Source organism: Macaca nemestrina, chromosome 10 (assembly GCF_043159975.1).
Source record: "Macaca nemestrina isolate mMacNem1 chromosome 10, mMacNem.hap1, whole genome shotgun sequence".
Classification (NCBI taxonomy): Eukaryota; Metazoa; Chordata; class Mammalia; order Primates; family Cercopithecidae; genus Macaca; species Macaca nemestrina.
Window position 1 is genome coordinate 5833035 of NC_092134.1, and position 72089 is coordinate 5905123.

Genomic DNA, 72089 nt, shown 5'->3' on the forward strand with positions numbered 1-72089 from the left:
TCTGTACTCAAGTTCATTTCATTTAAAAAAAATTGGCATCTATACTGTCGAAATCACCCAGTCTGAGGCTCAGTCATGCCATTTAAGATCTACAGCCAGTTATGGAGTGGGGCAGAGAGAAAGTAGGAAGAACACACATGAGATGCAGGTTTTTAACGGACCCACAGCCACAGAAAAACGTATTTGTTAATATTTTGAAAGACAGTTATGCTTGCATGCACCTATCAGAAATAAAAAATTTTTTACTGGAAGCATTTAAAGTATAACACAATTGTTTGTACATTTTTTTTCCCATTTTTCAATAAACTAAGATGGCTGAGCACGTGGGCCTGGACTGGGTCTCTCCCCACCTCTGAGAGATGATGCCAAACCCGATCTCTGGCTGTCTCTCCCCTCCTTCTTCCACCCCATCCCACATTGGGCTGCATAATTCTACAGGGACCTCCACTGACATTATCTCACAACAGACTTATTGCAAGACCACTCATTTATTATGGGTAACTCCTTGCTGCCTGTCACTTCGCTTAGGTTTCAACGTCAGTCAATGCAGGCACCATACCTGCTTTCCCGAGTGTCTCCCGCTAGGTAGCAAGTGTCTAACGATCACCATATATTTGCAAGTAAATTTGTGAGGTCAAACGTAATTACATTTGCCTGGCATGGTGGCTCACACCTGTAATCCCAGCCCTTTGGGAGGCCAAGCCAGAAGGATCACTTGAGGTCAGGAGTTCAAGGCCAGCCTGGCCAACATGGTGAAACCCCATCTCTACTAAAAATACAAAAATTAGCCAGGCATGGTGGGCGCCTGTAATCCCATCGACCTGGGAGGATGAGGCAGGAGAATCGCTTGAATGCAGGAGGCGGAGGTTGCAGTGAGCTGAGATTGTGCCACTGCACTCCTGCCTAGATGACAGAGTGAGATCCTGTCTCAAACCAAACAAACAACAAATAAAATTATCCAGGTGTGGTGGTGGGTGCCTGTAGTCCCAGCTCTTCAGGAGGCTGAGGTGAGTGGATCACTTGTGCTAGGGAGAGGGAGGTTGCAGTGAGCCTAGATCACACAGCTGCACTCCAGCCTGGGCACCAGAGGGAGACTCCGTCTCAAAAAACAAAACAAACAAAACACAAAAGATAATGGGAAGCTTTGACATGGTTGTAGCTTAGAATATGTGCAAATAAAATGCAAAAATGTGTACCAACTCACTGAGGCATTTTGTTGAGGTGATTTATCATTTTCCTCATTGCCAGCAGGTGACACAAGAATAGTTTAAAACAACAGCGGCTTTTAATTGCTTACAGAACTTTCTGAATTAAAAGTCTAGTGTTGTGACTGCTTAAAAAATCTGATCCCCATGGCTGACAGATGCTTTAAGGTATTGACCCCATCCCTCCAGGCTCGCTGCTTCCTCCACTTTCTCCTCCTCCAGGCAGCCTTCCCTGACCACTGCAGACCATGATGGTCCTTCCTTTTTCTCACTTCCACGTGCTGACCCCACAGTTGGGGAAAGTACTGGCTTATCCCAAAGCTAAGGACCTCCAGGGCCTCTACAGAAAATAGAAAAATTTCTTAACGTTACCCTAGTAAGTGGTGACAAATGTAGTGGCTAAAAACAATATAAATTTATTATATTACAGTTCTTTTTTTTTTTTTTTTTTCTTGATATGGAGTCTCACTCCGTTACCCAGACTGGAGTGCAATGGGATGATCTCGCTTCACTGCAACCTCCGCCTCCCAGGTTTAAGCAATTCTCTCACCTCAGCCTCCTGAGTAGCTGGGATTACAGACACCTGCCATCATGCCTGGCTAATTTTTGTATTTTTGTAGAGACGGGTTTTCACCATGTTGGCCAAGCTGGTCTTGAACTCCTGACCTCAAGTGATCTCCCTGCCTTGGCCTCTCAAAGTGCTGGAATTACAGGTGTGAGCCACCATGCCTGGCCAATATTACAGTTCTGAAAGTCAAAATGGTAACATGGTAGCCTAGTAAGCTCAAAACGTTACTCGTTTTGGCTGTTTTGTGTGTTACAAAGTATTGCCGATATCTTTTTTTTTTTTTTATCCTCAGATTGTCACTTATTTATCCAGAGGGATGGCCTTTGGTCAGGTCCCTGTATCTTTTTTTTGACTAAATTGCATTAATAGTTGACGGTGTCCTTGCTTTCAATTATAACAAGATACATAGGTTCATTTTGTGCCTTTTCCGACCAATATTTGGAATCAGCCATTTCCTTTTGGGGCTCTGGTTCTCTTTACTGGTTAATAGCATTTAAAGATCACAGTCTAGGTCCTGGGAGTAGCCATCTGTTCCTTACTGCAGCAATGTGTTGATTACTATCAATTAATAGTAAGTCTTAAAATTGGGTACTGTTTCTTCCAACTATATTTTTGATTTTCAACATTGTTTTGGTCTTCCAATTTATTTTCTTTTCCATATATATTATAGAATTAGCATATCTATAACTATAAAAATCCTGGTGAGATTTTAACTAGTATTGCATTAAATTTAAAGATCCATTTGGGGAAAAGTAACATCTTTACTATGTTGACATGAATTCGTTCTCATTTTATGTAGGTATTCACTGATTCTGTTATCAGCATTTGTCATTTCCAACATACCAAACTTTACATGTCTTGTTAAATCTATATCAATGTATTTCACTTTAGGGGAGCTATTCTACATAGCATTGGGGGGGGTGTGTGTGTGTGTTTTAATTTGGGTTTCTAATTGTACACTGGTAAGATACAGAAATATGGTAGATTTTGGAGGGTTAACCTTGTATTCTGAGACCATGCTAAATTCACGCATAAATTCTAGAAGGTTTTTGGAGATTACTTAGGATTTTCAGGCTACTCGTTCACCTCAGAAGGCTGCTCCACCGTGACATTGCTTGTCCTGACCTCTGAGCCAGACTTGCTAGGCATTGCCTTTCTGGAAGATGGTCAGCTGTCATGGCAGAGAGAGACAAACGAGCAAGATGAAGGATGCAAGCCTCTTACATCTTACACCTGGAAGTGACCCACATGATTTCTGCTCACATTTAATTGGCCAAAACAAGACACATGGCCACTTCTCAGTCAATAATTTTGTGAAGTGCTCTCTTAGGTGTATGCCTGGAGGGAGACAGAAAACAACATATTTTCCAAGCACCCTACTGTGGTGCAACAGAAGATGTTCGAATCTGTTAGGATTCCTTTCTGTAACATGGGCCAATCCTGGGAAATTAAAGGCCTTTGTGATCTGGTTTTCTGGGAGGTACAGAGAATATGTTAATATTGCATCTTTAATTGACTGAAATGGTAGAAGTGTGTGTTTTAAGGTAGTGGTTGTCAAACTTGAAGAGCTTTGTAAAAACAACAACAACAACAACAACAACAAAAAAAAACAAGAATTCCCCAGGTGACTACTGCTAGATCTCCAGACTTCTAAATCTGGGATAGGACTCAGGAATCCTTGTTTTGGAAAGCTCCTTAAGTGTTTTCATTATTAGAGCTGGGAACCACTCCATGAAGGATAGAAAGAGACCTGGGCCCCGGGTGGTAATAAAGTGAGCTGACCTGCTTGCCAGACCCCGGTGACTTCCTCTTCAGGAGGAGCCCTGTCTCTTCCTGTAGGTGACTCCCAGGCTGTCTCAGGGTCTCTGCCTGTTCCTTCACTAACAGCAGCATTGGGGTAAACACAGAGGAGGTGGATGTCTCAGGGTCTCTCCCTGTTCCTTCACTAACAGCAGCATTGGGGTAAACACAGAAGAGGTGGATGTGTGCCGGATTCCAATGCCAGAAACATTTTCTGCTGGATGTCTGTATCTCAGTATTTCCCTCAGACACAAGCACATTCAAGTAAAAAGCAAAGAAAGCCTCTTCAAAATTACGGTATGTTAAGGCAGAAAGAGACTAAAAGGTAGATTCATAACTATCTACCTTCTGTTTTTGCGGCTACCTGGATATTGAACATCCCCTGAAGCAACAGGACTGCATGAGCTTGGTGTGGCTCAGCCCATCTCCTGATGAAGATCCAGAAAAGAAAGACACTCAGAAAGCCAGGAAAGTGGAAGATTTTTTTTTCCAACCAGCCAGGCACCTGACAGTAATCAAAATCTGTAAAGAACAGGATGTGGCGCCTCCTCTGCTTGTTCAGCATGAACATTTTGTGGTGGGTACTGCAAATAAAGATGACGCAGACACAGTCTCCACCCCGGGTCACTCATAGTCCAGTGCAGTAGACCAAAGCTGTGAATGCTAAAGGGCAGACCATTGGCGCATCCAGGGAGAGCGGTAGAAGAGGGAGCATTTATTTGAATAGCTGGGATGCTACCAATCTGACAAAGGGGGAAGGTATCTTGAGAATAAGAAGCAATGTTTTCAAAACCCAGAGGCAGAATGGATAGAATGGGGTGAACACAGTAGGGTGCAGAGTGTGTGATAAACATACTCATCAGGTCTCCGATGAAAGTGAGCAAGACCTACCTCCACTGTGATTAAGCCTATAAAGAAAGACATACATGAACACACAAATAAGGCAATGTCTTTTCTTATGCAGCTGAAAGGTACAAGAGGGGCCCAGGTTATCAAAAATGTCTTCAGGTAATGGGATTTTCATATCTGGATCTATTTTATTCTGTAATTTTCAGGTAGACGCTTCCCAAATAAAACAAGATAAACACCTGCATCTCCAAGCTATTCATCTATCAGCAGAGAAAACCAACAGAAGAAACGGCAACTTCCCTCAGTATTCTCAGCAAAGCCCCAGGAAGAGATCTCAGTGGCCTTCAAGCCTGCCCTTTAAATACTCTCTAAGAGGTGTGACCTGATTGGTCAGGCCTGGGTTAGGTGACTGCCCTGCATCCTGAGGTTGAAGTCAGCCCCATATGAAGGAGATGCATGGAGCTGCAGGGATGGTGGTGAGAAGGGAGAAGGCGAATCTAAAAAAAAAAAAAAAAGAAAAATCAAGTGCTAATTTCAAAAGGGGGATTAATTGTGGTAAGAGAGAAAACAGAAACAAAACAAAAACAAGCAAGTCACAGTTGTCTACTGCAAGCAGGCAGTCACTAAGTAATTTTTTGCTATCTTGTGTTTATATGCAATGAAATTTTTCCCAATATGAGGCAGAGGCAGATAGAAATCTGCAGAAATGTATGTTCTAGAGGGAAAAAGTAGGAGGAATGCAGGGCAGGTAAATAGTGCTGCACAGTGCGTGTGTGTTTGTATTCTTTTTGTTTCATTTTACTCTGCTTTGTTTTCTCTGTGATGAAAATAAAACATTGAAGCATTCACAGAAACAATGATGCCTTCTTGAAGGAGAACACTAGCTTGGCTCAGAAACCTGTTTTATTGCCCACCCATTGTTTACAACATTGTAAGTGTAGAAGAGGTGCAGAAAATATAAGGGTGCTCTTAAAATAACATTTGAAAGATTTTGTAATGTTTATAAATGGTATATAAATTTTCAACTCCACATATTAAGAGGAAAAAAAAGTGATAAATACTGGATGTCTTGGCCTGTTGGCTTGTTTATCTGTTTGTGGAAAGGCTGATGTAACCACCGGACTGTTCTTCCTGCCTGCTGCACAAACAAAATCAATTCACAGAGAGGGTGGCATTGCAGCAAAGAAAATGTAATTGACATGAGGCCAGCCACGCCACATGGGAGAGAGTTATTACTTAAATCAATCTCATCAAAGGCTGGTAGACTGAGGGTTTTTCAAAGCTGGTTTTGAGGCAGGAAAATAGGGTCTGGAGGCAGGGAACATAAGGCTGATTCACACTTCAGCTATAACAGGAAATATCCTCTCCATAGGGCGTATGCTGTAAATGACTTTGTAACTTTACTTCATCCTCCCCATTTACATAGGGCGTACCCAAAGCAACCAATGGAACAAAGAATTGGACAAAACGCACAAACAAAGCAAGGAAGGAATGAAGGGTTTTATTGAAAGTGAAAGTACAGTCCACAGTGTGGGAGTGAGCCTGATCAGAGGGGCTCAAAGGCCCCGTTATAGAATTTTTGGGAGTTTAAATACCCCCAAGAACCTGGACACCCTCCATCATTAACATATTTTGGTGACCCAGGAAGGAGGAAGAGGTAAGTCCCAAATTTTGGATTTATTCTTCTCCTTTCTCCTTTTCTTTTCTACTCCATAAAGGGGAATCTCTTTCTCTCTCCTTTCCTTTCCAACCTGGAGCCCTTGGTGGGCAGCATCTAAACATGGAAGTGACTTCAGGTTTCTGGCCATGGTCAGTGAAACTAAGGGGTTTCCATGTGGAGAAGCCTGACCGCCACCACCCGGTTCACTTAAGGAATGTGGATCTCTTTCATTGTTTTCCTCTTTCTTTTTCAGTCTTTCAATGGCTGTTTCCTAGTAGCTCCTTGGAAATTGAGGGCAATTGACTGGGGTCACTCCCTGGTATTGCCTGAAGGCCTAAGAATGAATAGGAATAATCGGCCTGCCCCGAAGGGGAAGGATCTGTTTTATATGTTTTCGGTGTGTGGTCCCTGATCCCTATATGTGGCACAGCTCAGAGCAAATTCGCACATGTTTCAGGTGACTGAAACCTTCTTTTCCTATGCTAAATTCTTCCCTTCCCCTATTCAACTGGCTAAGGGTGAAGGAAACCCACCCAGCCTCCAGTTCCTATCATTAAAGTTCATGGAACAAGAAGCATGGAAAAGCATGGCCTTATCAAATTATAAGGATGCTCAAAGTTGGGGATTACACCCAGGTACCAAAGGAAAGCTCACAGGAGGCTCTGGAGGGAACACATGCAAAGTGGCACCAGTGCCTACCTAAGGCCAGACACATCTGGAGCTCTAAGATTAGACCCCACAAGTCGATGCTCCGGGGGATCCTTTGGACCTCAAACTCTCCAAAGAGGATGTTCCTGGCAGAGGTTCTGAGGTCTAGTAATAAGCCCTCCTTGGAATTTTCTCTCACAGTTGCAATGCTGTTTGGCCCCAAAATTGCTTAGAATCTGAAGTTTACTGTCTAATTGGAAAGTGGGATGGAATTGCATATATTCAGGCTTTTGTGCTGCTGTTCTAAGCAGGGAGCCTGGTTCTAAGCAGTGACACCCTCCTTTGGTACTGTTTGGCCCCAGTGCTCCTTGGAGTCTGGGGAGGTTTAGCCTTTAAAAATCAAACTGTCTTGGAGACTGATGTACCCAAAATTTTGGTTGACAGCCTTCCTCGGATTATCTACTGGGGCAAAGTAAAACCGGCAAGCTTGTATTGTTATCTCATGGCCAAGGTTCCAAGCTATTGGCTCTTCGTTTATGTGTGTCTAGATGTGGTTATTTGTATATATACTTATTGTTATATATTGTGTCTTCCAAATTGGTTATAAGTAAAAGAATGCTCATAAATTAAATAAGTCTGAGCAATTTTCAAGTTCACGTAAGTATAACTTTACTAAACAAGTTGGCTTTACAATTATTGGTGGAATAAAAAGAGAAATGCCCTCAGAATTGTCAACATGCATTTTGTCTGAATTTTATGTTTGTCTTTGCTAGATATTTTGAAACGTTAGTTGAAGCTGGGAGCTGCTAGGGGCGAGTCTGCCTCCCATTCTATTCAAAGTCTCACTGAGATAAATGCATATACGATTGCTTCCTTTGGAAAGGCTAATCAGAAAGTCAAAGGAATGCAACCATTTGTCTCCCACGCATGCTCTGAAAGCCCCAAGCCCCCTCCTCTCTTTGAGTTGTCCCCCCTTTCCGGACCAAACCAAGGTTCATTTGGCAAATGTTGATTGATGTCTCCCTTGTTAAAAGTAAAAAATTGAGTACAGTGAAGAGGATAGTTATTTTAAGCAAACGTTTTGTGTAAATTAAAATCTTAAAAGCTATTTTTAATGCTCATTTGATCTATGGGTCATTTCCAATTAAAAACGGGTTGTAATATGGAGAAACGTGTTTCTAAAATTGTGGAATTATTCTTCCCTATAAATGCCCATATTTAATAGTTCAGAGTTTGCTTTTTAGGGTTTCCCTAAAGTTTTAAGTTACTAAAAATAAAATTCTACTTAGCAGGTAATTCTGTATACAAAATGTGCCAGAAAGGCTTATGTTATTAGTGGAAAAAAGAATAATTTTGTCTAATTCAGAAGTTGTATAAAAGTTAGTTCAAATTACAGATTTGAAAACATTATTTATGAATCAATGTAGTAAGGAATCATTAAGTAGGGGAGAAAGGAGTGGAAAAAGTTTAAATAATAAAATATTCCTCAAAACCTGATAAAGAATTGGAAACATTTCGCTAATGAACATTTTCATAGTTAAAACTCTTAGTGTTGATTAAGGTAAGAAGTATTGTAAAAATGCATCGGCAGTTTCGCAATTCTTTTTTCACTACGGTTAAGCATGAGGCTGAATTTAGCGTAAAACCAATTTCCACACACATGCTTGCATTGCTTCCCTCTGTGTTTACCATTTTCCGTGAACAGTGCCGGAGTACTTGTTGGTCATGTACCTAAAGTGGATTTCTTGATTGCACAGAATGTCTAATGATACTGGTGAACTTAAGGATATTGAATTGTATATCAGGAATAGTCATTATGTGGGTTTTTGGGGGCCCTAGGTAACACTGCACTTTCCAGGGTAAGTTGAGTATGAAAATTTAGGGGTTTTTGTTTTGTTTTGTTTATTTGTTTTTGCTTCTAGTTTTCATTGGTTTCCTGTTTAGTCTCCTTTGGCTTTGTGTGTCTCTCCATATAAACCCATGCTAGGAGAAGGCTTCTATTTGGTTCTGTGAATAGTTATTTTGTCTCCTATGCATTTCTAGCAAGTCATCATTCGTTCCATTTATCTGGAATTCCTAAAGCTACCTTTGTTGGGCTACAGGAATTAATGGAGCACACCAGCTTTTTATCTTTAAACAAACTTTGGCTTGTAGGCTTCCTGATACTTCAAGTGTGTAGAGTGTATTCTCACAAATAGAATTTGAGTCATATTTCTCTCTCTCTGCCTAATTTCTTCAAAATTTGTAAAGTGTTTGTGAATATTCTTGATTCATGGCAATGTGTTTGTTTGCAAACAGTCAGGCAGGGTCACCAGAGCTGCTCAGGGAGAGAGAACCCAGAAACCCGGCATGCAGACAGAAGGGTAAGAATTTCTTACATCAGTCTCTGGCCTCTTTCTCTCTGTGCAAACTGGTTAATCTCCTCTGTGAAAATTTAAATTAATTGTGTCACATGAGTCCGTGTTAAGAGAGTCCACCAGCAGACTTTGCGTGAGCAACAAGGCTATTTATTTCACTTGGGTGCAAGTCGGTTGAGTCTGAAAAGAGAGTCAGCAAAGGGAGATAGGAGAGGGGCAGTTTTATAGGACCGGGGTAAGCTGTGGAAAGTTACAGTTAGAGGTGGTTATCTATTATCAGCAGAGGAGGGGGTCACAAGGTGCATGATGGGGATATCATAAGACTCTTTGTCCAGGAGAAGAATGTCACGAGGTTGATCGATCAGTTGGGGCAGGGCAGGAACAAGCCATAATGGAATGTCATAAGGTTGGTCAATCAGTTAAGACAGCAGCTGGCTGTTTCCTCTTTTTTGCAGTTTTGGGCTGCCCCAGACTTCTTGGCTCCTGCAGGCCGTCTGGACGTATATGTGCAGGTCACAGGGGTTACAAGGGCTGAGCTTCGGCTCAGAGGCCTGACATTCCTGTCTTTTTACTTATAAAATATGAAGTTATAAGAAAAGATAAAGAAAATATAAGTTTTACTGGGGATTATTGGGGTAGGGGCGATGTTTCTCGGGACTGCTTCAAGCGTGACCAGTGACTGCACAGACACCTTAAAGAAAATTTGATAGTGAGTTAAAAGGATTAGGAATTTAGGCTGTGGGGAGATCCTGGGGCAGAGGATGGTACTGTGGGGTTGTTAAAAGTAGCATTTATCATATAGAATGATTGGTGACGGTCTGAATGAGGTTTTGTATGAATTGAGAAACCAAACAGAAGACACAAGGCCTGAATAAGAGAAGGAAAAAAACAGATATTAAAGGACTAAGAATTGGGAGGACCCAGAACATCCAATTAGAGAGTGCCAAAAGGGGTTCAGCATAATTATTTGCTTGGTGGGTGACTTTTGGGCCTCTATCCTTGAGTTTTTTTTTTTTTTTTTTTATGTTGTCATATACCAGGCCAGATTGGTTTAGCTAAAAACAACACTCTTCATTTAAAAATATAGAGTCCTCCTTTTTCAGCAGTAAGTCGAGGCCTATTCCTGTCTTCTTCTATTAATAATGAGAAAAACAAAACAAAAGAGTAGTAAAGTGTTGGTGTCATGAGGGGAACAGGAAGCTGTTTGGTCCTATTTGCAAATTGATTTTGTGGGGTGAGGAAAACTAGTGCACATGTGCCTGTCCAATTGATAGGTAGACACGTGTAGGTGGAGGAGCCACAGAGGAAGGGGAGACTTTTGTAAGGCAAAACTGGGTGTCTTGCACCCAGACTCTTAGGGATTTAGTAAGGGCAGCAGCCATTAGAAGCTGTAACGGGGATTGATGGGGCAACTGGGTGGGGGGTGGGGCATTGATTTTTGTGGTGTATGAGAAAGCGCATAGCGTCTACAAGCAACCTTTCATTGCTATTCATGGGGTTGGGTATAAGTAAACAAGAAAGGGGGCTGGGAGGAGAGTCTGAGGAACAAGGGGAAGGTAGCCAAGGATGGAGTGAAATGCAGGGCAAACGTCTTAAAGGAAATGAGAGGTTCTTAGTGGCATACTAGTGGCTTGTTACCCATATGGAAGAGGTTATGAAAGGTTGATAGAATGGAATGAGCCTGTGAGGCTGGAAGGAGGAATTTTCAGTGGGAGAGTAAGTAGGAGTGACTGATGAGAAGGCGAAAAACTGGCCATGAGGGACAGAAGTAGGAATACTGGCTGCTTCTTTAGCTGTCTTATCAGCATAATTGTTGCCTTGAGCAATGGGGTCTGAGGCCCTTTGATGGCCTTTGCAGTGAAGGACTCCAGTTTCCTTTGGAAGTAAAGCAGGCTTGAGAAGGGTTTTTATTAAAGAGGCATTAATGATGGAGGACCCTTGTGTAGTAAAGAAACCTCTTTCAGCCCATATAACAGCATGGTGGTGCAGGATATGCAAGGCATATTCAAAGTCAGTATAATTATTGACACGCAGTCCTTTTGCAAGAGTGAGGGCTCGAGTTAAGGCAATGAGTTCGGCTTGCTGAGAGGTAGTGGAGGGGGGCAGAGCGGTAGCCTCAATGATAGTTGTGGAAGATACTATAGCATAGCCTGCCTTTGCTGTTGTGTGGCGATTAGGCCTGGTGGAACTGCCATCAATAAACCAAGTGTGATCAGGGTGAGGAACAGGAAAGAAGGAAATATGGGGAAATGGAGTGAATGTCAGGTGGATCAGAGACATACAGTCATGGGGGTCAGGTGTGGTATCAGGAATAATGCAGGGGCCAGCCTGAAACAGTAAGGTCAAGTTGTTTGGACACAAAGGCTACAGGGCGTGGTCCTGCCTCTTGTGTAAGAATTCTGACCACCCAGCCCTGTACTTCGGCTGTGTGTAATGAAAAAGGGTTGGGATGAGTTAGGGAAGGCTAGTGTGGGAGTAGCTTCTAGTGCTGTTTTTAAGGAATGAGAAGAGGAGTGGGGAAAGGATTTAGGATCTATGGGGTCAGCTAGGTTTTCTTTTGTGGATTTATATAATGGTTTAGTCAGGATGGCAAAACCAGGTATCCAAAGGCAAAAGTACCTAAACATGCCTAGAAAGGAAAGGAGTTGTTGCTTTGTAGAAGGGGTTGGGGTTTGGGAGATTAGCCGGACACAATCAACAGGGAGAGCATGTGTGTTTTTATGAAGAATTATGCCAAGATAGGTAACGGATGAGGAAGAAATTTGGGCTTTGGAGGGGGCTACATGATATCCCTTTTAGAATAGATGTTGGAGGAGCAGGAGGGTGTCCTGTTGGGAAGATATGTAGGAGGGGCTATAAAGTAGAAGGTCATGAAAATATTGAATAAGATGAGAAGCAGATGCATGGAAAGAAAGTAAATCATGAGAAAGGGCTTGACTGAAGTAATGAGGGCTGTCCCTGAAGCCTTGCGGCAGTACAGCCCAGGTAAGTTGCTGAGACTGATGAGTGTCAGCATCAGTCCAAGTGAAAGTGAAGAGAGGCTGGGATGAAGGATGCAAAGGAACAGTAAAGGAAGCATGTTTGAGATCCAGAACAGAATAATGGGTTGTGGAGGGAGGTGTTGAGAATAGGAGAGTATACGGGTTTGGCACCACAGAATGGATAGGCAGGACAATTTGGTTGATAAGGCACAGGTCCTGGACCAGCCTGTAAGACTTGTCTGGTTTTGGACAGGTAGGATAGGAGAGTTGTAAGGAGAGTTTGTAGGCTTTAAGAGGCCATGTTGTAACAGGCGGGTAATAACAGGCTTTAACCTTTTTAAAGCCTGCTGTGAGATGGAATACTGGCACTGAGCGGGGTAAGGGTGATTAGGTTTTAGTGGGATGATAAGGGGTGCATGATCAGTTGCCAAGGAGGGAGTAGAGGTTTCCCATACTTGTGGATTAAGGTAGGGAGACACAAAGGGAGGATGTGAAGGAGGCTTTGAACTGGGGAAAAGGGTGGCAGTGAGGTTTGGCTGTAGCCCAGGAATAGTCAGGGAAGCAGATAATTTAATTAAAATGTCTCGACCTAATAAGGGAGCTGGGCAGGTGGGGATAACTAAAAAGGAGTGCATAAAAGAACGTTGTCCAAGTTGGCACCAAAGTTGGGGAGTTTTAAGAAGTTTTGAAACTTCGCCGTAAATACCACAGCAGTTACGGGGACAAGGGAAACAGGCCCTTCAAAAGAAGGTAATGTGGAGTGGGTAGCCTCCATAGAAGTTAAACACGGGTGCTGTCCTCCATGAGGCGGTGCTGTCTTCAGAGAATTTTCCTATTTCTGTCACCTGGGCTCATCCCTGCGTGCCCTGATCTGCCTGTCCATGTACAGCTGCAGCACGTGCTTGATGCCTGTCTAACCAGAGCGTTCTCAGCCATTACACTGACTCAGTGTCACTGTGGGTGGAATGAGATGACAGACATCCTGCAGGTCACAGAAGCACCGTCGGGTAAAATAAAAGCAGCTTCTGCTCTTCCTCCTCCAGTGGCTCATGTTTGACTCCCAAATCCTTCTCAAATTGAGAAATATGTGGGTGTTTTATTTCATTTTCAAGGTTTTTCTCAGGATTTGAAATCTCCTACCTAATAGTTACTGAAGTTTAAGAAAAGCAAAATACAAAACTGCCCCCAAATCTCTGTGCTGCTGTTAATGATCTCCCCTTAGGGTATGGTGCTCAGAAAACCAATGACTAATGATCAGACCAGTTTCTATCCTATCTTCAGGAACCATCTACATAGTTACCATGTTGTGAGAAGCACCAAAACCCCATCTGTAATTCTGCTATGGGCTGCCTGGCGCTGATTCTTAATTTTGCAACCCCTCAGCTCGGCACAAGAGATAGCATCCTATAGTTCACCTGCTGCCACTTGCGTAGGGAATAAAAATAGCAACGGGTCTTCCAGACTCCAGTGTCCAACCCCACACATTTTTAACACCCCTTGCAGGGAATCCATCTCTCTCTCTCTCTCTCTCTCTCCTCTCTTTCTCTCCCTCCATCAGTTCAAACTTTTGCACATGTGTTGGCATCTTTCATGCTTCTGTTAAACCAGAGTATAGTTTTTCTTGTCCAGAGGTTTAGAAGCAAAACAATTTGAGCTGCTAGAAGATAAGGCGATGACTTCCTGTTAGAGTTTATCCATTCTGAGGTTCATTTTTACACTTCTGTGAAAGTGCTTTGATTGATCTCCAGAGCAAAGACACAGCAGTTCCTAATTTGAATGTTTCAGAACCAATTGAGAGCCCTGGTTCAGCCACTGGGATACAGGCCAAGCTGTCAGAACTTGTTTTGCTTTGTTACAGGAGAAGGCTAACGTAGGTGGGTGTGGAGGCTGCAAGGCAGGGATTACACTTCCTGAAACTGCAGCCTTCCGGGAGGGGGTGTGAAAGCAATCACAATAGTGAACACGAAAAGTTTAATGGTGTTATTTGATTGAGACTTCGAAAGGTGAGACTGAAACACAGCACGACTAGTTCATAGGTTGCCTTTTTTTTTCATTATTTCTTTTTTCTTTCAGCAGGTTTTCTTTTCTGTAGCAAAGTGACTGAAGTAAAGTGGATGTTAGGAGATGTGAAAATATGAGAAGAGCTGGAAATAAAGAAATAAAGAGGATCAGTTGTTCAAACATTATAAGCAGGATTTTCCATAAAAGAAAGAGGATAGATGAATTGATTTGTATTTTTATTGATTATTATAGTACCATAGGTATCCATGGGCTTCTTTGATGGCTAAGAATATAAAACTAGGCCAAATATCATGGTTTCTTCCATTTAAAGCCAGAAAAACACCTTTGGCAGAAACAAAATTAGAAGGTGGAAAGTTGCTGTTGGATTGAGATACAATTACCTTGGATGTCCAACAACTTGTGGCAATATCATCTAGTAAATCTAAGTCAACACCAATCTGTTGACTTAGAAGTCCCCCTTCTAGGCATACCCCCAAGATAAATTTGTTCTCCAAAAAACAAAAACAAAAACAAAAACAGTGATTTCTTCATAAGAGCCACATCTGGAAACAACAAAAGTGTCCACAAATAAGAAAACAAATTAACACATCACAGTGTTCATACCATTGAATATTGCAATATAGCAAAAACTGAATATAGCAATAGAAATGAAGTATTTCTACAAAGAGAAATATGCATAAATCTCCCAAACATTAGAAAAAGAGCAGGAGAAGCCAAACACAAAATAATCTATAGTGAATTATTCCCTCCATATGAATTCCAAAAATACCTAAAACTATTGGAGATTAATTATCCTCGCCCCTTCTCTGAAGGGAGAGGTAGCAGTTGGGAATTCATGGGGAAGGCATGGGGAAACATTCTGATATTCTGTTCATATTCTATAATCTGAATAATTAAGTATTTTGGAAGGGGTTACATAGGTGCATAGCATTATGCAAATCTTCATCTAGGTATAGTCTCAAGATTTGGGCATGTTAATATATGAATGTTACACTTCAGTTAAAACAGTTCAGTTTCTTTTAATTCCCCTCAAATAACAATATTAGTGATAATAGCAATTACTGAAACTTTATTATGATAAGAATTTTGCATTAATTTCATCACTTTCTTCCTAGAATGAAGCCTATTTCATAGAAATTTTTAATTTCCAATTCACAGATTATAAAAACTAAGGTTTAGAGAGGCTGACCAAGGTTCCACAGCAGATTAAGTAGCAAAGCCAGGACTGGAACCTAGTTTGCAGTGGAGCTGATCTTAAGGGAAGCAACTGGAAGCAAAGTAGATGCAACTGGTTGGTGTTACTCTACCTTCCTCCAGAAATGATGCAAATGTGTTTTCAGGAAGGCAGCATGTTTTATGTGTTCGTGTGTGTTTGTGTGTGTGTGTGTGTGTGTGCGCGCGCGCGCCTGCCTGTGTGTAAGCCTTCTATTGCCAACACTTTCTGCCTTGACTGTAGTCAAAAAAATGAAAACACATGTTCAATTTGACAAAGTCTATTTTGTGATACATCTCCTTTTTCTTGGAGCTGAGGACACAGGTGAGCCATGTGACCAATACATTCCCAACAAGTTTTCCATGCAGAGATGAGTGATGGCCAGAAGCAGGAGACATCCACACTGACCATGACCTTGACTGACTACCAGACCTCAATCTAAGCAGGATAAGTCTTGATCACCCAAGGGCTTGACAAATGTATCTTTTTAACCACATCTTCTCCATAGGTTAGGTAAATAGGGATTATGTGGAGATGAATTATAGCAAGATGATTTTCAAATACTCAGATAAACATAAGTTTCGATAAATGTATGTTTCACTCCAAAAGTTAGTTATATATTGGATTCTTAGGACATGTTTAAAGTAAATTATTAAATTGCCTTTACTGGTTTTCATCCCCGTGGTAGTATTTCAACTCCCAGAAAGATATGGAAGTCCTTGGGAAAGTTTGTGATTTTTACACTAAACCAAGAGCACTTTTGGCACTTCATGAATAGGGATAGGGGATTTTGAATACACTAAAGTGAATGATCAGTCCCAGACAGTAGAGTCATGTCAGCCCAAATATCTATCATGCCTCCTCAGAGGATCTCTGCGACAGAGGCAATGAGGTACTCTGTTCTAGTTGGAAATGCCTTACTCCTGCAGGTGAAACCACTTAACAATCTTCTTATAACAGTGCAATTACATCCATCTATCTATACATGGATCATATATATATATATATTTCACTATATGCGTGTTTCCAATCTTCCTCCTACCCCAACTCAACATTCCTGCATGCCTTGCCAAGTTTCCAATGTTTTCTCACATTCCTGAGTGTTCCTGCCTCAACAGATGTTCTTCTTTGTACTTTCTCAGAAGAGAATCAGGGGGAGAGAAGCTAAAATGGTAATGACAAGAGGCATATTTGCAGAAGATAATTTTTCAAAAAGTTGGGAGCAGAACTGGAACAGCTGTGGAAGAAGGGTCAACGTTAATCCCCTCTTCCAAAGAGCAAGCATATCAAGTTGTTGTCAGGAACCATGAGTATTAGCAGGTGCATGAAGAGAACTGATACCAAGCTATGCATGTAGCCAATCCAACCAACTTTTTTCATACCTTTTGTTAGGGTAGAGTCCTTAACATGCTGATCAGAGAGGGTACCCATCCTATTCAGGGAGACATGGTACAAAGAAGCTTCTTGAAGCACATAGTCATCAATCAGGCTTACACATATTTGCAGGAGAACACAGGTGCTATCTTACATGTTTAGCTCTAGTTTATGAATGAGTAAAGCAACAAGTGATTTATGTGTCCTGTCAAATAAGAACCCCCCAAAAATGCATAATCTTCTGGTATCTCATATAATTCTAGGCATATATTTTATGTATGATACTGCTGATAGTCCCTCTTTTGATTTTTTTATCTCTTTATAGCATTGGTTACCATAGAGACAAACATAACACTGCCCTGGGCAATGCTTATGGAAATGTATCAGTAAAAGTGAACATCAGTTTATTAGGTAATGACTTTTCCTGTTTACACAATTAACTCTCAGAAGGTAGCCTGTTTATGAAACATACATAAATAAGCCACATGGGTGAAGTCACTGTTCATGTGCTCAAGCATTCAGACGGCTAGACAATTAAAAGTAAATGACCTGTGCTGCTATTCAATATTGACTCTTCTAACAATTCAGTATCTAGGTTGACGTATTTCTAGATCCCAATTACTCAGCAGCTAAATGTTTGAATTGTTTCATACTTAGCTTTCAATAACTGTGAAATATTTTCAGCCTCTCGTGTTTGAAACAGGCTATGAATTTTTGTTTGTGTTGCTATGGTGATCTATAGTGTCACCATTTTAATAACCACATCAAATGCAGGCATTAAGTAGCAATGTAATACCTCTACATAATTTAACACCAACTATAACAACCTGTGATATAATTGAAAATATTTCATAAGGAAATTTAAAGTAAATAGAAATAAATTACCCCAAGACTGAAACATAAATATTTGAGGAATGAGCATGAACACTGATGATAGAAAAATCCCTTTCTAATAATTGGTGCAAATCCATGGTTAGTTGTAACCAGACCAGTTTTTGTTTTCTATCTTGCAAATAGAGAAAATTAAACACATACAAATTATTAGGGCAGGAGGCATCAGGACCTTTTTCTACAGACTTCAGTGATGCATTTATAGTCATTAACTCTTGGATCATGGGTCATTAGTCTTTGGCAATACTGAAGACTGAAGTTGTATGGTAGATTCCTTAATGAGCTGATGAGAGGGAGACTCTTGTCATCCAAAGGAGATCTAGTGGCTTAAACTAGAAATGAGGTCATTTCATATTTCCTTCACCATGTATGTTTTCCTCCTGCTTGATGAAGGGACTTGCCTGTCTCTTCACAGCCAATTCCCAAGTGAAGATGAGTTGGCAACTGGTCAGATGTGGGGCCCTGAAACATGGACCACAGAGTGGGTGAGCCAAGGTAGGAGATACAGAAGGTGAAGCAAGATGCTGAGAAGGAAAAGAATAAAATTATCTCCTGAAAAACAAACATACAAATCCCTTTCTCATTCCCAAGGGAACCATTAATTTGATTCAAGAGTCCTCTTTTCCTTGTACTTCAGAAAAGCTGACCTAATTGCCAGCTCCAAGATGCACAAACCCAGCATCCTGTTGATGACAATGTTTGGTCCAAGGGTAAACACATGTCCTGAGTTGCCTCAATCAGACTAAAGGAAGGGACCTCATAGTTTTTGATTAGGGAAATGATTATTTTCTCTCTCCTTTTGACTCTCTGTGATCAAGTGAGCACATAGGTCAAATGAAAATTCTAGTGCAGGGCTCCCCAATCCCGGTCTATAGCCTATCAGGAACTGGGCCACACACAGCAAGAGGTAAGCAGCAAGTGAGCCACTGAAGCTTCATCTGTATTTACAGCCACTCCCCATCATTTGCATTACCTTCTGAGCTTCACCTCCTGTCAGAGCAGTGGCAGCATGAACCCAAATGTTAACTGCATATGCGAGGGATCTAGGTTGCATGCTCCTTATGAGAATTTAATGCATGATGATCTGTCATGGTACCCCATCCCTCCCAAATGGGACTATCTAGGTGCAGGAAAACAAGCTCAGGGCTCCTACTGATTCTATATTATAGTGAGTGGTATACTTATTTCATTATATGTTACAACATAATAATAATAGAAATAAAAATATGCAATAAATATAATTTACTTGAATCATCCTGAACCCATCCCCCCAACCTGCCCCAGTCTGTGGAAAAATTATCTTCCATGAAACCAGTCCCTGGTACCAAAAAGGTTGGGGACTGCTGTTCTAGTGGACACCTGAACAGAGAGAGAAAAAGAGCCCTATGTATTAAGGATTTGGTTGAACAGCTGAAGTGACTGAAGTTGGAGGATTTCCTTCTTTGGGCTTTGCAATGTGAGCTACTGATTTTCGTGTTATTTTAAATAGGTGCGAGGCAGCCTTCTCAAGATCTGTAGCTGGAAGCAGCATCTTGTCTGCTACAAGGCTACAGCAGTCAAGTAAAATATCCATATTCCCTTGATTCAAGGAGCTTTCAGCTCTAGGGAAAACATGACATCTTCATGGTCTGGCCTTGAGCCTGAGGAGCACTGAGAAGTCACTCCAGGGAAGATGCTGTTCTAGAAGAGAAGCAGGACCCTAAAACACCTCAGTGCACTCCATAAAATGGTTGGGGCAAGTCAGATGTGTGGCGCTGACTTGGAGGCCCTCTCTGGAGTGCGGAGTTGACTTGGAGGCCCTCTCTGGAGGACAACAAATGTGTTTCCTACATTATGACCCCTAAAAGAAAGACACATAGTGGCGATGTCAGTCAGTGTCCTTTTCGTGGTTTCCAGTAAACAGTTGGAATAATTTGTGAAATCTTAAGGCTAGTATTAATAAAGAACATTATTGCCACCCACAGGCCTGAAAGATAAACAAGACAAAGTGCTTCCTACAACCTGGAGACCGAGAAGGCTGCCAGGCAGGAGCTGTGATTGCAGCTGAAAGATGCAGCCAGTCTTTAGCAACTCCACATGGAGGAAGCCAGGAAAATAAATACTCAAATCAATCACAATTTCTTTTTCTGCTATTTCTTGTCCATGCTCTGAATTTTTCAAAATCGACTAGAAGCTAGAGAGCAAGGGAGACCTTTGGTGAATCTACTCTGAATATGGGGCACAGAGCAACGGGGAGAGACGTGATCAGGAGACACCCAGTTTAGGTGCCTGCCTCTTCCTCGTTAACAACTTCTGTTTCACTCAGTGTTCCTTTGTGCCCAGCTGAAAAACTGCATTCTCCATTCTCTTACATTTGCTGTGACTATGATGTGGAACTGGAACTAACAAAAAGGAAGAACAACAGAGGAGGTGCAAGAAGCAAGAGAGGGAAAGCACCGTGGTGGAACAGTGGCTGATAGTTTTCTGGTAGAATGGTATAAAAACATTTAATAATGAGCATGTTCCATATCCAGTGATTTTACTTATTTTTTAATTTTGATAGTTAAGTATTTAAGTGTTCCTTTTGTGCCAGGGAATGTATTATGGACCAAAAAGTAATGAAATAAAGATGCTATTTCACTTCCTGCACTCATGGAATATGTTAATGTGGAGAAAGGGAAGACAAACGATATCCATATATCTATATTTATATATCCTTCTGATAAAGATGATGCCAGTAAAGCAAAGCAGAATGATGCCAGTAAAGCACAGTAAAGCAAAGCGGAATGAAATGCATGAAAATTGCCAATCTGTAAGTGACAGATCTAAATAGTCAGAAAGAGCCTCTTTTGAGGACAAATTGTTGGCAGGTAGCTGGAGAAGAGCAGAAATAACAGCTTTCCTGGGGCTACAGTTCCTTCTTGGAATGCTATCCACACATACAAACTTTTTTCCCCCTTCTTTATGTGGATCAAATACATATACAAAAAAAAAAATGCAATACATCTTCAGGCTTGAGGAATAAAAGTTCTCTTAGAGAAGTTTAGGTCCACATTCACAACATCTATAGAAATAAAATCCACATTGTTTAGTGCAAAGGGTTGGCTACTGGGAAAAGACTTGGTTGCCATATCAGGAGAGCCTGTGGAATTTATCAAAGAGCGTTGTTGCTTATCCTGTGGTTTCCTGTATTCACCAAAGCAATGTATCACCAGACGACAGAAGTAAAACTCTTCTTCTTTTTTCTCTGTGGTTCACTTAATGGAGATAAAGCTTCCCAGTAGAGCAGCCAGTGAAGTGTACTCTTTCCTAATAACCTGATGAAAGACACGTGAAAAGATGGAACATAATTGGACCAATCCCTCATCCTGGAGCAAAGTCTAGCTGATTTCAGCAGGATTCACATATTATGGACAAGAAAAATAGGTACCTGAATTATAAGCAACGGAGATTCTGGTAGTGTTATCTAGCATTATTACAACAATGGCTGCCTTATAGAATACATCACCACTGCAAGCCAGTTTATTGCTACATTAATTCACAAAACAGGGGCAATATTAAATACACGTAATATTAAATACAAATATTATTAAATACATACTTATTAGACATTTTTCAGGATTAAAAAAGGTACAAAGGTGTGTTTATCATAGTGCCTGGCATAGCAAGTTTTCTAATTGTGATATTGTTGTTGTTAACATAACTTATTTAACCTACACGCATTGTTAAGCATGTTTTTTTCCTGCTAAATGTAGGGTCTTGACAATTTTTTCATCAGAAGAGGTGAATTTTCAGAATATCAAAGTTGTTCAGGCCTTTGTAAATCAGTCTGCTTAAGGATTACTTACATATCATAGTCAATATTTGGGTATCTGAATCCAAATTGTGCTACTGATGTTTTATATACAGTTTAATACAAAACTTTAGACAAGTGAAATTTAACCAACTTTATATGAGAAAAAAACAATTCATAAATAAGGCAGCACTCCAAACCAGAAGACGTTTAGACAGCTCCGCTCAGCAGTCGTAAGCAGCAAATTTGTACAGGCTGAACAAGTAAGCAAAGGAGAAAAGTTACTCGGTTGGCCTCACCTAAGGGGCTGCCTTATTTGAGCATCATGTAATGAGACATTTGCCTTATTTGGGCATAGTCTCGCTAGCTGGAAGCCTGTGATTTGCTGAAATCTGGCTATCTGCTACAAAAAATTTACTCCTAATTTAGGTTTGGGTTTATGTACTAAATCAGGCTGTGATTTATTATGCAGGAACTCAAAACACAGAAACCACCTCAGGTTGTCTTCCTGCTTACTTAACAGTGCTGACAGGTATGAAAGAAAATAGAATCTCAAGACCCCGAACTCACCACGCCAAAGAAAAGTGAAGCTGGGAAACTAAGTCATGCAATACTGCCTTCCTTTTGTTTCCAAACAGCTGTAATTTCACAATCCTGTGTCCTAGATTCATCCAGAAGCCAGGTTCCCATAAAAAAAGAAGGTCACATATCTCCCCAGATGGCCTCCCTCACACATTGCTCCCAAGGAAATTCCTTGCCAGTTGCTGAATCTTCCAGGATACACAGCTCCTCCAGAAGTTAGCCCTAAAACAGTTCTGCTGAATCTCACTCTGACAATGTCAGTTACCAGCTTATCTTCATAGGACAAGGAGAATATTAAAAATCCACCATGGGCCTATCCTAAGAAGAACTCATTATTGACTTTCCTCTACTCCCTCTTTTCACATGTAAAAATGCAGATTTACTAGGGTAAATGGAGCTTCACAAGAATGTAAGCATCTACCACTGCCTACCCTCACTTTTTTTCCTCTCCTACTTGCTGTTTCCCCTTTAAATACTGAGGTTCCCAAAACCCTCTTCCGAAAAAGCACAGGTCACAGATGCTCCTGTGATCCTGTATTTGTTCCTAGACGTGACCTTGACCTTGGCTAGATAAGCCTCTATGGATTGAGGTCTGCCTCAGTGATGTTTTGAACACAGGGTTTGTCCAACACTAACTGAGAAGTTGGTGACTGAGGATACAGAAGTCAGGACTAGCAATTCCCTTGAATAGGCAGGAGATGATAGCCTGCCCCATGCACAAATGACTGGTGAACAGGAGGGCTTACATAGGAACATGACCCTTTACCTATGGTAACGGGAGGAAAGCAGAGTTCACCACACAGAGCAGCAGGATTGACCTTGGCCACCTCTGCTGTCTCATAAAGTAAGCAAGGCCGTAGGGTAAAATTCACACAACTGAAGTCAGTGCATCCCCAGGTGTCTTCCTCCCCTAATGTGGGGTGTTGCTCCTGTTGGTTTTTCTCTGCGTGAGTCCTGACCTGGGTAACTTCAAGTCTTCTTGTTGTTTTCTTTTTTTTCATTTTTCCCCCTTGAGACAGGGTCTTCCTCTTTTGCCCAGGCTGGCATGCAGTGATGCAATCTTGGCTCACTGTAGCCTCCACTTCTTAGTCTCAATCAATCCTTCCACCTCAGCCTCCCCAGTAATTGGTACTACTGGCCTGCACCACCATGCCCAGCTATTTTTTGTGTACAAAATATACAGAATATATATACACATACACACACATATATACTTTTTATTTTGGTAGGGAGTCTTGCTATGCTGCCCACGTTGGTCTTGAATTCTTGAGCTCAAGCAATTCACCTGCCTCAGCCTCCCAAAGTGCTGGGATTACAGGCATGAGCCACCGTCCCAGCTACCCAAGTCATCTTGAAAGACCCCCTACTTGGGGGACTTGACCACCATGGTTTGGCCTTTGGCTTGAGGTTCAGGGAGCTATTAGGGACACCTCAGAAGGAACAGATCCTGCCCTCTGGGACTCGCAGGCTCTGGAGCTCCCTCTGCTTCAGGCCCAGGTGCTGGGACAGGCGTGCTCCTAGGCAGGGAGAGGGTGGTATCCGAGGCCCGTTTCTCCTAGCCACGCCTGGAGGCGTGGTTTCTGGGTCTGAATCAAGGTGCCCGCGCCTCGTCGTCTTCCCGCCAACTCCCAGCTCTCAAAAAGGGGAGGCTTCCAGGGGCGCACCCAACTCCCACCAGGGGCCAGGTCTCCCTCGGGACGCCCTGCGACTCTAGGCGGCGGGTTTCTGGAATCCACGCTGGACATGGCCCGCAGCTAGACTCCCTCCCGGGCTGAATCCACGGTGTCGTGCTGCGGGTCTACACGGCCGCCAGCGTCCTCCCCGCCATGTCTCCACACCACGCCTGATTGGCAACCCGCGGGGCGACTACTTCGTCCGCATGTCTCCTGGAGGTACTGGGCACATCCTCCGGGTCCTGAGGCTGCGACCTGGCGCTCCGGGTCCTGGGGTGCTGGGGACCGCCCAGCAGCCCAGTCCTCTTCATCATCGTCCTGCGCTCGCCTGCAGCGCCGCCGACAGCTGCAGAGAGCAAGGCCGGAGACTATCCCGCGCGCAGGCGCACACGGCGGCCAAGAGGGCGGGGGCGGGGCCTCATGCCGCGGTAGTTCGGGCCAGGCTGGTGGGTTCCCTTGCGCAGGCGCAGACGGCGAGGCTCACGTTCTCGCGAGAGGGTGGTGGTGGCCCCGGGTGCGTGAGAGACGCCTGCGCACAGGCGCAGACGGCGGGGGTAGGGTTGGGCGAGCGGTAGGGGCGACCTGGACGCAGGTCCGTGGTGCAGGTGCGTGGTCATAGGAGCATGTGGACCGTCCCTGAGGCGTTACAGCCGTCCCTGAGGGGTTACAGTTGATAATCTCATTATTCCTACAGTCTCTAAAAGTGTTTTTGTGTTTTTCTTTGTTTTGCTATAGATGTGGAAATGCATCTTGTTCTAGTACATCACATTCCAGGGAACAAAGAATTCCTTTACAAAGCCGGGTGTCGTCATTTTCTTAGAAGAACCACTGCAACGGTAATCAAAGTTGACTCTGCTGGAAAGGCAGGGGAGACGGAAATGATAACATAAGCAGCCGGCTGTGTCATTTCTAACATTTGTATCTTTTTTTCCCAGTAATTCGTGCCCACGGCTGAGTTTAGAGTCACCTGCTTGTTTACCTACTCGCGCACACACACACATACATAAAATATAGTAAACCCTACTGATAAATCAGAATTCCCATCACAGATTGCCTTTCATTTCTAATTAATGGAGACTTCTAAAGAGGGAAAGCTGTGAGGAAGCATTCCCTAAATAGCAAGTGCATACGAAATGTTTTTATTGCATGTAACTTATATGAAGGTGCCAACAGTAAGGCTTCATCAAGTTTTAGTTTATTTGTGGAAAACTGATTTCCAATTTAAGCCATTTATTAATTCCGTGTTTCAGAGAAACTTGACCGAGCACTTGCCATGCTTCCGGCACCGTTCAAGGCAACAGGGTTATGGTCTTGAATAAGAGAGACAGAGTTCTCATCTCTAGACAGACTGGCAGTAAGCCCGAAAATAGATCAATACACAATATAATTTCAGATAGTGACTTTTTGCTACAAAGCCAAAAGTAAATCAAGGTGAGCAGATAGCGTATTTTTAGAGGAGGTGCTACTTGAGATAGACACGTGAGGCTTACGTCTTACTCATGCAACCTGCCTTTCGAATGGAGGTGGAGTGCTGTACTTTGCATTGTTCTCATCCCAGGACTGTCAGACATTACAGAACAAAGGAGAGAATTGGCAATACTTGCACTGTCTCTTAAAGCTTCAGTCCAGAAATGATATTCACCACCGTTGCACATATTTCACTGGTCAAAACAAGCTGCAAAGCTAAACTGACCTTCAAACGAGGGAGAGCATGTAGAATCCCACCATGTGCCCCAAATAAGAGAAAGCTAGAATATGTATGAGCAGTCCTAATGATTATAACACATGAAAACATCTCCCCAAAATAACTGCCTGGAGAGGACAGTATACTCTTCTCATTTCCCTTAAATTGAAAGGCAAACTGGTTATAAATACAGAATATTTCAGGATGGTGCAGCCACAGTGAAAAATGTAACTCGAAGGAGAGGGGTTGGGGTAGTGGTAGTGGTGGTGGTTCTGCACATTGAGTATTTATTTTCAGACTGCCACGACCTTTCTACGCCATGCTACTATAATTTGCATGTATAGTTATTCATGATCCTGTATGCTATGGAGGGCAACAAGATAGCATCCTAAGCAGTAGTTTACAGAGCAAGCAACTGTGAATACCAGATGCAAAGTTTGGCATGAAGCTGGGGTTGGGAAATATAATCAAAGCTCTCACAGTGATAAATGAGGTACATAATTTTATGTCTGTCACTGGATAGCTTTGAAATATTAACCATCAAAAACCTCTCTGAACTGTAAAGTTTTGCAAGCAGATATCTCTTCTGCGTAATGAAGGTGGAAAGAAAACAGTTACATCTGGAACAAAAGCATTGCTCATGAAGTGGAAGTGTAATTTTGTCTTGTGACAGTAATGCAATATTGTCAAAAAGTCAGATCTACATAAGGAAAAAAAGATCATCAGAAAAAGATAAAAATATTGTTGTTTCTTGTAATTGGACTAAAAGGTAACTGTTAAAGTAATGATATTAACAATACATTGGGTGATTATAGTTTTTAGATAAGTAAAGTCAGTAACGGCAATGTCATAAGGGATGGGAAGGAAGAATCAGTCATATTATATTGGAAGATTTCTGTACTACATGTGAAATAGCATAATGATATTTGAAGGTGGACTTCAATTATTTATGAATGTATATTGCAAACTCTAGGGCAAGCACACACAAAAATTAAAAAGAACTATAATTCACATACTAAGACCAAATAAAATATGGAATCAAATAAAATGCCCAATTAACACCAGAAAAGGGGAGGGGAGGGGCCAAGATGGCCGACTGGAAGCAGATGCATTTGGAGGCTCCAAAAAAAACCACAAAAAACCATAATAAGTGTGTGAATCCTTCACTGGCAACCAAGGTATCCAGATTCTCTTATCAAAATTGACTAGAAGGGTGGCGTGACTCACGGAGAGAAGGAAGACCAGTGTGGCATGGCAGCCCACCTGAGAGCCACCGCGACCCCCTACCCCCAGCCAAGGGAGGCAGTGAGTGAGCATGCCACCCAGCCTAGGAAACTGTGCTTTTCCCACGTAAGTGTGCAACCCACAGATTGGAAGATCCCACTCGCGAACCCACCCCACCAGGGCCTAGCCTGCCAACCTTGGAACATGCAGATTCTTACAGCCTCTCAGCTGGAATCTGCTTAAGCCTGAGGAACTCAACTCCTAAGGGGAGGGGTGACCAACACCTGCTTCAGCTGCCTGCTCCCTAAGCCTTTTAGCTCCTTGGGGGAGGGGCAGCAGCCAGCACTGGGACTTGCAACTGCCTAACAAGCTAAGCTCCATGGGCAGGGGAAGGGCAGACCCATTTCCATAGCTCCAGGCTGCGTTTTTCTCCTGCTGGAGCCAAGGAGGCTGGACAGCTTGGTCCCAAGACTTATCCCCACAACTCAATGCACCAGCTGTGCCAGTCTGTGGCCAGATTGGCTCTTCAGGTCTAACCCTGACCCATCCTTCTTCAGTGGGTGGGGCTTCCCTGCAGGACCTCCAATAACTCCAGCCAGAGGATCTCCCTGGGCCTGAGCCCCTAGGGGGAGGGGTGGCCACAGTCTCTGCAGATCACAGACTTAGCCTCTCCTCCTGGTAGTTCTGAGGAATCTGGTCAGCCCAGACAAGTGGGCTCTTCCACACACCCTCTCCACCAAGGAACAAAGTGCTTCGTTAAATGGGTCCTGCTCCCTGTGTCACCCAACTGGGTGAGACCCTCCAACAGGGGTTGTTAGACACCCTATACAGGAGCAATCCTACAGGCATCAGGTTGGTGCCCCTTAAGGTCAGAGGCCCCAGAAGAAGGAACAGGAACACATTTTGGCTGCTCTCCAGCCTCCTTGAGTGGCATCTCCAGGCACAGGACTGAATCAGATGAATAAGACCTGAAGTGAACCCCCAGCAAATTGTAGCCGACCTACAGGAGAGGGACCTGACTATTGAAAGAAAAACAAACAAGTAGAAAGTGACAACAACAGCATCAACAACAACAAAAACAACAAAAAGGCCCCCACAAAACCCCATCCAAGGGTCAGCAGCCTCAAAAACCAAAACTAGACAAACTCATGAAGATGAGAAAGAATCAATGAAAAAATGCGGAAAACCCAAAAGGCCAGAGTGTCTCCTCTTCTCCAAATGAACCCAGCATCTCTCCATAAAGGACACAGAACTGGACGGATGATCAGATGGATGAATTGACAGAAGTAGGATTCAGAAGATGGGTAATAAAAAACTATGATGAGCTTTCCTTTTATGAGCTAAAGGAGCATGTTCTAACCCAAAGCAAAGAAGCTAAGGACCTTGATAAAATGTTAGAAGAATTGCTAATGAAAATAACAAGTTTAGAAAGGAATGTAAATGACCTGATGAAGCTGAAAAACACAGCACGAGAACTTTCGGAAGCATACACAAGTATCAACAGCTGAAATGGCCAATTGGAAAAAAGAATATCAGAGTTTGAAGACCACCTTACTGACATAAGACATGCAGACAAGAATAGAGAAAAAAAGAATGAAAAGGAATGAACAAAGTGTCCAGGAAATATGGGACTTCATAACAAGACTGAACCTACAGTTCAGTTGATTGGAGTACCTGAAGGAGACAGGGAGAATGGAAACAATCTGGAAAACACACTTCAGGATATTATCCAGGAGAATTTCCCCAACCTAGCAAGACAGGCCAACATGCAAATTCAGGAAATACAGAGAGCACCATTAAGACACTCCATGAGAAGCTCAACTCCAGGACACATAATCACCAGATTTTTCAAGGTCAAAATGAAGGAAAAATTGTTAAAGGCAGCCAGAGAGAAAGGCCAGGTCACCCACAAAAGAAAGCCTATCAGACTATCAATGGACCTCTCTGCAGAAACTCTACAAGTCAGAAGAGATTGGGGGCCAATAGTCTACATTCTTAAAGAAAAGAGTTTTCAACCCAGAATTTCATATCCAGACAAACTCAGCTTCCTAAATGAAAGAGAAATAAAGTCATTTCCAGACAAGAAAATCCTGAAGCATTTTGTTACAATCAGGCCTGCCCTGCAAGAACTCCTGAAAGAAACACTAAACATGGAAAGGAAAAATCGATACCAACCACTGCAAAAACACACAAAAATATAAAGACCAATGACACTGAAGAAACTACATCAACTAGTGTGCAAAATAACCAGCTACCATCATGATGACAGGATCAAATTCACACATAACAATACTAATCTTAAATGTAAATAGGCTAAATGCCCCAATTAAAAGACAGACTGGCAAATTGGATAAGGAGTCAAGACCCATTGGTGTCCTGCATTCAGGAGACCCATCTTACATGCAAAGACACACAAAGGTTCAAAATAAAGGGATGGAAGGAAAATTTGACAAGCAAACGGAAACCAAGAAAAGCAGGGGTTGTGATCCTAGTCTCTGACAAAACAGACTTTAAACCAATAAAGATCAAAAAAGACAAAGAAGGGCATTATATAATAGTAAAGGGAACAATTCAATAAGAAGAGCTAACTATTCTGAATATATATGCACCCAATTCCAGAGCACTGAGATTCATAAAACAAATTCTTAGAGACCTACAAAGAGACTTAGACTCCCACACAATAACAGTGGGAGACTGTAACACCCCACTGTCAGTATTAGACAGATCAATGAGGCAGAAAAGTAACAAGGATATTCAGGACTTGAACTCAGCTCTGGATCAAGTGGACCTAGTAGATGTCTACAGAACTCTCTACCCTAAATCAACAGAATATACATTCTTCTCAGTGCCACATGGCACTTACTCTAAAATTGATCACAGAATTCGAAGTAAAACACTCCTCAGCAAATGCAAAAGATCTAAAATCATAACAAACAGTCTCTCAGATCACAGTACAATCAAATTAGAATTCAAGATTAAGAAACACTCAAAATCCACAATTTCATGGAAATTGAACAGCCTGCTCCTGAATGACTCCTGGGTAAACAATGAAATGAAGGCAAAAATCAACAAGTTGTTTGCAACCAATGAGAACAAAGAGACAATGTACCAGAATCTCTGGGACACAGCTAAAGCAATGTTAAGAGGGAAATGTATAGCACTAAATGCCCACTTAAGAAAGCTAGAAACTTCTCAAATTAACACCCTAACACCACAATTAAAAGAGCTAGATAGGCAAGAACAAACTAATCCAAAAGCTAGCAGAAGACAAGAAATAACTAAGATCAGAGAAGAATTGAAGAAAATAGAGACATGAAAAACCCTCCAAAAATTAACGAATCCAGGATCTGGGTTTTTGGAAAAGTTACATAATAGATAGACCACTAGCTAGATTAACAAATAAGAAGAGAGAGAAGAATCAAATAGACACAATAAAAAATGATAAAGGGGATATCACCACTGACCTCACAGAAATACAAACTACTATCAGAGAATAATATAAACACCTCTATGCAAATAAACTAGAAAATCTAGAAGCAATGGATAAATTCCTGGACACGAGCATCCTACCGAGACTAAACCAGGAAGAAACTGAATCCCTGAATAGGCCAATAACAAGGTCTGAGATTGAGGCAGTAATTAATAGCCTACCAACCAGAAAAATTTCAGGACCAGACGGATTCACAGCTGAATTCTTCCAGAAATACAAAAAGGAGCTGGTACCATTTCTTCTGAAACTATTCCAAACAGTTGAAAAGGAGGGACTTCTCCCAACTCATTTTATGAAGCAAGGATCGTCCTGATACCAAAACCTGGCAGAGACACGACAACAACAACAAAAAAACTTCAGGCCAATATCCCTGATGAACATCCATGTGAAAGTCCTCAATAAAATACTGGCAAACCAAATCCAGCAGCACATCAAAAAACTTATCCACCATGATCAAGTCAGCTTCATCCCTGGGATACAAGGTTGGTTCAACATAGATCAATAAATGTCACATAAATCAATAAATGTAATCCATCATATAAACAGAACCAATGACAAAAATCACAAGATTATCCCAGTAGATGCAGAAAAGGCCTTTGATAAAATTCAACATCCCTTCATGCTTAATACTTTCAATATACTGGGTATTGATGGAACATATCTCCAAATAATAAGATCTATTTATGACAAACCCACAGCAAATATCAAATTGAATGAGCAAAAGCTGGAAGCATTCTTTTTGAAAACCAGCATAAGACAAGGATGCCCTCTCTTACCACTCCTATTCAACATAGTATTGGCAGTTATGGCCAGGGCAATCAGGTAAGAGACAGAAATAAAGGGTATTCAAACAGAAAGAGAGGAAGTCTAGTTGTCTTTTTTGCAGATGACATGATTTTATATTTTAAAAAAATCATCATCCCAGCCCAAAAACTTCTTGAACCGATAAGCAACTTCAGCAAAGTCTCAGGATATAAAATCAATGTGCAAAAATCACAAGCATTCCTTTACACCAATAATAGGCAAGCAGAGAGCCAAATCATGAATGAACTGTCATTCACAATTGCCAAAAAGAGTGGAAAACACCTAGCAATACAACTAACAGGGGATGTGAAAGACCTCTTCAAAGAGAACTACAAACCACTGCTCAAAGAAATAAGAGAAGACACAAACAAATGGAAAAACATTCCATCCTCAAGGATGGGAAGAATCAATATTGTGAAAATGGCCATATTGGCTAGAATAATTTATAGATTCAAAATTATTCTCATCAAACTACCATTGACATTCTTCAGAGAATTAGAAAAAAACTATTTTAAATTTAACATGGAATCAAAGAAGACCTCGTACAGCCAAGATAATATGAAGCAAAAAGAACAAAGTTGGAGGCATCATGCTACTTGACTTCAAACTATACTACAAGGCTACAGTAACCAAAACAACATGGTACTGGTACCAGAACAGACACATAGACCCATGGAGCACAACAGAGACCTCAGAAATAACACCACACATCTACAACCATCTTATCTTCAACAAACCTGACAAAAACAAGCAATGAGGGAAAGGATCTCCTATTCAGTAAATGGTGGTGGGAAAACGGGATAGCCATATGCAGAAAACAGAAACTGGAACCCTTCCTTACACCTTATACAAACATTTACTCAAGATGGATTAGAGACTTAGATGTTAAACCCCAAACCATAAACACCTTAGAAGAAAACCTAGGCAATACCATTCAGGACATAGGCATGGGCAAAGGCATCATGACAAAAATGCCAAAAGCATTTGCAACAAAAGTCAAAATTGACAAATGGAATCTAATTAAACTAAAGAGCTTCTTCACAGCAAAAGAAATGATCATCAGAGTGAGCAAGCAACTTAAAGATTGGGAGAAAATTTTTGCAATCTAACCATCTGACCAAAATCTAGTAGCCAGAATTTACAAGGAACTTAAACATATTTACAGGAAAAAAAAAAAAAAAACAGCCCCATCAAAAAGTGGGCAAAGGATATGAACAGACACTTCTCAAAAGAAGACATTATAGACATTATGGAGCCAAAAAAACATATAAAAAAAAGCTCAACATCACTGATTTTCAGAGAAATTCAAATCAAAACCACAATGAGATACCATCTCACGCCAATCAGAATGGCGATTATTAAAAAGTCAGGAAACAATAGATGCTGGAGAGGATGTGGAGAAATAGGAACGCTTTTACACTGTTGGTGGGAATGTAAATTAGTTCAACCATTGTGGAAGACAGTACGGTGATTCCTCAAGGATCTAGAAGCAGAAATATCATTCAACCCAGCAATCCCATTACGGGGTATATACCCAATGGAATATAAATCATTCTGCTATAAAGACACATGCACATTTACTGCAGCACTATTTACAACAGCAAAGACATGGAACCAACCCAAATGCCCATCAATGATAGACTGGATAAAGAAAATGTGGTAAATATACACCATGAAATAATATACAGTCATAAAAAGGAATGAGATCATGTCCTTTGCAGGGGCATGGATGAAGCTGGAAGCCATTATCCTCAGCAAACTAACACAGGAACAGAAAACCAAACACCGCATGTTCTTATTCATAAGTGAAAGTTGAACATTGAGAACACATGGACACAGAGAGGGGAATAACACACACCAGGGCCTGTGAGGGGAGGGAACCTAGAGGACAGGTCAATAGGTGCAGCAAACCACCATGGCTCACGTATGTATACCTATGTAACAAACCTGCACGATCTGCACATGTATCCCATTTTTTTAGAAGAAACAAAGAAAAAGAGCATTAATAAGCATATAGAATTAAAAAACAAAAATAAAACCAGAAAAGGCAGAAGAAAATGGAAAAGAAAAAAGGAACAAAGGAATGGTAAACAGTTACAAACATGAAATATATATGTATATATTCATATATATATTTATATATATATGAATATATATATGAATATATGAGTGTGAATGGTCAAAATATACTAATTAAAAACAGAGACTGTTATAAACAGTCTACAAACAAACAATATTTGGCTATATATTATCTATAAGAAATCTACTTTAAATATAGAGAATCAGAAAAGTAAAGAGGTGGAGAAAGGCATACCGTGATAACAATAATCAAAAGAAAGCTGCAGTATCTATATTAATTTCAGGAAAAGCAGACTTCCAGGAGAAGCAGACTTCAGAGCAAGAAATATTATCATTGCTAAAGAGCAACATTACATACTGGTAAAAGCATGAGGAGTGAATGTATGCAAATCAGAAAATATTAGGAGTGCAGGCAATCACAGGATGAAATGCAGAACGTGCCAAAAAATTGAACCATATTACAAATATATGAAACAGCCCCTCTGAAGCTTCAGGGATGGGGGTTACTGACCTAAATTACTTTGGAAGTTAGTGGAGTCTGTAAAACTCAACAAAAGGTACTGCACAGAAACATTGTACTTTATTTGATAGAACTGTTTTTCACATGGGTTTGTGTTAACAATCGTAAAACCACTCTAATACGTATTCTGGAAAGAAATATGTAAATGGACTGCATACAGTGGGGTTCAGGTTTTTCACATTAAGAACTTACAGCTGAACAGGGAAGGAGGCTGTAATGATCTATATGATAATAGTTTAGAGCTGAGAGCATCAGTATGAAATAATATTTACTTTAACATAGATATGTCTGTGTAAGGTAGCATATGGATATATTTATAGATGCATGCATGTGGGTTAGTATATGCATATATATTTCCTTGCTCTGTCAGCTCAGAGGAAATAGAAACAACACCCCAATATGAATGAGCACACTACAGCCCCAGTGTTGGTTTCTAACATCACATAAATAATGGAAACTACTATCTTTGGAGAAATGTCTGACTTTATGACCAGGGTAGGAATTACGTATGATGATCCTGGAGCATCTCATAGTACAAGTAAGTAATGAAGAGCTTTAAAAAAATAATTGTGATGTCAACATGATGCAGAGCCAGCTGAGGGCTCCAAAGGGCCAAGCCTGGGACAATATGAGCAAAGAAATAAATAAAATAGTATTATAACCCAAATATGAAATTAACATCCAGGAGCGAACACTGGTAGAAATGACAATACATAACTGGGAAAGAATGGACAAATCTGTGCAGAGGCATTCCATGTCATTTATATAGACAGCCAGTCTTCAAGAAGTGAGCATAACTTACTGCTCCTTAAGCTTTGGGCTGTGTGTACTAACCTCCTTCCAAAGAGGAAAAGTATGGAAATCAGAAGGAAAGTAATTGTACAGTGGAGAATCACAATGAGCACTACTTTAACCAAAGGATCAAGTTTAATAACATCAGTAGTAATAAGTCACATTGATGATATATATCCTTGATATGATATGACAAGAATGGCACTTTACTGTGTGGTCTTTCTCCTCCAAACACGTAATTGCTGTCTAATCACAAGAAAAACATCAGAAGTATTTCAATGGAGGGACATTCCACAGACTACCCGACCATTTAAGGAATACCAGAATTTATTTTTTGTTGGTTAACTTTTAAGTTCAGGGGTACATTGTGCAGGTTTGTTACATAGGTAAACATGTGTCCTAGGAGTTTGTTCTACAGATTATTTTATCACCCAGGTATTAAGCCTAGTACCCATTAGTTATTTTTCCTTATCCTCCCAGTCCTCCCACCTTCCACCCTCTGATAGGCCCCAGTGTGTGTTGTTTCACTCTATATGTCCATGTGTTCTTATCATTTAGCTCCCACTTATAAGTGGGAGCATGCAGGATTTGGTGTTCTGTTCCTGTGTTATTCTGCTAAGGGTAATGGTCTCCAGCTCCATCCATGTCCCTGCAAAGGACATGATCTTGTTCTTGTTTATGGATGCATAGTATTCCACGGTGTATATGTACCACATTTTCTTTATCCAGCCTGTCATCGATGGGCATTTAGGTTGATTCCATGTCTTTGCTATTGTGAATAGTGCTGGATATGAACATAAAAATGCAGGTGTCTTTACAATATAATGATTTTGAACTAGAGAAAAGTATTTTAAAATTCATGATGAACTGTAAAAGAGCCCAAATAGCCAGTGCAATCCTAAGCAAAAAGAACAAAGTTGGAGGCATCATGCTAACCAACTTCAAACTATACTACAGGGCTACAGTAACCAAAACAGCATGATACTGGTATCAGAATTTCTTAAAAGTGTAGAGCTTATTAATTAAAAAAGAGAAGAGAAGTCTGAGAAATTGTTATAGGCAAGAGAAGGAGACATAAGTAATGTGATATTCTGGATAGAATAATGGAACATGAAAAGGATATTAGGGAAAATCTGAGGAAATCTGAAAAGAGAATGGACTTTATTTAATGACAATGTACTTGTATTTTGTCATTCATTGTGGTAAGTATATCAGGATAATGGAAGATGTAGTAGAGTAAGAGTGTATGGGAAAACTGTACCATCCAAACAACTTTCTGTAAATCTGAAACAGTTTGAAATTAAAAGGTTTATATAAAGAACAATAAACTTTAAACTATCAAAAAAAGAAAAGAAAAATTAGAATCATAATTAGAAAATAGGTTCAGGAAATGAAAGCCACTTGCTGTGTCTGACTCTATTTTCTCACAAAGCTTTTTGTTTGTTCATTTGTTTTTCTTAACTTACCATGTTTAAAGTAATTACAGTGATATAACGTGAAGGTCAGGAGTTTCTGTGCTGCAGCCTGAATGTGCTGTAGAAGCAAGAAAATTGCAAGGTATCAGACCCTTTTCAGGCAGAAATTTGTTTCTATCTAGGTGTTAAAATGAGTTTTGATAATAGTGGAAAGCTTGATGCTGTGTAACAAAGACCAGATGTGCCCTACATATACCCAGGTACTCCCCTACACTTCCCGGGGTCCTCTGATGGTAAGTTGGGGCCATCTGGCTATTCCTCACCTGTGGACTCAGCATGATTGATTTGCAGCAATCTTGGCTGAGGCAGGTAAGGACGGGCGCGCCTCCTGTGGATCACTATTTCACTCGCTGCAATGAAGCCGGACTTACAGGAGAAATCAATTTCAACTGCCTTAAGGCAATAAGGTCTCAGGAGTTCCCTGTTGCAGCAACTGGCACTAATTACTTTAATGAAGAATGCCTCATACTGACTTTTCCCAAGTCATTGAGCACATTCTATCCAATACAGGTATGAAAAGTGTGCAAGGAGCGGGAGCCAAAAATAGGATTTCTGAGCCAGAGCCTGTGACTGAGGTGAGAAAAGTAAAGGTCCCAGTCTTAAAATAGCCTGCACATTTCAGAATGACATTACTCCCAGCCCCAAGGAGGAACACAGCTCCCTCTATGAGGAGTGATGAATTATGACCATGTGGAGATGCATATTTCATAAGTCCTTCTACGTTTATGAATGGTGGCTGAACTGTAAATATAGCTGGAGCCAGAGTCTGACATTTCACACATATTAAATTAAAAACAATGACTCCTTCTTTAGCCTTTTACTTCTAAGTAAAATAAAATATCATGTAATCCCAGCACTTTGGGAGGCCGAGGCCGGTCGCTCACCTGAGGTCAGGAGTTTGAGACCAGCCTGACCCACATGGTGAAACCCCCTCTCTAGTAAAAATACAAAATTAACTGGGCGTGATGGTGCATGCCTATAATCCCAGCTGCTCAGGAAGCTGAGGCAGGAGAATAGCTTGAACCCGGGAGGTGGAGGCTGCAGTGAACCGAGATCATGCCAATGCACGGCAGCCTGGGCAACAAGAGCAAAACTCCGTCTCAAAAAAAATATAATAAAGTATCAGGGATTTCAGAACAGTTGTTTTCTTATTCTTTCAGGTAAGGCATATATTTAGTTGCTACTATGTGACAGGGACTGCGTAAAACACTGACAATTCAGGTTTAATAAGAGACATTCTTATTCCTCAAGGAGTTCATATTTTAAGAGACTGAGTAATACATAAGTAATTTAGATGTACGATGTCCAGTGCTACAATAGAGGTCTGCATAGGGTGCTAGGAAACAGAAGAGGCAGACTTAGCACAGCAAAGAGATTCAGAAAAAGTTTTCAGAAGAGATAATGGCACTGGCAAAAAGAATGGAAGAGGAATTCCAGGTTGAAGATGTGTGAGCAAGAACAAACATTTGAAAAATTTTACTACGTAGGGACATGATTATCACATAAGTCACTTATGTAAGTATTACTATATGTGATAGACTAACTTTTCTTCTATGTGTTAAGTGTTTAATTACATTTCGTTTGGTATCATGAGACTACAAAGTACAAGGGTAGGAACAGCATGAGATCATATTTAGTGGTACTGATCACAGGTAAAATTACACTTCAGTGATGAGGAAATATATGTGAAGTTAAACTTAGAAAACAATATGCATTTGATTAAAGGGCTTCTAAGAACACACTCTTGTGAAATGTATATTGGGAAACAGGCTGTTATTTAAGTAGGATGTATTATACCTGGAATTCTAATCACATACCTCTTATCAAAGAGTGTACTTCCATTATTAGACTGGGATGTCATATATTTTAAAGCTCAGAAACATTTTAAGAAATACCATGGCTCATGTGGTTAAAAGCTAAACTTGTATTAAAATTACTTTTTAGATTTAAAAAAAATAAGATGTAGAATTGGAACCTTTGATAATACCTTTGACATATAAAGCATCTAAACAAATGAACAAGTAACAAGAATGGATAATGGACCCAAGAAGAAACATAAACAAGCACTACAGAAATGAAAGATGTTCAAGCTTACCAAATATCAAATATGTGTGAATTTTAATGACAAAATCACTATATGTTAGTTACATTAATACATATGTAGAAATACAATCATAGTCAAAAGTGTGAAATATATCAAGAGACCAACATACACAGATGCTGCTAGTGAGGCCCTAAGTTAGTTCAAATGTTTTCTAAGACATTTTTACAACACATATCAAAAACTTTGGAAAATAGATGACCTTTAACAGAAGTCTCAGTTATTGACATTGCCTCCAAGGAATTAATCACATATTGTTTTTAAGAACTTCAGTTCAAATATCTTCACATCTGCATTGTTTATAATAGTGTAAAATTGGGGATAACCTAAAGATCTAACAATAAATGGTATTTTAGTCACATGCTGCAAATTAGAAGCCCAAAAGATAATTATAGCCTGCAGACACTGTTTGTTTATACAATTCAGTGATTTAAATTAATTTTGACTGGTTGCAAATACTTATATTTGCAAATGCCCATCCCTCTACATTTTGTGTGTGTGGTAGGAGGCACCCAATTTTATTTAGTGAAGACTTCTCCCCTATTCTCAGTCCATGTGATTCAGATGGTCTCCGTGTCCAGACTCAGGGATGGATCATGGAACCCAGATATGACTAGTCAGATGGTTCCCACAGTTATGGATATTATCACTGGATGGGCTCAGATTGGTCTAAGCAGAGTAAATCTTAAGTATTTTTTTTTTCTGGAGCCACAAGAAAGAGATGATATCTTTTCTGTAAAATGTTGTAAGTGGATGGTATGTCCTGAATCTATAAGGCCACATCACATGGACTCACCCAGCCTAGCAGAAGATGGAATGAAGAGAGGGAGGAAAACTGAGTCACAAAGCCACAGGTTCTAGGCAAGCCTGCGGTCAGCCAGTTCAGAGCCTGGTCTTTTCAGTGATGTGAGTCAACAAGCAACAACCTCTAGTATCTGTTTTTCCTTTTTCAGTTAAAACATGTGGAATTGGAATTTATGTTACTTGTATCTGTAGAATGTTCGAAGTGAGAGAGAAAGAAAACAAACAAACAAAATGAAACAGAAACGTCCACCAGGGAACAAAATCCGCCTTTCTCTCACCTTCATTACTTCTTTACAAAGCCACACTGAAGCCTGCCCTCCCTGGCAATTGGCACCAATGACTGTATTTTCAATTTCTTTTTAAATCTATTGACTTACCTGATAATACGAAGATGGAGAAGACTCTAAGGGGAAGTCATTGCTGTAGTATGGCGGAAAAAGATCAGTGCATTTGCAGTTTCTGAACCCTGAGAGAGAATGATTCCAACAGCCTGCAGAGATTTCTGAAATGCATAAATACAAACCGCAGCAAACCTTGGCCCACCCAGCAGGGAAGGGCCGAGTCTTCAGCGCAGAGTTAACTGGAAATGAGCAGAGAGAAACAGATTCTAGTGCCATGTCTTTATTAAATAGAAGGGTGATTTAGCTGGGCGCGGTGACTCACGCCTGTAAGCCCAACAATTTGGGAGGCTGAAGTGGGCAGATCACTTGAGGTTAGGAGTTCTGGACCAGCCTGGCTGACATGGCAAAACCCCATCTGTACTAAAAATACAAAAATTATCTGGATGTGGTCCAGGCACCTGTAATCCCAGCTACTCTGGAGGCTGAGGCCAGGAATCGCTTAAATACAAGAGGCAGAGGTTGCAGTGAGATGAGATTGCACCACTGCACTCTGGCCTGGATGACAGAGTGAGACTCCATTTCAAATAATAATAATAATAATAATAATAATAAGTGATTTAGTAACATTGTAATAACAGTTCACAAAAGGGCATTGGGAATACAGAGAAACTTTAATAATTGCCACAAAACACAGACAACTGGAGATAAAATGAGTGCATACGATGATCTATTGGGGATTTGCATTGTTTCTCTTCTCTGTCTCTCTCTCTCTCTCTCCCCCTCCCTCTCTCTCTCACTCTCTTTCTCTTCCTCCCTCTCTCTCTCACTCTCTCTCTCTTTCCCTTCCATTCAATAGAGACAACCATCTTAAGTAACACCGGGCTCTTACTGAGAAAAAAAAATCTGCTTGTTTTCTCTATCATAAAACATTTAGTTAGTAAAGTCCAAGCAATTTTATCTGGTCCCCTTCAGATAGAAAAGAATATGCTACTTACCTGCCCATAACTTCATCCTCTCTCTATCCTCTGCCTCTGCAGCAGGGCAGCTCTGTTCTGAGACTTTGGTGGTCAACAGCAGCCCGACATCCTATGCTAATTAGGTACAGCCCCAAGACTGGCCATCCTTGGTTGGCTATGGAAACACTGACTCCATTAGCCTAGAGACTGAACTTTTCCCCAGAAAATAATAAAAACTGTATTTGTCTTTACATATTTTATTTGTTCCTGTACATTGATCATTGATCCACCTCTGAGCTGAGGAAAGGGAAGCTGCCTTTTTATTTTTCTTTGAAACTGTGTCTCACTCTGTCCCCAGGCTGGAGTGCAGTGGTGCAATCTCGGCTCACTGCAACCTCTGCCTCCCAGGTTCAAGTGATTCTCTTGCCTCAGCCTCCCGAGTAGCTGGAACTACAGGCATGCACCACTACGCCCTGCTAATTTTTGTACTTTTAGTAGAGACAGGGTTTCACCATGTTGGCCAGGATGGTCTTGATCTCCTGACCTTGCAATCCTCCCACCTCGGCCTCCCAATGTGCTGGGATTACAGGCGTGAGCCACTGCGCCTGGCCAGGAAGCTGCCTTTAATCACCTGTATTCCTAAATGGCTGAGATTAGATGAGGACACCAATGTTGACTCATCCAGTTCCTTCACTCAACTTTGACTTCCGTGAGGGCAGCATGGAACACTTTAGACAGAAAAAGAGGTAGAAATGAATAGTAAACTTCACTTGTAGGAGAAACTTTTCTTATTTTTCTTCTATGACTCCAATGTTGTTTTTAAAATAAAAAAGATAGATTTCATTTGCATTAAAAGAGATCCAGAGAATGCTTAGGCCTGCAGCCAGTGGCTCTTGGTGGGTCTGGTTCTCTGGATGAACACGTAGTAACGAATTTATTATTGCAGGAAATCCACTTCCCACCTTTGTTTCAGAAGCATAAATATTCTTTATTGTACTGTGTTGGGGTGCTGCAGTGGCTGTTCATGCTAACTTGTGCTTACTTGCAAATAAGTTTGTGTATGTTTTAGGCATCACCAGGCATTTGAAGATTCAACCCTGTCACTGAAAGAGAGATTTTATTTTAACCCTATTGTGAGCCTTTCAGGCCTTAGGTGCACAGAGGATTTACCTGGAGAAAGTTATGGGGAAGGAGCTGGCCCCAGCTCTGAGGGCTCCTGTTCTTGTAGGTTCCTCACCAGCCTCCGGGGTTATAGCCTGAATCCTGCCTGGCGTCCTAGAGAGGCATAAACACCTATAATGCCTCTCTAGTGGGCTCTTCTTAGACTCGGGGAAGATCTCATTTTATGATGCTTGAGGAGTCTCAGTTTTCCCTTGCTCTGTAAGGCTTGGAAATGTTTCCTATTACATCACAAATCCCCACTCTTCCTTAGTGGACTTTGATTCCTGAAGTAGCTTGCATGTGCCTGAAACCGTGGAATGTCGTCTCATGCGACAATTAGACAGAAAGACTAGCATTTGCTTACTCTTTGTGCATGTAATTGTGCTGCCAACCTTTCCTTAGAGTTGTATCTTGTTAATATATTGTCGGTTGGATTTTGGCATCATTCTCAGGTTTTGGCAGAACTGAAATAGTTATGAGCTAGCTTTCCCCATTCAAATAAGACTGCAGAAAAAGGAAGGAAAAAATGTGAGTAAATCAAAGAGCTTTTCCTTTTCTCTGATTTTGTTGACTGCAATTCCCATCTCTTGGTTCAGCTGTCTTTCTCATTAGTGGATCCTGATGAAATTATGGAAGAAATTGAAGAGCTCTTGATACTCCTATATAGACCAATGAAAACAAGTCATTCGTAGGTGGTTTCTCAACACAGATTGCCGGATCCTTTAAAATCTGTGGTTCTCTTGCTCAGAGAGGAAACTTGAGATCATCCTTCTCATTGTCATCAAGATACAGTAGGCAGAGGGTGCCGCCCACTCATCTGGGTGCTTTGACTGAAGTCCCAGAGGCCCTGCAGCCTCAGCACACTTGCAGACCTGCAAGGTTTCTCAGGGTTATTTCCTGGTAGAACATATTTCTCTTTCCAAGGCATTTCTTTGACTTATTCATAAATTTAACAGGTATCAACTGACTTGTGTCTGTGGCTTGGCCTTGTACAGGAGTTAGAGTCAAAAGTCAAGCCTGTGCTGCCCTCATGGAAGTCAAAGTCCAATGTAGGAGCTGGAAGAGTCAAGGGTGGTACCCTCATACTCCTTTTTTTGGATGGAGATGTTTTGCAAAAACAGCTCCTTTCAACACGTGCCCTGCCCAGAGAGTACCTGCACCATCTCATGTCAGTCCTAGACAGGTAGCCTCTTTGTTACGTCTTCTGTCTTCTCCCTCCATAACTCATCACCACTCTGGATGCAAGGGAGGTGAGACAAAGCAGGAGAAGAGAAGCCCCCTCCCTTCTCCCACAGCGTGTCCAGAGGGGTAAGAGAGATTCTGGGTATGCAGGTTGTTAATCCAGGATGGCTTATTTAAACAGTAAACAAGAACATACACAAAACAAACAAAATGAAAACTTCATTGGACTTCTGTTGAAAATCCAGGAGACTATTATGTCTCAGGAGCCCACATTTCTATGGGGTGACCCCTGGCTGGTGCTGTCACCCCCTTAGACAGAGCAGTTGCTCCTCCTGTCACTGCAGCCCACTCTGCTGCTCTGGGTTCTGTCTTGAGCTGGATTGTGTGTGCTCATAATACGTATGTTCAACTTCTCACCTTCGGGACATCAGAATGTAACTGTGTGTGGAGATAGGGTCTTTAGAGCAGTCATAATTTAGTAAAAATGAGGTTGTTATGGCAGGTCCTAATCCAATCTGACTGATGTCTTTATAAGAAGCGGAGATTAGGACCAGACACGGTGGCTCACACCTGTAACCCCAGCAGTTTGGGAGGCTGAGGCCAGTGGATCGATCACCTGAGGTCAGGAGTTTGAGACCAGCCTGGCCAACATGGTGAAACCCCATCTCTACTAAAAATCCAAAAAAAAAAAAAAAAAAAAAAGCTGGGTGTGATGGCAGGTGCCTGTAAACTCCGGAGGCTGAGGCAGGAGAATCACTTGAACCTCGGAGGCGGAGGTTGTAGTGAGCCGAGATCGCACCACTGCACTCCAGCCCAGACAACAGAGTGAGACTCCATCTCAAAAAAAAAAAAAAAAGAAAAGAAAAAGAAAGAAAGAAAGAAAAGAAAAGAAAAAGAAAAAAAGAAGGAAAAGGAGATTAGGGCACAGACACCGAGTAGGCTATGTGAGGACACAGGGAGAAGACGGCCACCTACAAGCCAAGGAGAGAGGCCTCAGAAGAAAGCCACCCTGCAGACACCTTGACCTCAGATCTTCCAGCCTCCAGAACTGTGAGGAAATGCATTTATGCTGTTTAAGCCACCCAGTCTGTGGGGCTTTGTTACGGCACTTTGAGCAAATTAATGTGAATTTCCATGCCTCTTCCTTTTGACCCATGTATCTGATCTTCCTGGTGATTGTAGGCCATTTGAATGTGTGCTCTTTGATTTGAACTCAGTTTTCATTGGTTTAATATACAAAGTTGTGCAATACGCAAGCGTAGTAGGGCCTCCTAAAAAAGGTCCATATGCTAATCCCTGGAGCTGGTGAACATGTTACTTTGTACAAAGGGACTTTGCAGATGTGATTCAGTGCCTTGAATTGGGAGATTACCCAAAATTATCTGTGTGAGTCCCGTGTAATCATGTTTTCTAATAAGGAGAAGGATTGAGGGTCAGAGTCAGAGGAGAGGTGACCACAACAGCAGAGGTTGGAGTGTCAGGATTGCTGGCAGAGGGACCTAAGAAAAGGACTGCAGGTGGCCTCTGGAAACTGGAAAAGACAGCTAGGAGTAGGCTGTCCCCTGGAGCCTCCGACAGGAACACAGAGCCAGGAGTAGATGTTCCTCTGAAGCCTGCAACAGGAACACGGCCCTGCTGATAGCTTCATTTCAGCCACACAGACCAATTTCTAGACTCTGACCTCTAAAAGTATAAGACAGCAAACTGATAATGTTTTAAGCCACCTTGCTTATTTATTTGTGAACATGGGCATCACTGACTCGTCCCATTTGGATGTACACTGCACAAGGCAGGAATCTTGCCTATCTTGATTCACGCTGTGTCTGTGGCACCTAGAATGGTGCCTGGCACACACAATTACAAAAACAAAACGAAACAAACACAAAATGTTCAGTAAAGTCCTGCTAAGCAGATTACTCATCCATATTCCCCAGCCATGGTGTAGAGTTGACACCTCCATCAAGCCATTCTGCTCACTGGGAAAACCCCATGACTTGCACCTTTGCCTGAGGTTGGATGCAGAACCCTGTGGGTAGGAAAATAGACTGATGCTGTTGAGTGAATAATAATTAACTGAGTTCCATGTTTATTCATTTACAACACAGTAGGCTCTAAGTTAAGCATCTCTGTTATTTTGTCTCATTTACTTCTCAGGACAGTCCTACAATATAGGGACTTTGATCATCTCCAGTGTGCCTAGGAGACAGGCTCACTAGTGAGGAGTGATGCAGCCCAGGAATCACAGTGGTGAGTAATATTCAAAGTGCAAGACGTTGCCTGCATGTGGTCTGTGTGCATCTCCATGACCGTGTTGTATATGGCAGCTGCTGCGGGGTAGAAACCCCCTAGTGGTTTCGGAGTCCCAAGAGCTGAGTTTAATGTTCTACATCACTGCTGTGATACAGAATCTGATTGCATTTTTAATGGTTGGCCCCTCCCTTTCAAGCCCCACCCCTCACCTGCTCCGGTAAGAAAATCCAGCATCACCTCCCTCAGCACTGTAGGGAGTTGAGCCATGCACACCAGGACCTGTGCACTGGAGCCCACCCGGCCCGCCTCCCATTAGCAATCAGAGGCAAGGCTGCCCTCCCTCTATCCCCCACCCTCTGCCCCACTCAAGCCATGGGCTCCATTGGTACCAGGAACAATCCTGCTGTCCCCCAAAAGTCCCATTTTGTGACTAATAAACCGTTACATACATTTTAGGTGCATTTTTGGATCAACAATCTCAACACTGGTCTCAGTATCCTAACCCATGTGGGGAGCAACTGGGGACAGGTAGGTCTGCCCTCCACCAGAAAACCACAAATCAACTACTTAATATCTGAGTTACCTTGCAACGAGTGTCACTAACCCACACCTTACTTTCCTGGATTGTAAAATGGTGAGAATGAAATTCCCTACCATAGAAGCTCCCAGGGAAAAACCCTCTTTGAAGCATTGCATGTCGGGTATATGGGGTATGTATTAGTTATGCTAATAGTGATGGCAGAGAAGAAACTCGTATTTAGAATTTTATTTTTTTACTCCGTAAAGCCATGGGAAACAGATGAGAATGATTTGGGCTCTTGCCAAATTAGGTTGAAAAAGAACTAACTGTCCTGACATGTCATCGTGGCTATGGTTATTTAGGTCCAGTCCTCGCTGAAGGACTGATGAGTTAGGCTGAACCTCCTTGAGGGCAGAAAATCTACATAAATTACTTGGAATTATTCTGCACAAGAGACTTGTTTCTTCTCTTCTATTGATTGATTTAAGCATTTATGTCAAGATGTCTCATGAATATTTTCTTTGTACTTTGGGTTACCCAAAAATATTTTATTTATTTTGTTGCATGCATTTGTCTAGCATTGGCCGCTGAGAGCTCTTTCAGTCTGTACCTTTGCATACCCCCAACAATGATTTTTTTTCTTTTGAGGAGTTTCTTACTTTCTCACACAAGATGCTCCAGCCTCATTTTGTGTATTCTCTGTCTCAGTTCTAGAATCAGTCATTTTCCCAGGAAACTGGGGTTCTTTTCATGGTAGAATGGTATTAGAAATCAACATCTGGATTCCAGGTGGGCTTGCTTCTAAATAGGTAGACCTTCTTTTTCTGTACTGGAGTTACATCACACACGCATGGCATCAGTTATGTGTGTGTGTGTTTGAGAAAGAGAAAGAGAGAGAGAGATCAGACAGTGCTGGCTATTGCTCTACTAAAGCAGCTCATGTGAGATGTACAGCAAATGCTTCCTCAACTTGTCAAGCCATTATCAAATAACTCTTACATATTAGTTTTCTATGCTGCCTAAAATCTTATCATAAATTTAGAGGCTTACGATTTATAAGCTCATGGTTCTGGGGTCCAGAAGTCCAGGCACACATGACCAGGTTCTCTGTTGAGTCTCACAAGGCTGACATCTTGATAGGTGTTGACGTGATGAGGCTCTTTTAATCTTTTTTTTTTTAAGTTTTTTCCGTCATCCCTGTGTCTCTGGTAATGGTACAGGACTACGTCTATATATTATGTGACAGCTTAGACAGTGCCGAGGATTGTCTTTGCCTTGATGAGAAAGCATCTACCTCCTGGGCTTTCTTGCAGTCATTTCTTGCCCATTTTTCTTATGAAAAATATTTGGCTGCTCTAGTCACTGCACTTGATGAGATTAAAGTCTGTAGCTGTCTCAGGTGCAACTAACTAAAAACACATCATGACATCTTTCTCCAAAGCCATTTTTAGAACAAATTATTGAAGCCTTGGCACCCCTCCATGACATTCCCTTGGAAAGACAGCAGGACTCTGTTCCTGTCCTGGGACATGCCAGGTGAAGGCTGAGGATTGTTGAGGGAAGATAGATGGCTGAAAGCGGGGCCCTTCTCACTGACACACACTCCATATTTCTGTGTCTTATTTCCCTTTTAACTGCCCTTCCTTTGTGAAGCAATAAATACCCCCTGGTCTTATTGGAATGAGAGAAGGATAACCTCATGGGTTTTAGTGCCACAAAATGCATTAGTCGTCATGTCAAAATGAAATCCCTTATAATGAGCAGAGAAAAACAAGGAAGTAAATATTGGTGTGATGTATAGGCAAGGGAGATTTTTGTATCATACAAGCTAAAGAATAAACCATAAAAAATAACTTAGCTACAAAACAGTTTAAAATATCTGTTTATCACATTAGACCAAAATCAAAACTAAAATGTAAATGACATGTTGGGGAAACTATTTTCAAACTTTCTAACAAAGAATGAGTATGTTTAAGGAAATTTATAAATTAATCAAGGTAAAAGCAAATGCATCAAGTAAATAGATAAAGGACATTAATAGGCAAGTCAAAATGGAAAAAGTAAGGCAGTCAACATTTGAGAAAAAATACTCAGCTTCATTAGTTCTGTAATGAATATAAAATAGGAATGAGGAATAGTTACTGTTTTGTTGCTCAAACTGGAAAGTGGCTTTTAATACAACTCTCCTTTCTTCAAGTCGTGTTGAATTGGTCACTTTATGAGTAGTACTGTGTATGAATATCACTTTTCTTAAGGACACATTGGGAACTAGAATTGAAAGGCTTGTGAGTGAATATGCCATCTGACTCAGCAACTTCAGTGTTGGACACTTACTTGAAGCAAATTATCAGAGCTCCACAACAAGGATAGAGGCTACCAGGGAGATAGTGAGTTCCCATTTCAGAAAATGTGCAAGCGTGAGGGATGATTGATGAGGCTATTGATGATACCGGGAGAGGGTTGGGTTAGATGAATCAATAGTAAGGTCATTCCAAGTTTCAAATGTTATGACTCAACCACTCTCTCATCAAAACAAAAGTGTTTAGAAGAACATAAAGATATGGAAAGCTTTACATTATTATTATAATCAAAATAGCAGCAACACACTTGCTATGTGCCAGATGTTGTTTGAAGCACTTCAAAGGTATTTGCTTATGTGAGTTTTACGGCACCATGAGAGGTGGGTATTAACATCCTTATTTTATAGATAAGCAAAGTAAGTTACAGAGAAATAAAGTCACATTCATCAGGCCACGCGGGAAATAAATAGAAAAGCCAAGGTGTCAGTCCAGACAGTTGCTCTGTGCCACACACAATCTTAGGTCTTATGCCAGCCTGCCTCCTATTTGTTAGTTCTGCTATAATTCAAGGTCTGAATAATTGTTTTTTCTTCAAAATAGGATCTGGAAAGTCACCAGGTCTGTACCACACTTTACAGTGTATAAAACACTTTCACCCAGAGTTATCTTATTTGATGCTTTCAGTAAGACATTGGAGTTGTCCCAGGATAAGAACGTCTCCATACTAGGGGAAAATGAAGTTCCAAGGAGTCATGATTTGTCTTTCTTTAGTTCACAGTGAGGTAGAGGAGATGCTCTCTTGTTAAAACCTTCTGTGTCACCCAATGGCATACAGGGTGATCAGTACATTTGCTTTATTCACGTTGAGGCTGGTGCTTCCAACAAGGGAACCGTAGGGCATTCAAAGCCTGGACTTGGACCTACATGAGCTGTTTATCCATGGGGCTTTTAAAATCGTACCTGCAACACTTCTCAGCCACAAAGGTGACATAAATACTTGTGTTTGCTTCTCATCCACACAAACCTGCACTATCCTTCTCAATTTCCGGAAAGTAAGGCTCTGCATGCTTGCTTCAGTTGTCTGTCGTAATGTAACAAACCACCTCTAACCATAGTAATGTGAAAGAACAACCATTTTAGTTCCTCATGATTCTTTGGGTGAGAATTTGCTCAGGGGAGAGGGGATATGGACCATCTTTGAGCCCTAATAATGGGAGCCGTGGTTGTAATCATACAAAGGACTGGGATGACTCAGCTGGTTTCATGTCTGGGGTCTCAATTTGCCCTGTCCACTGGGTTCCTCGGTTGGCCACCATGTGGCCTCCCCACCAGGCTAGCTTAGGCTTCCTCCCTGCATGGCAGCCTCAGTGTGAGTTGACTTCTTACCTAGTGGCTGACTTCTCCTCCAGAAGAACCAGAAGCTGTAGGTATCAGAAAAGCTGGCTTGGAGCTGGTACAGTCTCCCTCCAATTGTATTCTACAGTCATGGCACGTTCCAGGCCAGCCAGACTCTAGGAAGGAGAAAGACACTGTGTGTTTATAAGTGGAAGAAATGTCATGAATATCAAAGCCCTGAAAAATAGATTTTTTCATTAAAACTTTCATATGTGCAAGTAACAGACATTTGAAAAATTGCAAAATGTAAACAGCTGAAACTATTTTTTTCTCTCTTATGCCATTCCTGTTTGTCCTTCTAAATAGCAACTATATCTACACGCCCACATATATTTAGATTTTTCCTCTTTCACACAAATTGGAACCAATCGTATCTGTTCTTCCACAGTTTCCTTTTCTTCTATTACCATAGTATTTCAGAATGCACACACATGTAACTACTCATACTGATACAGGTGATCCTTGACCAATGCAGGGATCAGAAGCACCAACTCCCCACATGGCAGTAAATCTGCACGTAATTTTCAACTCTTTCAAAACCTAGCTACCAACAGCCTTCTGTTGACCGACAGCCTTACTGATAACATCAACAGTTGATTAACACATAAATAGACTGGTATATATGTATATTTTATGCATTCATGACATACCTAACTTTTTCTTATTTTGTTTTGCTATTTATTGGTGACATGGTTTGTGAGGTTTCCAGATTGCTGAAAATCTCCAAATCATTTTGTAATATATTTATTTAAAAAAACTCACTTGTAAGTGGACCTGCACAGGGCATAGCCGTGTGTTGTCTTAAGGTCACCTTTGTCTATGTAAATATAATTTTATAACATACAAATACACATACATATATAAACGTATGTACCCATAAATACACACATGTATAAATATATTTGCTTATGTAAACACATTGTTAGAACACACACAAAAAGGAAACAATTGTTTGGGCAAGGAACTAAGGGGCCAAATGACAGGAGTGGTAGAACAACGTTCATTGTACATCCTTTTCAACATGTTAACTTTGAGCCTTGTCATATATTAATACATATATTTTCATATTTATCAGCATTTTAAGTATAAAATATAGCTCAGAAACATTTTCTGGTAAGCTTTGGGAAGTGGCTTTTTAACTGCTGAATAATATGTCATTTAATGGGTACACCGTCATTGACCAAACTGTATCCTCACATCCTTAACAGCAACATTAAAATTTTTTTATTACCGAATGTGTCTTATGGACCAACTCCTAAGTCACTAAATATAATTTAGAGGAAGAAATCTATTTGTATACATTATTGATATAAGTATGTATTTGTTTGTGTATGAATAATGTAGCTCCTGGCCAACAGTATCAAACATTTTTAACATCAAATCAATGTTTATGATTTGATGTCAGGTGATACAGCGTAATGGCAATGACAGAAGAGCCAGATCATTTTTTAATATAATCCCAGGTCTCTTTGAAAATTGAAAACACTTTTTCAATTAAAGAGTTGTCAGCAGGTCTTGTGGCTTGGCTGGAATGAAAGTACTCAGTTGTAAATTTATTTTAAACTCCTGCCAAAAGCATATGAACTGAGATAATTAAATAGGCTAACAGGAAACTGTAATCCCAAACAAGGCAGTGGGATGCAGGCACAAGACCACCTGATGTGCCTAAGGCTCCCCTCTCTATTTAGGCACAGACAGGTGGAAGAGAATTAGAATTGAGCGCCCAGGAAAGAACCCTTGGGAAGGGTTTTAACTTGTTTTGTTTCTTCTGTTGTCCAATAAGTAGGTATCTGCTGTTTATGGCTTCTTTTCCTTTCCTTTTCAGATCACACCACCATAATGTTCTACTAAGAATGTCTTTCCTCCTCTAAGCAGTGCCTGTAAATAGTGGGTGATTCTTCGCCACCTCCCTGCTTCGGGAGTGAGCTTGTGACAGACCTGGCCAGTCAGCAAATTCTCTCCTGCTGATAAGACTGATTAGGTCAGAGATGGGCACGTGCCCTAAGTTTACCCAGTGAGGCTCAGCAGGAGCCTTCTGTTGGGATTGTTGGGAAGAATGTGGCACCTCTCTATTGGGGTGGTGGAGCTGTGTCAGTGAAGATACGCGGCTCCTAAACATCACCGATGGAGAGGGTTTGCTTGAGAATGAAGCCCATACAAGGAAAGACACATTGAGAGAGGAGACAAGCTTGCTGATAATCTAATCAAAGAACCAAGGGATGCGCTAACCCTAGTCTTCCCAGTGACAACAGATTCATTCTGATTAATTCATTAATCAACTGTGAGCTGATTAATAGTTGATTAATTACCACGTTTTGCTGAAGGCATTCGAGTGGTGTTCCTGCTATTTTTAACCAGAGTCCTGTTGGATACAGTATACACAATTGTGAGCCCTCATCTTCTCTGTCTACCTCTAGGTACAGAACAGAGGGAAAGGAGGCAATGGGGCTGAGCCCCATCCCTGTGTGTACTGTTTTTGCCTTACTGCAGATAGCACTGCCTCGTTCTGGTCTGTGGCTTTTGTCTCTGGAGACAGAATCCTTGGCCCCCAACACTATCTATATCCTAATCCTTGGGACCTGTCTCCTGGCACAGGAAACTTTGCAGGTGTGCTGAAGGTAAGGATTTCGAGATGGGGAAATTATTATGGATTATCCAAGCAAGTGCTAAATATAATCAAAATAGGGAGACAGGAGGATGAGAAACAAGACACATATATGACAGTGGATGCAGAGGTGAAAGGAAGGGAGAGGGAGAAAGAAGAAGAGAGGGAGACATTTGACTCTGTTGGCCTTGAAGATGGAGGAAGTTACTCTGAGCCAAGGAGTGAAGATAGCCTCTAGAAGCCGGAAGAGGCAAGAAAAGGATTTCTCTCCTGGAGCCCTGGCAGGGATGCTGCCCTGCTGACACCTTCATTTTGAGAATTATGACCTCCAGCATGATAGAGCAATAAATGTGTTTTAAGCCACTGTGGTTGTGGTCATTTGTATAGCAGTGATAAACTAATATCATCTCCTAATCATTCTTTCTGGGCCATCTGTGTCTCCCTTTAAATTACTCTCCTCTCTGCCACAAAATCCTTTCTAAGACAGAGCTCAGGTCATGTCACACCCAGCTCAATGTTCCCCCAATGCATATGGAATAAGATTGGCCTACTGGCCTGGCATTTCACGATCTTTACCATCAGTTCCAACTCAGCTTCCCCCTCTTGCCTTCCTTCAGTCTCTCCTGTATACTGTGTTTCTGAAAGCTGCAGCATCTCAGTATTTCCTGAGCAACCCTCGTCATTGTTTCCATGATTGTTTCCTCCAGTCTGTGCATCTATTCTCTCTCCTTGCATCTCTAAATCTGTGTTGTCTTTCAGGGCCTGACTTTCATGGCACTGCGTGCATGAATCTTTTCCCAATATTCCTCTCTAGTGAAAAAAAATTTTTCAATAATTTTGTGTCTCTCTTGCCATTCTTTTTGACTTTTATCTTCTGTTGCTGTAATTTATATAGGTCAGCTTTCTTTCCTGTTACATAGGAGCCGGGCCTTTTGTATTATTTCTCAGAATGCCTAGCAAATACTATGTGTTAAGTATGTGTTTCTGGAATCTGCTTGTTCATCAGAGTTTCGTAAGGCATTGAAATATAGGTCAGATGCCCCCATGAGCCAGGAAGGTGACACAGAACAATGAATGAAGTGAACTTGTGAGCTTGTGGGAGACAATACTGAGTGGTGACTACTGGTCAACTGGAAAGCCGGGGTCCCTTCCAAGAGGAGCAGCTGCTTCTGTGCTCTATTCGAGACACACGACACTGTTGGTACCATTTTTAACGGTTCAGTGAAAGTCTAGCATCCAGAATTCTAAGCAAAACGTTCTTGTGGCTAGAGCAGCCTAGCCTGTGGAATGCTTTGAGTGACTTATTCCCCTGTGGAGATCCATGAATGCATGGATTCATGAATGAATGGGAGCTTGGCTGGCCTTTTAAAACCACATCTCTCAGTTTGGACAGCACAGCTCTTCCAGGTGGCACCTTGAGATTTGTATTTGCAGGCAACTTGGGATGACTCATCTTGAAATGACCTCAGTTGTCATTTATCACAGCCAGAAGTTTAAATAGATACCTAATTGCACTGATGGTGATTATGATTCCTGGATAAAATATTTGGATGTCCTTACAAGCAAAAAACAAAATAAAAAACAAACTTTTTTTTTTGCTGTTCTTTATTTGGGACACAATTTTGGAAAAAGCATGGAAGGTTCCTGTAGATGAGAGGGGCAATGTGGGTGGGTGAATTTGTAGGCTCAAAACCCATTCTTCTGTCATCAGAATATTATCAGAACTTGACCATCATCCAAGTAGAGAAACTACCAGGAGAAGATCAGAGGGATCAGCTCACAATTATCCAGCACCCATAAAATTCAAGACACTCTGTTTTCATATATTTGCTCTTATTTAATGGGTGTGCAAAGGAGCCCATTATTTTCAGTTTGAAATTGTGCTCATGTAAACCTTCAGTTCTGATTTTAACAGTATGATCTTTGTAGAAGAAAGGAGTCTAATGATGTCGAGCCAAGCTATGGGTCAATTGTGTGTGTGTGTGTGTGTGTGTGTGTGTGTGTCCAGGCATTCATGCATTGGCAGAAAGAAAGAAGTAGAAAATAGAAGTCTACAATAATAAACATTGTTTTCTCCATTGGTGAAACTATATCCACTTTTAATCTCACTCTGTTTAACTAAACAATGTTAATATTTTAAAATTTTATTTGGGAGCAATTCTGTGAACCAAAATCTAGATAAAAATGCAGAATGTCCCAAATCAAAAGAACTAGAATGTTCTGTAGAAGTGGAAACTGGTTTGAGTTAGTGAGACGTTGCTTTTTTCTTTTAACTAAAATGGTTGGAAGGGAAAATGGTGCAATAGATGAAGGTGTAGTCTTCCAAATGAGACACTCCTGGTTTTGCTTTTGACCTTGAACAAGGAGTTGGTATATTTTAGCTTCCATTTCTTTATCTATAAAATGGGATAATAATACTAATACATAATGTATAGGGTGATTCTGAAGATTAAGTGACATAAAGTGTTTAAAGTAGGTGCTCAAAATGTAGGTATTAAGACATATTACAATATTACTCTAATGCATTGTGGAACAAAGTGAAAACAAGACGTATTTTGGAAAAACATTGCTTTGTTTCTTTCCATATGCAAAAATACCATAAATCACTCACTGATTTATTTTGGGTTAAAGTAACTTTGATTTGGACATGTGAATGATGTAATCTATGCAGAGAAATGGAGCAAAAGCTCAAGAAAGCATCTGGATTGTTTTTTCTTGGTTTCTTTTTATTTTCTTTGTTTCCTAATCTTTGCCTCACCTGTTCTTAGAGTGAGAGCTGAGTTGTCAAAAGAAAGACAACAAAATTTCTAGAAGTCTAAATGTCTCCAGGCATTGTTCTGTAATAACAGTCATTGCTAAAAGTGGAGGTCTCCTGCAGTAGCAGTGTGGGCGGGTGTCATCAGAGAAGCCTTGCTAGGATTTCACACACAAAGCCACCCTGCTGCCAGGCAAAACCCCAGGCTGAGAGCAAGAGCAGAAGCCAGGTCTCCGCAGTATTGTTTTGTTTTGGTTGTTGGTCTTTTAAATTTTTTTCTTTTTTACCTGTCTAATTGGGAAAATAGTTTGGATTAATAAAAATATTCAAAAAGAAATGATGTACAAAAATCCTAATTGTACACTTTTGCCCAGATTCACTTATTGTTAATATTTTGCTCAATTTGATTCCTACGTGTCCTTCCTCTCCTCTTCCTTCCCTCCCTTTCCCCCAGTTTCCCTGTAATGATATAGGTTCATTTGTTTTAGCCTGCTTGAAATGTTGTTTTTCCCTTCATCATTCCTATAGATTTAATTTTACTTTGGAGTACATATAACATTAATTTTTGAGTACGTATGATGTTCTTTCTACCTCATTCTCTCCACTTCTCCTAGGTAATCAGCTCGTTTTCTGGTTTATTCTTTCTTGAGATGGTTAATTTTATGTGTCAACTTGACTGTGCTAAGGGATCCCCAGATAGCTGGTAAACATTATGCTGGGTACATGTGTGAAGATATTTCCAGAAAAAATTTGCATTTGAATCAGCAGACTAAGAAAAGTTGCCCTCATCAATGGGGGTGATATTATATAATCCACTGAGGGCCTAGATAGAGCAAAACGATGGAGGAAGCATGAATTCAGTCTTTCTGAGTTGGAAGATCTTTGTTCTATTCTTGGACATCGGAACTCCTAGTATTAGTCCTTCGGACTCAGACAGAGTCTCTCACCAGCAGATACGTGTTGTACCTGCACCCTGACCTCCTTCTGCCTCCCAGCCCTTTGGCCTCAGATTGAAAGTTACACTATCATCTCCCCTAGTTCCCAGGCCTTCAGCCCCACTCAGGCTTAACTACACCTCTGGCTTCCCTGGTTCTCCAGCTTTCAGATGCATATTATGGGACTTAACCTCCAAAACTGCATGAGCCAATTCCCATAATAAATCTCCTCTTAAATATCCAGATATAGGCTGGGCGTGGTGGCTCACGCCTGTAATCCCAGCACTTTGGGAGGCCGAGGCGGTCAGATCACCTGAGGTCTGGTGTTCGGGACCAGCCTGACCAACATGGAGAAACCCCATCTCTACTAAAATACAAAATCAGCCAGGTGTGGTGGTGCATACCTGTAATCCCAGCTACTCGATAGGCTGAGGCAGGAGAATCACTTGAACCCGGGAGGTGGAGGTGGAGGTGAGCCGAGATCGTGCCATTGCACTCCAGCTTGGGCAACAAGAGTGTAACTCTGTCTCAAAAATAAAATAAAATAAATATATATATATCCAGATGTATCCCGTTGATTGTGCTTCTCTGGAGAGCCCTAATACATTTCTGTAATTATTTCTGTAAATATATGCAGATATATGCACATTCTCCTATTTTTTCTTTTATCTTACATAAAATGTAGCATGCTATATAAGTTCTTTTAAATATATTTTTAAATGTGGTAAAATGCATAACAAAATGTATCATTTTAATTATTTTTAAGTGTACAGTTCTGTGGCAATGACTACATTCACATTGTTTGCAACCATCGCCCCCATCCATTTTCAGAACCTTTTCATCATTCCAGATTGAAACACTGTACTCATTAAACAATAGCACCCCATTCCTCCCTTCTCCCCAGCCCTCGACAAACACCATTCTGTCTTCTGTCTCCAGGAATTTGCTTATTCTAGGTACCTCATATGCGCATAATCATACAATATGTGTCCTTTTGTGTCTGGCTTATGTCAATTAGCATAATGTCCTTAAGCTACCGCCATGTTGTAGCGTTTGTCATAATACTGTTTCCTTTTAAAGCTGAATAATTTATAACGTCTTTTGCACTTACCTTTTAAATTGTTTGAAAGTTAACATCTCCTGGAGAGCATTCTATATCAGTTCATTAAAAAAATAAAAAGTCTGCATGTTTTTTAACAGCTGCAGAATACCCAACCGCAGTAGATAGCCCAGTTTATTCAACTGCTCTCCCATACTTGAATATTTAGGCAGTTTCTAATATCTTGCAATTACAAATCATGCTGCAATGCATAATCTGTGCAGATGTATTTTTTGTATGATTAGATGCATGTCTTTAGGATGAATTCCTAGAAGTGGCATTTCTAGGCCAAAACATAAATGCATACATAGTTCTATTAGAAATTGCCAATTACTCTTTCTCTGGAGTTAAGTAATTTGCATTCTTGATACCAGTGTTGGAGAGTTGTTTTTTCCCCCTGACAACCTTGTCAAAAGAGTCTACGGTCAAAGCTTTTGGCTTTTTGTCAATCTGATGGGTAGAATATATCTCAGAATAATTTTTATTTTAATTTTTCCTAGTATGTGTGAAGTTAAACACTTTACATACAGTTAAGAGGTATTTTTTCACTTTCTGAGCTGTCCAGTCATCATTTTTGCAAAATTTTCTACAGCATTTTACATTTTTTCTCATTATTTAAAATGTCTTTATGATTTTGGAGTTTGCAGTATATGTCATCAACATTTTTCCTGTTTATTATTTGTCTTTTTGTGTTCCTTATAATGGATTATTTTTGCCATGAAAGTAAATATACACACACACACACACACACACACATACATATATGTAGTCAAGTTTTTAATTTTTCAGTTACATATGGAACTTGGTCATAGTTGAAAAGATTTTACCTAGACCCAGATGATATAGGAATTCACCCTTTTTTCCTTTCCATTTCAGTCTAATCCATTTGGAGGATTATCTGGTGCATGGTGTAAGGAATTGATATAATTATAACTCTTTGAACAAATAACTATAATTTATTCTAACACCATTTATTTAAAAGTCTCTATTTTGCCCCCATGAATTGAATACAGTGGTAACCACATACTAGATATTTACATGCAGTTGTGGCTATTTTGAGACTCCCTGTCCTGTCCCATTGATCAGGCTGCCCCTGCGCCAGCTCCTCACTGCCCTCTTTGATTTAGTACCTGGCGTGACTGGTTCCCTTCCAGACTTGCATTTCAGTTCTTTCAGGGTTCTTCTGCTTTATTTCTTTTGCTATATAAATTTTAATATCAGCTTGTATAGCTCCAAGAAAATGTTCATTACAATTTTTATTGGGGTCACATTAAAGTTATACATTAAGTCAGAAAGAATTGAAATACCAATGATGTAAAGATGCCCTACCTAGAACAAGGAAGAACATAGCTATTCTTCAGGAGAGTTTTATACTTTTCTGCTTGTTGGCTTCAAACATTTCTGGTGCATTTATTTTTATTTTTATTTTTTTTTGAGACGGAGTCTTGCTCGGTTGCCCAGGCTGGAGTGCAGTGGCCGGATCTCGGCTCACTGCAAGCTCTGCCTCCCGGGTTTATGCCATTCTCCTGCCTCAGCCTCCCGGGTAGCTGAGACTACAGGCGCCCGCCACCTCGCCTGGCTAGTTTTTTTGTATTTTTTAGTAGAGACGGGGTTTCACCGGGTTAGCCAGGATGGTCTCGATCTCCTGACCTCGTGATCCGCCTGTCTCCACCTCCCAAAGTGCTGGGATTACAGGCTTGAGCCACCGCGCCCGGCCGCATTTATTCTTAAATGTATTTATTTCTTGTTGCTGTAATAAATGAGATCCATGGATTCATTTTATCTTCTAACTGGTGAATATTTGTGTCTATAAATGTTATTGATTTTTGTATGTTAATGTTGTACATTGCTCTCTTGCTGAAATCCTTTAGCGTTTATGTTAGTTTTATCATTGATCCTCTAGATGTATGATCAGGTTCTCTGCCTATGGAGTTTTATATCTTCATCTCAGTCTTTATGTACAAATTGTTTCCTTTTGTCTAATTGCCCTAACTAGTTCCTAAAGAACATTGTGAAATAATAGTGAAAATTGTTCACATTCTTGCTTTGTTAATGATCCTAGTGGAGGTCCTTCTAGGGTCCCCTCATTATGTAAACTTTTGTCTTTTAATATTGAAGTGTATGGCGGGGCGCGGTGGCTCACGCCTGTAATCCCAGCACTTCAGTAGGCCAAGGCGGGTGGATCACGAGGTCAGGAGTTCAAGACCAGCCAGGCCAACATTTTTTTTAGTAGAAACCCCATCTCTACTAAAAATACAAAAATTAGCCGGGTGTGGTGGGCAGGCACCTATAGTCCCAGCTACTCGGGAGGCTGAGGCAGGAGAATCGTTTGAGCCCAGGAGGTGGAGGTTGCACTGCCCTCCAGCCTGAGTGACAGAGTGAGACTCCGTCTCAAAAAAAAAAAAAAGAAAAGAAAAGAAAAAAATTAAAGTCTATACCCACTGTTTTTATTTTCTCAACTTTTTTTGGTCAATGATGTGTGTTTTTCAGCATTTATTAAGAGAACCATTCTCTCTCTCTTCTACTCCTCCCACACCCACCCTTCCATCAGCCTGTCTGTCAGTTTCACACCTTCCAGGGGTTGAATAAGAGAGAAAAGAGGGAGGGGACAGTAAAGATCCTAGAAGTATCACTAACTTCCCAAGCTGGCTTTCCTCTCTGGCCTTAGTAGAGGTTGCCTCTTTCTCTTATGGGCACTTTCCCATATTTCTCAGTGGTTCCCTGCTGGACCCCAGTGACAATACCTCTGGTTCAGGAATGATTTGCTTTTACTGCCCCCTAATTCCTCGCTTGCTTCTATTCATCCTGCCAGCCACCCCACATAGATGCTCCCTCACGAAGTCTCCAGGTTGCTTTTACATGCTGCATGAGTAGGGGGACATCCATTCCAGTTTTCCCAAAACCGCCTCAGGCAATTTCTGGTGTCTTGGCATAATTATTAATATTCTCCTGTTCACTTTCAAAAGTCTCCCTATTTGGGCAATAAGAGGCCTGGCTTCCCTAGACGTGGCCACACCAGGAGCACAGGCAGACATGGCCTTCTTAGTTTTGGGGCACTCTGAGCACCCAGGTCTCTCCTCACAGGGCAGCCCCTAGACAGCTCTGCCACCAGACAGGTAACTAGGCCTCCTTAAGACCTGCATATTTCTGGGACAGGGCTCATATCACAATCCACGGTGTCTTCCTGTTTTGAGCTCTTCAAGTGGTCCACCAGGCAGTAAATAAAGCACGTAGCATCTCCCCTTTCTCCTCACCTTAGGAACTACAGATCTCATCGAAGAGTTGTTTTTTGTTGTTGTTGTTGTTGTTGTTGTTTGTTTTACAATCTCCTCCATTTTTTTACAATAGCCTCTGGATTTTGGCCCCTAGGTTGCGCCCATCTTCACAGCAGGCTGGGACGCATTAGCATTTAAAAGCATACCAGAGCAGATTCAAATTTTTACACATCCAGCTGTTTCAAACATAGCCCACATAAGCTGGTATTTAACCATTTAGAGCCGTCCAGTTTTTTGTGTTTTTTTTAATACTTTAAGTTCTAGGGTACATGTGCACAACATCTTGTCCAGCTTTGTATACTCTGCAAAACTGCATCCAACATCTGCTAGCCATAGATAAGACAAACTCAGGAGCTCTAAAGCCCCCCAGATGGCTCTTGCCTTTTGGAGGGCTCTGACCCAGAGACTCCCTACTGTGCTGCAGGACGACATCACCTGGACAGATGAGTCTCCCCTAACCCAGGAGTTCCCTTCTCCTCCTTTTTATCTGGGTGATGGGCCACATGCCACAACCTCTGGAGCAGCTGGTGCTGTGAGGGACTTCCTCTGTCTGTCACTGTGCTAGAGTGTTCAGCGGATAACCACGGGCGCGCTCCTGCCACCTGCTGGTAATATCTCCTCTCTTTTGAAATCCATGATTTCCCCATCTGCTCCCTCTTCCTGCCTCTTTTTATGTTTTTAAAAAGGTTAAAGGGCATTAGGAATTATTGAACAAGTTTTCAGATATTCCTTTGGAAATGTGCATTTTGGTCTGTTACTTTATTTTGAAAATCCTGATGTTTGGCCACAACGTCCTGCTCCATGTGTGCTGAGCATCTTCCATAGAGAGTATTGTGACATCACAAGTGCATTTATTAGCTGGAATGAATACTTAATCCGTGGGTGAGGTGTTAACCTGGGATCCCATTTAATACTCACAACAAGGAAATCTATGAACATGTACTTAGGTTCTAAAGGTGTTAAAGGAAAAGAAGTAAATCCTGAAAGCGGGCTGAGACTCCTGGGAATTTTTACCATCACTAATTGACAGCTAAAGATTTGATAGTGATGTGAAAGGAAGAACGGTTTGATTTTTCAAATGTCTGCTGGTAGCTTTTCTGTTTTCTTTGTTGTATCTTGGTAACTTTCATCCCTTATGAGGCATAGTTGTTACAGAGAACATCTTATGTATGCAACAAAACCCTGTGGACCATACACTTTAGAGTTATTCTAAGAGGTTTTCAAGGGCAATTTCGCTATATGCTGTCTTCCACTTGTATTCTGAATTTCGAAAATTTGTGTAAGGTACAAGAGTAGGAAACATGCCAGAAAAGAGAAAAAAGAAAGTAAAATGTTGTACCTGTGCCCAGAGGACTTCTGTGCTGAGAGGGGAGCTGGGCTGTCATTGCAGTTTTGTTCTAATCCCACTGTCTAAAATGACTCATTGTTCTTGGCTCACATGAAGATGTCAGTGTGATGAGAGGTAAGGAGCGAAGGGGAAGACAGTGATACCAGATGAAAGAATAAGTCAGGTCATGCCCCGAGGCCTGGGAGGTTGTGGCCGGTGTTTGAATTTTGTTCTAATCAAAAGGAGAAAGCTCTGGAGGGTTTTAAGAGGAGGAGAGATGATGCTTGATTTATTTTTCTAAGTGATCCCTCCAGCAGCTCCACAGATAATGTATTGTGGGACTTAAATATCAGTGATCAGATGGATGTATTGAAAACCATGAAGGGCCGGGCGCGGTGGTTCACCCCTGTAATGCCAGCACTATGGGAGGCCGAGGTGGGTGGATCAGGGGGTCAGGAGATCGAGACCATCCTGGCTAACACTGTGAAACCCTGTCTCTACTAAAAACACAAAAAATTAGCCGAGCGTGGTGGCGGGCACCTGTAGTCCCACCTACTTGGGAGGCTGAGGCAGGAGAATGGCGTGAACCTGGGAGGCGGAGCTTGCAGTGAGCCAAGATCGTGCCACTGCACTCCAACCTGGGCGACAGAGCGAGACTCCGTCTCAAAAAAAAAAAAAAAATTCATGGAAGACAGTTGACAGTTGAGAGATGTGGACTCAAGTAAAGTCAAGACAAGTGTTTCTTTCTAAGCTTTGCCTTCCGTTCCCCTTCTAAACCCATGGACAGCTGGGCACTGCTGTGATGAATGTAAATTTTAAGCACTAATGTTCTAATAAGATACGTACACTAATCAGCACTGTAGAATTGAAGATCAGGTCTTCAGGTAGAAGTAATTGAAGGCAGCATTCAACCCCCAAGCTATCGTTCTGACTGCCAGGCAGATTACACTATCAGACTGAAAGAAATCTCCAGAAGCCAGTTGCTGGAGTTGTGAATCTCTACACAGTTATTAAACTCACAATGAAACCTCATGAGAAAAAACATATTAATGTGGCTCCAAAAAGTTGCCTGGTTTCTATTTACTTTTCATTGTCCAAATAAAAGACTGTCTCTGAAATGAGTGAAGAAACTGAAATAAATATGTTGGTTTGGCCCTGGCTGCCCATCTACTACACTATCACACACACAAAATGCAACATGAGCATAAAAGGATTCTGGAAACAGCATGCACAAAACTCAGCAATGCCAAAGTCTCAGTAACAAACCCCAATCCCCAGAGATGCCTCAGCATGGGAAAAGACACAGAAAAGAAGGCAATGTTTATTCTTAAGCAAGTGGTGCAAATGAGTCTCAAAAATTCAGACATTTCTCCAAACTTCCTGGAAATTCCTGCTACAAACCGGTCTTTTAGGATATAGCAGGTCTGCAATCTGGGTCAGTTTCCTACTCTCAGAACTTTTCCTTCGGGTGTGTTCTTGTTTCATTTATTCATGCAGCAGCGTAGAGAGAATTTTTCCCCTTTGAACTTAAGCCCCTTGGACTGTGCCTTTCAGAGAGCAAAGCCTGCACCTCCTATTCACAGCAGGCTATTTTAATGTGTCTGGCATTTCACATTACAGTGTCTTGTTAATGTTTTTCTGGATGTGTTCTTCTAGGTGTGGCTGTCACCTGCTAAATAGTTTGAAAGCTATTAGCAGAAAGAATATGCCATTCTAACAGGTGCACAAGCGGTGAGCCTGGGGGTTAAATGTATTAGAGTCAGAATCTCACACTGTTCATGAAGCACATTTGCGCTTTCTCAGGCAATGTACATCGGTGGCTGGCTGGCACATTGGAAGTTGGATAAGAGTATTTAGAACAAAACATGTGATAGTTAAGCTGTCTCTGAAATTCAACCTGTGAAAATATCCACTGGGGGCCATTAGAATTTCTAAATTGGGAAAATGTGGCAGTGTAATTGCACAGAAGCTTTGAATTAGGTGAATTCTGAGACGATCCCAAAGGTAAAAGTGCTACTACAGTGATGATCAGGAGACTCAAGTGTTTTCTCCCTGTGCAAAAATCGTGTTATTGGGATCGAGGGGTATATCAAAACATTACAAAATTCATTTAGACATGTTAACATATTTTTAAACATTCATTTAGACATGTTAACATAGATATTAGTTGTATTTGCTTACTATGTAGATAGGTAAGATTCTTTTTCTAGGTTTGCTAAGACCACTCAGTCATAAAGAATTATCTGATTTTATAAAATTTATAGTTTTCATACAATATTATCTCATATTCTGCTCTAATTTAGTAGCATTTCAATTTCTTCAAAGACCTAAAATGCTAACATTCCCCAACTCAGATTAAGAATATCTTGTTTCAGCCTGGTGTAGTGGCTCATGCTTGCAATCCCAGTACTCTGTGAGATTTAGGTGGGTGGATCGCTTGAGCTCAGGAGTTCAAGACTAGCCTGGGTAACATGGCAATACCTTGTCTCTACAAATAATACAAAAATTAGCTGGGCATGATGGTATGTGCCTGTAGTCTCCGCCACCCGGGAAGCTGAGGTGGGAGGATTGCTTGAGCCTGGAAAATCAAGGCTGCAGTGAGCCATGATCATAGGTACTGCACTCCAGCCTGGGAGACCCTGTCTCAAAAAAATAAATTAATTAATTAAAAATCTCCATTTCATTGTGGAATTTCAGTAGAACCTTAAGAGTGAAATGGGCCAGGCGTGGTGGCTTACGCTTGTAATCCCAGCACTTTGGGAGGCCGAGGCAGGCGGATCACCTGAGGTTGGGAGTTTGTGACCAGCCTGACCAACATGGAGAAACCCCATCTCTACTAAAAGTACAAAATTAGCCGGATGTGGTTGTTCATGCCTGTAATTCCAGCTACTCAGGAGGCTGAGGCAGGAGAATCACTTGAACCTGGGAGGCGGAGGTTGCAGTGAGCCAAGGTCATGTCATTGCACTCCAGCCTGGACAAAAAGAGCGAAACTCCATCTCAAAAAAAAAAAAAAAGAGTGAAATGACTTTCCTCACTCCCATTCCATCATCCTCCTCCACTTTCCCTCCCGTCCACTACAATTTTTTCCACTTTAAATAAGGAAAAAGTCTTTCTAATATTAAACTCCTTTCTCTGCAGAGAACCAGCACTTCAGAGTGATATACCCCAATCTCATTTTCTTGTCAAAATAATTCAGTCATTGCTGCTGATTTTTTTTTTTTTTTCAATTTCATTGATGACCCAAAGCCTAGGGGAATCACGACCTGGCTTGAGGTCATTTTTATGGGTTGAATTGTCCCCCGCAAAAGACGTGTTGAGATCCTAACGCCTAGTATCTATGACTATCACCTTATTTGGAAATAGGATGTTTACAGATGTCAAGTTAGGATGAGGTCATGAGGATGAGCCTTCATCCAATATGACAGGTGTCCTTATAAGAAAAGGGAAATTGGATACAGAGACAGAGATACACAGAGGGTAGACAATGGAAAGACACTGAGAGAAGATCACCATATGGCGATGACGAAGGCAGGATGACAGTGCTGCAGCCACAAGTGAAGGAACTGGAGCTACCCTAAGGTGGGAGAGGCGAAGAGGAACCCTCCCTAGGGGAGCCCTCCTTAGAGGCTTCGATGGAAGCATGACAACTGCCTACACTTCAATTTTGCACTTCCAGACTCTAGAACTTCTGTAGTTTAAGCCACCCAGTTTGTGACTCTTGGTTATGGCAGGTCTAGGGAACCAACGCAGGCATAAAACCAGTAAGTGGTCGAGAAGTAAATAACACGTGGATTCATATAACCCCAAAGCCTGAGTCTCACCTGCTGAACAACTCTGCCTTTTTGTTGAACATGCTCCCATCAAGACTTCCTACACGCATTCACTGTGATGGTTAGATGTGGGGTCTTCAAAATAAGCCAAAATGTGATGTCTGTACTCCACTGTCTTATAGGCAGGTTCGAAAACGAATAGTAAATCCAGAAAATATTTGTTGAATACTATAAAAGTTATATCAATGCCTGTATAGAATTTTTTCAAGTATATTTTAAAATTCTTTTGAAATTTTCAGCAACTGGAGACCCTAAGTACATGCAAAGGGAAATCTACTTTTTTTTTTTTTTTCTTGAGACAGGGTCTCACTCTGTCACCCAGGCTGTAGTGCTCACTGCAACCTCTGCCTCCTAGGTTCAAAGGATTCTTATGCCTCAGTCTCTAGAGTAGCTGGGATTATTGGCATGTGCCACGACACCGGGCTAATTTCTGTTTTCTTAGTAGAGACGGGGTTTTGCCATGTTGGCCAAGCTGGTCTCAAACTCCTGACCTTAAGTGATCCACTCACCTCGGCCTCCCAAAGTGCTAGGATTATAGGAGTGAGCCACCACGCTTGGCCTGGAAATCATTCTAAATATAGCTTCTCCTTAAACCAAGAACAATTTAGAAAGTCCTAACTAAATTCATCAGTACATATTAATTCTTATCTCTTAGTAGATTGGGAAGTCACTGAAGCATTGAGTTTGCTGTAATACACAGTGATTATAAATTAGTACTGGTTAATAACTTGAAATTTGGTTGTTCATAATTGTATTTCCAATAAAACAAGTTGTAAAGAACATACGTTGCATATTATTTTAGAATCCAGTGTTTACATAGTTCGTTCAAGGTGTTTTCACACAGCTGTCTGATGTAGTATCCCAATAGCCACCTTAAGTGCCTGTGATCTAATAGGTGCTTAAGAAGTATTTGCTCCATGAATTAATTCTGGTTCATCATCTTTTAGGGTGATTGAAATAATAATGTAATACTCATAGATTTACCAAAGTGATTACCATTTCAAGTCCTCTTTATTTTTTTGATTAGGTCCATGTTTTCATCTTGTATTATTTTTTCTTCTATTGAATGGAGTTATCATTTCTTGTAGTGAAGTCTTCGAGTAATAAATTCCTTCAGCTTTTGGCTTTTGTAAATCTAAAAACGTCCTTTTGTGTTAAAAAAATAAGTATATATGAGTGCACACAGAATTCTAGCTTGGCTATTTTTTTTCTTTCTTTCATGTGAAAATGGTGTCCTGCTATCTTCTCATTTGCATTGCTTTTGACAAGAAACATGTTACAACTCTTAGAGTTCATCCTCGATATATAACATTTATTTTTACTTTGTTTTTAAGATTTTTTTCTTTGTAAACTGTTTTGGACAATTTGGTTATAATATTTCTTTGTGTATTTTTTATGGTTCTTGGGCTTGGGTTTTATTAAGCTTCTTAGATCTGTGTGTTTTATCATTTCAGTACATTATTCATTCAAATGTTTTTGTACCTCCTTATTTGGGGAATTCCAGTTACACAATTATTAGGCTGCTTCTCCTAAGCACAGTGCATTCTGTTCTTTTTTGTTTTTGCTTTCATCTCTCTCCCTCTCTCTCTGGTTAAGCATGGTTAGTTTTTTACTAATTTGTCATCATATTCACTAGTATCTTCTTCTATTGCTTACCATACGCAACATAATTGTTCATTTCACACAATCTATACTAGATATATATACACACATATATATACATATATATATGTATATTTGAGATGTAGTCTCACTCTGTCGCCAGGCTGGAGTGCAGTGGTGCAGTCTCAGTTCACTGCAACCTCCATCTCCCGGGTTCAAGCGATTCTCCTGCCTCAGCCTCTTGAGTAGCTTGGACTACAGATGCCCAGCTAATTTTTGTATTTTTAGTAGAGACGGAGTTTCACCATATTGGCTAGGATGGTCTCCATCTCTTGACCTTGTGATCCTCCTGCCTCGGACTCCCAAAGTGCTGGGATTGCAGGTGTGAGCCACTGCACCTGAAGTCATCTATACAATTTTAACTTGTATCTTTTTTTCTTTCTTTCTTTTTTTTTTTTTTTTGAGACTGAATCTTGCTCTGTCACCAGGCTGGAGTGCAGTGGCGCAATCTCGGCTCACTGCAACCTCTGGCTCCCGGGGGTTCCAGCTATTCCCCTGCCTCAGCCTCCCAAGTAGCTGGGACCACCGGCACATGCCACCACATCTGGCTAACGTTTTGTATTTTAGTAGCAAAGGGGTTTCACCATGTTGGCCAAGATGGTCTCGATCTCCTGACCTCATGATCCTCCCGCCTTGACCTCCCTAAGTGCTAGGATTACAGAAGTGAGCCACCAGTCTCGGCCAAGTTGTGTCCTTTTTATGTTTTGTCTCCATGCCACATTTTAACACTTCTCTCCACTTTCTGTACACACTGAATGACTGTCATAATGTCCCTTTCTTCTAATCGTAACATATGTGTCAGTTTTAGATGTTTCGACTGAAGTTGCTTCTCATTATAGGCATGCCTGGTAATTTTTGATTGGATGCAATATATTTTGGAATGTATCCTTTTGGGGGATATATACATATATATGCTATGTAAAATTATGTAATTTATATAGATATTGAGTTTTGTTGTGGAACACAAGGTATTTGAAATAATTTAATCCTTTTAGGTAAGGCTTTTAACATTTATTGGACAGAAATAGAGCAGCATTAATTTAAAGCTAAGAGTTCATGGTAATTCAGTAAGAAGTGAAGACCTTTTAAGAGTATCCTACCTTGTTTCTCATTGAATTATGAGGTCTCTGTGTTTAGGTGATGGGCCAGCCATGCTAAGCTTGCCTGTGGTATCGTGGTGCTGTCCTCTGGAATTCTTCCACATCATATTTCCCCTGGCCACAGTCAGTTTCTGCAGCACTGTGCAGATTAACAGCTGGCTGAACAGCTGGAGGGGCCTCCGGAGATTTCTCTGTGGATATCTCTCCTCTCCAGCTCTCTGCAGTCAGATGGCTCCTCTCTGAGTTCCCCCCCACCACCTTTCTGTGGCCTGAAAACTTTCTCAAGGCAGTACATGTGGGGAAATTTGGGAGTTTACTTCATTATTTTCCCTTCTCTCATAAATCACTAATTTTTGCCTATATCTATGTATTTAAAACTGTTGTATATATTTGTCCAGTTTTTTTTTTTTTTTTTCCTGAAGGAGGGTGAACCATTTCCTACTAGAGAAAGCTCTTGCCTATATTTTACTTGGAAAAAAAAATTAAGTTGCATCTCACTGTAGAACATACACATAGACTCACACACACTCACATACACACACACATACTTTTTTTTTCATTTGGTTTCCTAGTTAATAACTCCAGATGCATTCTTTTGGTTTGGTGCTTCAACATGTCATTATGACCATTTATTGTGCTTCGTATGTTACATAGCACCAGTTTGGAAAGATGAAAATTACATATTTTATCTGCCCTTTGAAAATTCTTTAACTAGTTCTAAAAGTCATTTCTTATATATTTAATACCTAAGATTAAAAGGACTACATATGCAAAACAAGTAAGGTGAAATAAAATATTTAAATGCATTCTTAAAATAGCAGGGTGAAAATGCAGGCTATAAAATAGACAGTTTTTCAAGTAAAATTCTGACACTATAAAGAGGGCATCTGGCATACATTTGGATGTGAGCTAGGATACCACTTTAATTCTTCTTTGTATCACCTGCAACAGTTACAATAAATGGATGATCTTACATTCCCATTCATTTCTTTTTTATGTATTTTTTAATGTTTTTCCTTTTATTAATAGTTTAAAAAATTGCATCACTGGCTAGATTACATGGAACATTCCCATTTATTTCTAAGTTTTTTAAAAGGAGGAACTGGTTTTTCTAACTTATCTCTTTAACCTTATTGTCTAGGTCAGGATGTAGACCGTAAAAGTTATCAATAATATTTGTTGACTGGATATATCAATAAGTAAATTCAGGGACAGACTATTCAAATATGTTGTTTTAAGCATCCCCCCAAAACACTAACCACTAGTTACCAGAGAAATCTGTCATTGCAGGCAGCTTCTTCAACTAATTCGAGCAGGAAAACACTCCTATTTCCTATATTACCTCTTAATTGATTCAAAAACAGCATCCCAGGAAACAATTATTCATAAATCAACATTAGTATGTGACACACAAATATAAGGAGAAATTATAACACAGCATTTAATAAAAAAAAGAGTACCAAGTTGGAAACAAACATTTCCAAGTATTCTTGTAAGGAATTCACAGATAGCAGAAGAGGATGTTCAGAGTTAGATAAGAAACACTACCTGTAAGACAATTCTTGGAATTTGGTTAGAAGAAAAAAAATGTATCCACTCTGTCTCTAGGCAAGTAATTGATTTTTTGGCAAATCTATTGTAGAACTAATTTTTAAAGACACAGCTTGACAAGAATGATTTCTATTTGAAACAAATTCCTTATGAATCTTTTTTTCTCCTTCACCCCCAAAAAACAAAAGGCAATTCAGAAGTCTGATCTAATCTCCAATAAATGCATTTTGTGCTTAGTAGAGTTGTAAGTATAGTAACAGTGAGCTTGACTTTAGACTCTGAGTGATAAGAAGTGGCCAATTTGGGGAATAAATGCTGTGGACAGAGACAGGAGTCTACACTTTCCAGCACTTCCCCAAAAATGTAATCAGTGTTCAGTGTCCCTACTAAGGTAGAAATGAGAATTCTTGAAAGGAGCTTATTCTAAATTCCCATTCCCATTATCCAACAAAATATACTTATTCTCTTAACACTCCTAGTTTGTCATTTATTGATAGCCAGTGCTTAAGATGGCAGAGAGTACAGAAAATGAATTAAATTCCCTAGTCCATAAGATTAAGTCACTCCCCTGCTCAAAAGCAACCCAATGGCCTCCCACTGACCTCGTCATACAAGCCCCACTTTTCACCATGGCCTTTGGGAATCTTCCTCATTTAGCCCCAATTAAATCACCTCATTCCCCATTCTCTCCCCGTTCTCATTTTGTTCCAGTCACACTGGCCTTTGTTCTGTTCCTCAGGCAGGCTGGGTTTCTTCTTAACTCGGACCCTTTGGGGTGATCATTCATTTTTCTTGGCATGATCTTCCATTCCGCCGTTGCTTGCCTCTTGGTCTTCATTTGGGTGTCAGCTCGAATACTTGCTCTCTGGAAAAATGTACCGTGACCACTCATATTCCCTACCCACCACGTTGCATTCCTCCATACCCACCTGCACTATTGCCACATAGTATTTGTCTTTTTCCAAAATTATTATAACACTTCTGTCTGTCTCTTCCAGCAAAACTGAGTTTAATCTGTCCTGGTCAGCACAGAAGTTTCAGAACTTAGAATACTGCTGGCCCAGAGTAGACCCTCCAGCAGCATTTGTGAGAATGATATGAAGAAAAGGAAAATAACCATTAAGAGCAGAATGGATGGATAAATTGTGGTATAATCATATAAAAAACACTCTATAACAACAAGAATAAATTATCCATAACTACATGTACCACAATGCTATGCAAAGGAAGCCAGGCACAAAGCAATATATGCTGCAGATCTTTTGCATGTCACAAAATGGTGAAGAAATAAAAAAAAAATAGTATATACTGTATGACTCCACTTACATAAAAATGCAAACACAGGCAAAATTAATTCGTGTTGTTTGCAGTCAGGATGGTGAGTCCCTTTGAGAGGATAGGAACAGGAAGGAGCATGGATCAGCCCGGTCCTCAGTTGTCTCCTGAGCTGGAGCTGGCAGACCAGGTGTGATCACTTTGTGAGTAAGCCGCAAGCTTTCTACGCCTGTTATACTTTAATTAATTTGGCCTGAATTCAATATTGCATTTGCTACTTAAGCTTTAGATACTTTTTTCCCATTTGGCACATCTGTGATGTCCAAGTTTTTCATATATATATAAAATTGCATATACACACACATTTTATATGTGTATATATAAATATAAAATATATAAAAATTATGTAAGTATATAATTTATATGTAATGTATGAAATGTTTATATGAATGCATATATGCAAATAACATATAAGCAAAATCCATAGTACATGTATATTTAATAATGATATTAATTCATTTCTATGTAAAACATAAATACATAAAATATATAGGCTGGGTGTGATGGTGGCTCATGCTTGTAAGCACTTTGGGAGGCTGAGGTGGGAGGATCACTTGAAGCCAGGAGTTTGAGACTAGCCTCGGCAATAGTGAGATCTCATCTCTAGAAAAGAATTTAAAAATTAGCTAGGTGTCGTGGCGAATGCCTATAGTTTCAGCTACCAGGGAGGCTGAGATGGGAGGATGGCTAGAGTGCAGGGGGTGGAGGCTGCAGGGAGCCGTGATCGCACCACTGCACTCCAGTCTGGGTGACAGAACAATGCCCTGTTTCAAAATAGAAACAGATGAGGGAGGCTGAGGTGGGAGGATGGCTAGAGCTCAGGGGGTGGAGGCTGCAGGGAGCCGTGATCGCACCACTGCACTGCAGTCTGGGTGACAGAACAATGCCATGTTTCAAAATAGAAACAGATGATAGATGGAAGGATGGATGGATGGATGGGTGGATGGGTGGACGGACGGACGGACGGACGGACGGACAGACAGACAGACAGACAGACAGACAGATAGATAGATAGATAGATAGATAGATAGATAGAAGGATGGATGGATGGATGGATGGATGGATGGATGGATGGATGGATGGATGGATAGATGGAAGGATGGATGGATGGATGGATGGATGGATGGATGGATGGATGGATGGATAGATAGATAGATAGATAGATAGATAGATAGATAGGCAGACAGACAGACAGATACAGACAAACAATAGATGACTGGCTAGCTAGCTAGCTAGATACAGGCAGATAAGAATTCTATCTCCTCAGGAAAACGTGCTTTTTGTTTTTATTTCATGATGATAGAGTAATTATGCTCTTGGAATTATGTTTGTCCTTTTACTGAGGGAAACTCAGGTGTGTCGGGTGCTGGGTTGGAAGAAATTGGAACGGTTTCTCCCTCTCTCCAGGTCTCTGGGGGTTAGGACATCCTAGTGATGCTGCTCCATTCTGTTAGGAGCCCTCAGTGTCCTGCAGAGACTGACTCTGAGCCAGTCTTCAGGGTGGGAGGCCCCTCCCAGTGGAGCCATCAGCCATAAAGCCACAGACTGCAAGAAGCCTGTGGTGTTAATCTGGAACCAAGTGAACAATTAGAGAAGGAAATTTCTGCCCAGGGCAATATGGGTGGGTGTGGAGAAATGGGTCACTCTTAGCATACAATTATGTAAGCAAATACGTGAAACCCCAGCAATGCTACTCCTCCAAATTATCCTAAGTATATTTGGATTCAAATATTCAAAAAATATTCAAAGACTACAAACAATGCAATTATCAAATACATATATACAATAGCAAGAACAGTAATTAGTCTAAATGTACGCAATAGGAAACTAGATACACAAAATAGAATCGATTCATATGATGAAATTCAATAAATGCGTTAAAACAGATGTGTAGAAAAGTATTTAATACACAGGAGGACTCATGAGTTATTGTTGAATGGA

The 72089-nt window shown here is 40.9% G+C and overlaps 1 protein-coding gene across 1 annotated transcript; it reads left to right on the plus strand.

The window, feature by feature from the left end:
• The first annotated feature begins 12032 nt into the window (after positions 1 to 12032).
• On the plus strand, positions 12033 to 51641 carry LOC105493450 (uncharacterized). The gene is made up of 8 exons (XM_071070569.1): positions 12033 to 12072; positions 17984 to 18053; positions 18206 to 18278; positions 23681 to 24200; positions 24331 to 24431; positions 44363 to 44455; positions 44915 to 44986; positions 50499 to 51641. The coding sequence occupies exons 1-6, from the start codon at positions 12033 to 12035 to the stop codon at positions 44378 to 44380; spliced, it is 822 nt and encodes a 273-aa protein (XP_070926670.1). The 3' UTR covers positions 44381 to 44455; positions 44915 to 44986; positions 50499 to 51641.
• Positions 51642 to 72089: the final 20448 nt, after the last annotated feature.

Coding starts and splice junctions, on each gene's coding strand:
- LOC105493450 (XM_071070569.1), top strand. CDS start 12,033: ATGAGGGCTGTCCCTGAAGCCTTGCGGCAGTACAGCCCAG. Junction 18,279..23,680: donor TGACAATGTTTGGTCCAAGG/GTAAACACATGT, acceptor GCCCGCAGCTAG/ACTCCCTCCCGGGCTGAATC. Junction 24,201..24,330: donor GACGCAGGTCCGTGGTGCAG/GTGCGTGGTCAT, acceptor GTTTTGCTATAG/ATGTGGAAATGCATCTTGTT.